Here is a 53,894-nt window from a genome sequence, read left to right as displayed (position 1 = left end):
GGGACGGCTCGGGCCAATCTTCGGCTCGGGTCGCAGGTTTCGTGGTTAGGGGAGCGGGGAGGGCTCAGCAAATTAATCTCCATCCCCTCCCGTACGCTTTCCAACCCCCCGGCCACTGAAATCCTCGCCAGCCTCCCGCTCGCTTGAGGGAGAAACGCTGGGGAAGAAATCGCCGGGAGGGGGAACGGACCGAGAGGAGCTTGGAGTCACCCTCGTTTCCCCTGCAGGGCTTCACTACCCCGAAGGTGGGGTAGGGTCTGCCCCCTTTTCTGCTCCCAAATCCCCGGGAGGGCGAAGGAAGAGCCCTCCGGGCCGCCGAGACCTCGGGCTGGCCTTCAGCGCTGGGGTCTGCTCAGCGAGCATCGTCCCAGAGGGAGGGAGGCAGAGGACGAGGGGTTCGGAAAGGCTGACGGGCAACCTGAGCGTCCAAGACGCCTCTTGGTTGGTTTTTTGACGTTTCGGAGGGCTCCGGGGGTGCCCAGGGGCCACGGGGGAACCCGGGGACAGAGCCCGGCCCCCGCGCGGAGCTGATGTGAGACCTCCCGGACCCACCCCGCAACTTACACGCCCTGAGCCGGGCTCCCTCCCCGCGGGGACCAGTTTGAATTCGAAAAGCTGAACTCCCTTCTCTCCTTGTACCCGGGGAGCTCGGAGTCCACCCTCTCGCCCTGGCCACAGCAGCGGGACACACGCAAAAGCAACCTCCGCCTCCGTCCTGCGGGAAACCAGGGCCCTGGGCTGGGGGCGGGGGGGGCGGTTCTGAGCCGGGAAGGGGGTGTTGGAGGGTCCTTTAGGAGCCGGGGGACACACACACACGGGACCCCGGGGCTCTGCTCTGCCCTCCCCGAGCCCACGGCCGCCCCCTGGCGCGCACGGCCCCGCACTGCGCTCCCCCCACCCGCCGGGACTGGGGGACACACACACACACGACGACGATGAGGACCCCCGCAGAGTGGAAGCTCCTTCCCACCCACGGAGGGTGAACAACGCTCCCCACCGCTGTGGAACACCGGGAACGTTTTCCCCGGCAAACTTCTCTCCCTTGGCTGCTGTTTTGGGGGGTGGGGAGGGGGGAGAGGGTCACGACAGGGGCTGGCGGGGGCATCCCCCCTAGAGCCACCCACCAGTAGAGCGAGGGGCAAAGGAGCAGAGGGACCAGCTCCTTAAAAAAAAAAACACAAACCCCTAAAAAACCCAACCCAAACTGTTTACTATTCAGGAAATTTAGTAATTATTTTTCCCCTCCCTGTAGTGGCATTACCCTTCTTTTGATATTAGATCCCTGCCAGAGGCCCTCGCTTTCAGGCTGTGAGGAGGAGACAAAGATTAAGGAGCTGGGGTAGAAAGCGTAGCGTAAGTTTCTTTCAGGATATTTCCAAACATTTTGCAGCAGAACAAAAAGTATCAAGTTAGAAAGCAATAGCCTACAGGTTTCTGCAAAGCAGACAACTTTTGACGCTTTCATTAGACCCGTTATTTATTACCCTGGATTGAACTGTCTGCCCTCCAGCACGTTTCACTATGTTTATTCATGCCACAAGCACCACTAATAGAGCATCTCAGGAAGAAATACTGTAACTCAGCGCCAAGTGAAGGCATCTTCAACTGGAAGGCTCAAAATGCTTAGCAAATATTAGTTTAGCCTCCCAAGACCTGTGTAATGAAGTCTCCTACGCCTCATATTATAGCGAAGGAAACTGAGGCAAAGCACAGTTAAGCGACTTGCTCAAAGCCATCGAAGAAACAGAAGGTAAACCATATTTTTAGATTTTCTTTGCTTAACCAAGGAGCAAAACTCTTCCTGCAGAAATAATACTAAGGGAACAGAAACCTGCAAGGCAGACAACAAAGACCCAAATCAGATTACAAACAACAGACCAAAATGGCCTTGCTGATGCACATTTCGTTGCTTTTTTTATGAAGCTGTAGCAAAACATTCTACAAAGCTGATAGGAAATCTTCTCTATTTATTTTAATTCTCAGCTGCTGATCCTCAGCTGCAGACACATTACACTTTTTAAACTACAGAGAACTAAAACACCCCCTGCCCCCCCAACCTTCCAGCATCCATTAAACCTTCTCAGGCCACCCAGAGATCTCCCTTGACAACCCACTCATCATCTACCGAAACATCCTCGTAAACCACAAAGACGACATTCACACTTCAGCTAATCCATCTCCTCAAAGGCAAGCAGAGAGTAGAGTGAAGCCCTTTGAGCCAGGACTTTGCTGGCTGAAAGAAGTGGAGTTTCTATCCCTGCCAGCATGTGATGATGCTTGTAAGCAAAATGGATTAAACAAGCAGTGGTGCTCACCACCCCAATTTTGCTCTTCTTTTATACACATATATTGTAACTCTGAAGTCTATTTTAACACCACTATTTTTCTGTAGGAATTAAGCCCATTAGAAAGAAGCCTCCCGCAAAAGCACATTTCATCTTCAAGTGGAGCCAGAACAACCCGCTCCCACATAGAAGCCAGCAACACACCTGAATCCAAGATCTTTAGAATCCCAGCACATCCCTGAGCTGTTTCTCCGATGGTTATCAAACACCAAAATGATACTCTCCCAACAGGTCACACCAACCCCACGCAACCTGCAGCCTTCATGCAGCCCACATAGTAAATTCATCCACTTCTCAGCTTCCTTCTAGGGGGTTCATGTTGCTGAACATAAGCCAGGAGTGTCGCAGCTTAGATCGGTTGTCTCAACGGCAGCAGTAATCCTCTCCCAACCAACGTTTTCCCAAGGTCCATGAAGGCCCTTCTTCCTCGGCTGTCAACGTGCATGCCTAGCGAACGCACTAGCTCTGAGAAAGAAATGGGTTTAGTCGTTCACATCGAGTGCATTCAGCCTGCGACTAGCCAGTAACTCCAGCACTTCTTGAGAAGTGCTCTTGATGTGACGGGGAGGAGCTTTCTGTGCATCAAAACTACAGTTAAACTGTGACCCTTTGAGATGCCTTGGCAACATGGATTCCACATATGCCCCAGGAATGTTTGACTGGATTCTTTTAAGAGACACAGCCATTGAAGCCCAGCATTCACTCTGCACACCTTGCTTCCTGTTGCAAGAAAAAAGCGTAACCTATATTTAAGAGCAAGAATCTCAGGAGCAACTTTCTGGTCAGAACAGATGGAAGGCAGGACACAGCACATGTGGATAACAAGTCTTGAAGAACCACAGCTACTGTAAGGTAAATACCTCCCCCTCCCCCCCAAATATCCACACAACTTCAGTTTTGGGGTTTGCAAGCACTTATGTCAGTAACAGAAAGTTGATGAGGGTTGCCTAAAAGGAATGGATGCCACACTGCCACCCTGAACTTACATTTGGCCCACAAGCCTAAATAGAAAATTGCTTTTTCCCATTCTCGCTGTAGGAACATCTGCCAGACAGGCTGGGAAGGAATAAGTGTGGGCAAAGCAAGCTCCAGCCCACTCAGAAAGATCTTTCTTGGCTTGAGTACTCAAGAGGCACTTATTGAGATCTTTGTTATTCATTCAGCAAACACCACAAAGAGAGTCTTGAAATACATCTGAACAACTGTTTCCAGTCACAATAAAAAGTCAGTCTCACAACACTGAACATACAAGATTTTACTTCACTCTGAGAGGGATGTGCTTTAGGGAAGGAAACATGATGGTAAACAGGGTGAATGAAGCCAGAGACCACCTACACCAGAAACTCTGGGTAATGCCAGAGAGTAGCCTTGTTTTGATAAGTTTCATCTCCATTTAGCTTAACAAGATGTTTCTATAAATGCTGGGGCATCAGAAAAGTTTTCACCAAAGATAGCAGAGAACATACACCCAATGTTTCTGACAGAAGTTTCATTAATTTTATCGTCACGTGACCATCATTTCACGTTGATGGAGGAGTCATAGATAAAACAGCATGTGGGACAAGTGACACTTTCCACGCAGGATCTTGCCTGTGCTTTGTACGACCTGAAGTCCGTATCTGACCTGTGAGCATCTTGTTTCAGAATGGTTTAGGACAGCAAGAGAGATCTGGTACCACCTTGCTCTGCCATAAGCTGTTGCTTCCCACCTGTAAGGGTTAATCCATTAACCCTTCAGATTAGACTCATACTGTCTTTACATAGATTGTATTGAGGAAGCAGATGGCTTGCTTTACTCCACCATCGCATACAGCCATGCGACTTCTCGTGTCGGCCATATGAATGAGGCTATGACCATGCTATCATACCCAGCCTTTTACAAGCATGCTGTTACTACCAAACATTTAATAACTTTTAAACATTTCGGTGCTGGAACTCTTGTTCTGACATTTCATCTTGCAGATACACCAAACATAGCACATCTGGAACCGATCGAGCCTTCTGGTGTGGCATAGATTTGCTGTTCCTGTCTCACAGCCACGTTGGAGTGCTGAGAGCACGACAGCACAACAGACATTAACCTCAGTGCTTAGTTTCACGTCCACAGGCAGCACGAGACCCCTCATGCAGTGGATAATCTCATCCTCAGTCACGGTGTTCTGTGACAGCAATCTACCACAGTAGCAAAATATCTTCCCAGATGTTAAACTGTTTATTGTAACTGGGCACACGTGCTCATCCCTCAGTGCAGGAGGCTGGCATTTGGGTTTATATAAAATAACTGTGAAACCAAAGCTGCTGCCCAAAAGCAAAATGATCAAGGAATCTTCCATTTGCATAATAATGTGAGACTGTTGCAGGTAGAATGATTTTTCATTGGCACAAAACAAAATAAATACTTTTCTGTCAGAGCTTCTACAATACGACCATTAGCACAACCAACAAAATGCAAAGAAAAGACAGTGGGCATCAGCACAGAATCTTTTGTGACAATAAAGAGAATTTTCCATTATTTCAGCTGTCATCCAGTCACCAAAGGACTATGCAATAGAAAGCTTGGTCGGAAATTCAAGTTTAACAAAAGTCTTCTCTCACAACCTAGTGAGTTAAAAAAACCAAACGAAAACACAAAAGCTTTAATTAGATCAATGAGTGTCACAGAAGAGCACAGTTTTGCTGCAGCATTCTCCCTGAAACTGGCTCATGCAACTAGTAAAGTCCCACAATGTAAGGGACTTCTGAGATGATGAGAGGAGATGCTTGGGTCCTTCCAAGACTTTTGACTACAAAATAAAGTGACATTCTTCTTGCAGCATAATTATTATTGCCAAATTTACCCAGAAAGAAGGAACAGATCAAACCATTCAAATGAAATTAGATCGTCCAATACAGCAGAAAGAGGGATTTTGTTTTCCTGGCAAGAACACACAACACCTTTCCTGAAGAGAAAACCTTTTCCAGTAGACTCCCTATGCTAGCATGCTAGTCTCATTCTCTCTGTGAAGCAATCAGTCATAAACAAACAGGCAGGCAGCATCCAGGAACTCAAATGCAGAGACATCAGTACAGGTGAAAGAGCCGTCTGTTGTTCTGAACATAAATCTAACCAAGCTGGACCACTGAAAGAGCACGCTCATTAGATTCAAGACTCAGACCCACCTGCGTCGATGTTGTTGCTATTGCCAGAACCATACACGGATCCTCTCTTGAGTTCTGTCATGATCCTTGAGCCACATGGATAAGTAGAATGTACATCAGAGCAGTAATGAAAAATACGAATGAGTCATTCGGAATGGACCTTTGGCTCTTACTGATTCTACAGCAACTACTGAAGCTGGTATTGTAGCTTATCAAAAACAACAAGCTGTTTTGGGAAATCCCATTTTGGGAAAACATCCAAAGGCTTTGGAACTGAGGATTAGATTTGGCTTTGGCTAAGGGCTTCCGAACACATTTCTGCTGACACAATCATCTAGCAAACTGTAAAGACCAGAAAAGTTACTGTTTCATGTTATAGAATAGTCCTCAACAAATCAGATGCAGAGTTTCTACGTAAGCTGACATAAAGGCTTTCATCAGCAGTATTTGCTCTGATAACCTATAGTCCCAAAACATTTAGATGCAGGTCTGTCCCAAAGGATCCCATTTCACTGTCCTTAAGCTTTCAGCTCACTTGTATGAACTCCCTAACCTTGGAGGCAACCATAACCCTGCTAAGGAGTTTTGCCTGAATTGTTTGTAGATAAACAGATGCTGAATCAGAACTATGCACAAAGCCTTCTGGAGAATCTGAGAACCCAGATCGTGGTGTTTGAAAACTAAGTATACTTCAATCACATCTTTAAGAGTTACAAACAAATTCCAGTATAATGTACAATATACATAAACTCCCGTTATTTAAGGCATGGATGTATGCTGGAGCAGTGCCACAGTCAATTTATGAGGCCAGTCATCATCTGGAGTCTCTGCTGAAAAAAAAATTGTTCCTGCATCTAAAATGCCTAGTGAGTTCTGTGTTCTAAATTGGGAGCACAGAATTGAGACTCACTATCAGCGTTTTCTGATAAGCGATAATATGACTTCCTAGGAACCATTGGCCGCAAAGACAAATGTCTCAAGTGTATAAATGTTTTAGTCAGATCTTAGTAAGTTATTCACTGCGGAGCTGATATTTATCTCTAAAGGTAAGTGAATTTCTTCAGTTACCTGGAGATGCTAGGTCCAATACTGCAGATCCCAACCACTACGTATGTACTTCAGATGCACTAAACATACAGGAATGGGAGAAGAGGAGATTTTGAAACTAAGACACAAATTACTGCACATATTCAAATAAAAGGATCGCTGAAGAAAAGGAAGCTGAAAAAAAGAGCAACACAGCAAGGGGTGAGGATACCTCTCCACTTTTAAACTCTTCTTTCTTCAACTAGGAAAGATGTGATTGGATCTCTTTCCCATCCAGTCCTGGAAGAACACCTTACAATGACTTCCACAGCACCACGGGGCATGTCTACACTAGCACTGCGATTGGGATCACGAGTGTGCTTCTGCAGAAACTCCCCACCGTCCCCACTAACTGCACTTCAGCTAGTATCACAGAGAAGTCTCAGGGAATATGAACTGGATGAAACAAAACATGAAAATGCATTTCAGAAGTGCACCTACTGCACTCCAGATGTAAACAAACAGTAAAACCCTGGCACACCACGCTAGAGTTAGTGGGAAACCAATCCTTCTGAAATACATAGCATCAAGCCTTCTCCAACAACTGTTCTCCAAAAAGCTGCTCTAACTCATCTGCACTACTTTGCTAAAGTAAACACTGCTACAGTACACCATCCAGAATGGGTGCTTACAAAAACGTTCTGAAGAGGAAACGGGGAGGTAGAAGAGCAGAGACCTTTGCTCACTGACAGCAGTGAGCACACATTGCTTCAAGCTCAGCTTCTGCCTGACAAACTCATCCCAGATGCCAAGTAAACGGCTCAAGGAATGCAAAGAGGCAGCCAGGCTAGGCCCAGCTAGACTCTTAACCTGAATGCCAAGGTGGTTAACTTCCCAGAAAAGCCACACTCTAAGAAAAATGAAATAAGCAGCAGAAACCTGCAAACTTCTACATTACAGCTGTCTCCTCTCAGGAAACTCTAGTGATCCTGGTTGTCAGTGGAATTGGGATTATTTCACTGGGCAGACACAGCTTTTATTTTGAGAATTCCTCCACAGGAGCTACTAAAATAAAAAGCTAAGCCAACAATCAGTAGATGAACATACTCATTTCACACGTTTCACTTTCTTGAAGACGAAAACCAGGCATATTTCCTTACTTGAAGGTCAGGCAAGTTAAGATTTGTTTGACTGATAGGGGAAAGGGAAGGGGAGAACCCCAATCTATTCTTGAATTAAAAAGAAAGTAGTAAATTTGATTGAAACACTGCTAAATATGTAATGAATTAAACCCCTACCCCGAAAAAAGGGCTCTTTGGAAGCTTTTCTTCCTGCTTCACCTATGTGATTTTCTGAAAAAAATCTAAGTTTTGGAAAGAGTGCTCAGAACAGTTTGGGTAATGAGCCAGAACTGCCTGTTCATGTCACCCCCTCCCCACTTTTTTTTAATAAACTGTATTGAAGACAAACGAATAGTCTTATTTCCTTTTCACTGCAAAGGAGGTGTGTTGAATGCCAACCCTGTACGTTAGGTGATTTGAGCATCAGAAACGTAAAGACACCTTGAAACTATGATTTGTCTGTTGAATACATGCTCCTATCTCTGCTAGTGAAAAAAAGGAACAGGTAGAAACTAGATACATTAAAGATTTCTGGCATCTCCATGAGTGCTGTGTTAGCTTCTCTTAAGGAACCTATTATGAGACTTTTGCAGAAATCAACCCATGTTAAAAAGTGTCACAGAGAACACTTTATGCCAAGTCAGTAAGCAGCAGTAACTGTGTACCTTACTTTTCTGTCTTGGTTCCCATGCAGACTAATGTAGCTGTTAAACACTGACAAAAGTTTTGTAAAACTACCTGAATATGCACAGTTATAACTGTGCCCTTTCCTAATCCACTGCAGCTAATTTGGAACCAGGGACTATTTTTGAATACACGTATTCTTTCCAGAGGACATTACCTTGGACTTGTCTACACCGAGTTCGGTTTCACACCATTCTGTCTCCATCCACTCTGCTTCTCTAGTCTTGACTAACTTTAGAAACTCTGTCATCATCAAGTTCTTGCACAGCAGTTCTCTTCTTCAGATCCCTAACAAATAAATACAGGTCTCAGTACAGATTCGCAGACGCTCAGTCCACAACTTCTTGTTTTGCAAAATTAAATAAATCTTTCTGAATCACCTCACTACGATCATCAACTAAATTTAAAACTAAATAGCTTTTTTTTTTAAAAACACAAACAAACAACTGCACTACATAGAACCCCCCAGTTCTACTAACTCAGTCATGTAAGAATGCTATCCTTCATGACAAATGCCATAGCTATGTAATGGTTAGGAGCTGCTGGAGTACAGGATGAACTCAATTTACATTACAGTATAGCAATTTCAAACACAGCACCATTAAGTGCAATGATATACTTAAATATGCTGGCACAGGAGCAGTAGGGCTTTCATTACCTTTTAACATGTACTACTTCTCCCCTCTTCAGAAGAGGGTGTCTCCTTTTGGCAATTGCCCTTTGCCACGCATTCCCCAACAAATGCCGTGGTCCGTGGGTCCCAGCCTGTGGGTCTTGTGAGGCCTAAGATCAGCGCAGACTAACACCATTCTCCCACCACTGAGCTTTCTTGAGACTCAGTAGTGAGAGTTCATAAAGATCTATTTAATCCCGTTTTGGCTTGGACCTCAGCACAATTTTCTAAACAAGTAATTTTGTACATTTTACAAAAAGTTCTCCGATTTCTCAACCTAAGATTTTTTTCACACAGGATTACATCTTTTCCCTTGCACCTTTTCTAAAGGACTCCTAGACTTGATGCTGAACTGGAAATCCTGGAGCTCCCTGCTAAACTGAACAGCAGGTGGAATAGGAGCAGCTGAAGCACACGTCTTTTCTCACTGAAGTACCTTAGACCTGACCAGCAGGATGGCACAGGTGGCAGAAAGGAAATTCAAGTCCAGTCTTGGATTCTTTGGAGGGACTATCAAAGAGGCCATCTAGCACAGTAGTCACAGTGAGTTTTAGAGTACGGATAACCATATGCGTAAGACACACTGACGCACTTCACACAAACTAGGTTCAGATAAAAAAATCACACCGAGTTTGAAGACACGAGAGGGAGAAGCAGCAAGTTCTCTCTTCATCACCCTGAGCATTTTGATTTGTAAGCCTGTGCTCTTATGCTGGTTATCCACAAACACATTCAATCACCGTATCAAAGCTGAATAACTACCAATGGGATGAGTTGTTCATCTGTAACAAGATCACATGCACAGCTAAGGATGTTCTTGAGAAGATTACAAATCTTTCTGCTAGATTCTGATCACCTCGCCTATACCTCAGCTTCTTGCAGCTGTCAATGGAGAAACCCAAAACCCCATTTGGGCAACCTTATATCCTGCTTTTGTGTGATTTCTTCATGAATTGTGATTGCTTCCGCCCTCCTTTTTTGACTATCCAGAAAAGCTCAGTGCTGGTCCCACTGGAAATATCTGGCTTCATGCACATTTTTTAATGCAAACACCTTCAATGTTCTACTTGGATTTTCCAGGAAAAAAAAATTTTGTTTCAAACCAAAATGATTAAGAAGATACAAATAACAAAATGTCTGTCCCAGGAAACAAAAGTACTTGCAACTACTCAGCAGTTTCTACTGAAATCCCACCATTCGTCTTATTTCTTGATAGATGGGGGCAGCCAGTTCTTTGGCTTTCTCTGCTCCATCTTCTAAAACCTTCATCAGATGGGATTTGTCTTCCTGGAGTTTCTTGATTTCATTCCTGATAGGTGCAAATCTTTGAATAACTGACTCTGCTACTACCATTTTGTAGCGAGCCGTGTCGAGACCAGCAGATTGGTGCAGCACTTCTTTGATGCTAAGCCCGGTTACTGCGGCATGAATGGACACCAGATTGGAGACACCAGGGCGACCGTCTGGGTCAAAGGTCACCTCAGAGGTAAAGTCAGTCACAGCTTTGCGGAATTTCAGCACTATTTCGTCAGGGCTGTCTGCTATGTTAACAGTAGCTAACTTCTGTGGGTCTGACTTGGACATCTTCACTGTTGGATCTCTGAGGGATTTTATTTTCTTTGTTGTACCTTAAAAAAAAAAAGAGGAATAATTATGAACACATATAGACAATGGTTTCTTATGACAATTGCTAAGAACACTTAGCAGCAAGATGAAGCTCTCTGTTTATCCTTGCTTAAAAATTAGTTGTGAGCACAATCGTGTACGCTCCTCTAGTCCTTATGTCCTTCCTGTCCTTCTAAGTCACCTTTCTCCTCCCATAAACAAAATGAAAACCTGCTCCATTTCTTCCCTTCTCTCTAAGCAGAAACTTGTGCTGGGACACTTCCCAATATTTTCTGTGGCTACGTGCTGATTTTCCCCCCAGACTTTCTCTTCCCTTGTATTCCTGGCACTGGAGACAAGTTATCTAGAGAGCATGGACTGCACATTACTGACAGGTTCTGTAACAGTGGAGAAACAGGTTAAATCCCCCAGTAAAAAAGAATCTCAGAACAGTTAATCCCCTTACTCTAGGAAACTCTTCCACCCCAAATCTCTTGGTTATTCTCCTAAACATCAATAAAGACGGTTAATAAAGGTTCCCTAACTGAACACTAACCAGGTCCGTTAGAGGGAAAGCACTGTTCAGATAAGAAAGGTGTGGGTATTGTACAAACTACTAAGATATACGTGGGCACATGAAATAGAATAGTAGCATTAGGGGAATATTGCAAAGTACGTACTTTAACAGCATCAACCCAAACTGTTTCAGTCTTTCACCAAGAAACATCGTTCATGGAGTACACAAAGTACCACTGATCTAGGAAGTACTCACACCAATTGTTTTTTAGACACCTAAGACAGCCAACTAAATTACTTGCATACGCCTCCTAGACGGCCCGTGTACTCAGTGAAAGGATAAGTGTTCTTCCAGGGTACAATTCAGACTAGCCCAGAAAGTGCTCTGTTCTGAACCATCTTTTGGAAAAGTCTGTCTCTTTTCTATAAATTTGAAGTAGTCCAGGTAATCTAACTGCCTACAGCTAGTGAGTCTGAATAGGTCCCTAACATCTCCACTCGTCTAGGATATCTCATTGGTTTGCATACACTTGTGAACTTATGAAGGTATGCTTTTTATGAGGGAATTGAAAAGTTTTGGGTTTTGTTTGGTTTTTTTCCCCAAATTGAGCTTTTTATTTCTTGGGAAACAGCCTCACCTGCATCATAGGCTACACTCAGGTCCTCATCACAGTGCTTAGTATTTAATTGTTCATTAGAAACTGCAGAGCTTGCAATACCTAGTATTCTCTAAGCTCCACTCTGGGTCTAACACCGTTTTTGTCACTGAGGCTTGAAAATTGAGAAAGGTTTATTACTGCCTGTCTTTTCTAAGGTGAGGGCTCCTTGCCCTTTTGGGGGCGAAGGTCTCTGCTGTGCATTCCTCTAGATTACTTACAACAAAGATGCAATGCTTCTTCCTTACCCAATTCTTCACGTTTCTTAACAAACGTGCCATTTGTGCCATCTGACTCCTCCTCACCCCCCGGCCTATGACCTTATAGCTCAAAAATGGCTGAGATTTTCCTTATAAGTCTCCCTGAGTCCAAGACCAAAAATGGGAAGTCTAAGCTCTATAAGAGGCCCTTACAGAAATACGCCCGTATATATTAAACACACTTAAAAGATTTTTGAGTGCTGTACCAATAAACCTACAAGCTGTTTAGATGCTTAATGTAAACATCTACCATTCAGACACTGAAGAATACTGCTTGCTAGAGGTCTCTTGTCTTGTTGCTTGCGTATCTCCTGAACTAGCAATGTGGAGCAGAGACCTGACTCTTAAAAGGTCCAATACTCGGAGAGCAAGGCTGACTGGCAGCAGCAGAATACATCTGGCCCCCTGGACTAGAATACCAGACGTCACATACATTCCTCTACCAGGGATTTGTAAAGCCTTATGTCTATCTTGGGAGTTCAATTTCACAGCCCCTAGTCTCTTGTTGTCAGTTTTTAACCTTCCACTCCCTTAGCATCAGTTTGCTCCCTTTCCTTGGTCCCTGAAACTATCTCCACAATATTTAAATCCATCTTCAACCTTGAACTGCAGTTAAGGGAGAAGAAAAAAAAATTAACCAAGACCAGCTCACTTAAAATGGCTTTGGGCACAGGAAAGAATTCTCCATATTTCTTGTTGAAATGTTGCGCTATATCTTGGGCTAGTTCCAGGTGCAGGACTTGATCTTCTCCAACGGGAACATGTGTCGACCTTTTAATAAAAGACAGATACAGGAAACTCAGCAAAGCTCTCTGGTTCTGCTGAAAAGTTACTCAAGACTGTCACAGCTTCTGCCATGACCGAGGGCCAGACTGAGCCAAACACTCAGTCCCAGCTAGATAAAGGTGCTGTGGGAACAAGATCCCAAACTGCCTGTATCCCAGGATGAGTCTGCTTTTTGTGCTGAACCGAAGCACATCTCCAAGGGCAAAAATAACCTTTCACAAAAACATATACAGTAAAGATACCAATAAGAGCAAATCATTAAACTCAGCTCAGAGAAAGGTTTTTGTAGCATCTCCTGCTGTCTCTTTAGACATCAAAGAGCACGTGTTACAGTGTGTGAACAAAGTAAGAAAGATCTGCAAGGCATAAAGCGCAAGCACCTTGCTTTGTCAAGTCTCAGGAAAACATAACTGTTGTCGAGAAATTAGTACTGTAGATTTATCAAGGGAAGGAAAGAAGAGAGTGGTTCTTCCTCGTGGGTCACCACTGTATAAATATCATGTGGGCCAGTGCCTCTATTGCCACAAGTGTTATCATTCATAGATTAGAACTGTTAGCATCAAAGGATCATTTGATCTTCTGTATTGAACTCAATAGCTTGAATGCAGTTCTGGAGGAAAACACAATCTGCATCAGAGGACGTGAGGAGGTGAAGAATCCATTACTTCCCCTGGCAATTCTTTCCCACAGTTAATCATACTCGCTAAAAATGTATGAATCTTTTAGATGAGGCAGACTTGAAGTCTTGCCAGCTTTTGATTACTCTCCCTTCTCCCAGCGGATTTTTTTCTAAGGCTTGTGGGGTATTCAGCTCTGAATTCTGGATATGCTCCAGCGTAAGAAAGTTCACTATGCATCTTTTAAGCTCCCAGAAAATTTCAGTTCAACACGGTACTCCTTCTTTCCGATTCTGAATTACTGGGCTGACATCCAGGAATCAATTTGTCCACGTTTATTCCCCACCAAACAGTCAGCAAGGCAACCTAAAAACACTTACAGTAGCCAATAGGAAATCACAGTGGCCTACAACTAACAGAAAGAAAATCAGTTACTGTAATCAATATACTTTAAGCAGGTCAAAAGAAATGTTTCCATATGCCAGAATGTTCCCTATTCACAAAGTTTGCCATTAAACAGAAAACATAGTGTCTTTATAAATGACTCTGCATGATTCTTCGCCTTTTTCCTTGCTGTTTTTTTAATATTTCTGTCCTGGTGCTATTTTTATTCCTTTCTGTCATATATTTACCTTCTGTCCATTTTCCTGTCTCTTTGATCCTTGGTTCATCTGAATTAGTACTGTTTCTCCCTTTCCTCCAGCTCTTAATTCTTCCTCATGACTGCTGCTCCTTTCCTGTGTTTCCATTTCTCCCTGATTCTTGTTTCCTTGATTATGTTTTTACATTAAAACATTTCTTATTAAAGATACTATGTCAGATTTCTTCAGAGATATTGTTTCTCTTTCACTTCCTTGTTTTGTGTTCTGTCTGGACAGCCTGCTGTTAATACACATGGTAGCAAACAAACCACAGGCTTCACTAAGGGATGATGAATCGCATGATCTTATTAGAGATGGAAGAGACATATATGGCTGAGCTCAATCAAAGCAAGGTTATTTCTCATAAAGTTGTCTAAATTTCACCCTTAAATACTGCTTGACAATCAAACATGACTCACTGCTTAGAAGATCATTTTAACATTCAAATTATTCTGATTTTGCTTGCTTCCCATTATTTTCAGTTAAAATTCAAGTGAATTAGAAATACCATCTCCTGGTCTTCTAACATCACTGTTTTCCCCTACTAATGATCACTTAGGAATAAATTTCTCTAGACACATTTTTCTGGGTTAACAACTGGCTAATCTTGGTCATTCTGTCCTCCTAAAGTCTCTGTCCTCCTAAAGTCTCTGTCCTCCTAAAGTCTCTGTCCTCCTAAAGTCTCTGTCCTCCTAAAGTCTCTGTCCTCCTAAAGTCTCTGTCCTCCTAAAGTCTCTGTCCTCCTAAAGTCTCTGTCCTCCTAAAGTCTCTGTCCTCCTAAAGTCTCTGTCCTCCTAAAGTCTCTGTCCTCCTAAAGTCTCTGTCCTCCTAAAGTCTCTGTCCTCCTAAAGTCTCTGTCCTCCTAAAGTCTCTGTCCTCCTAAAGTCTCTGTCCTCCTAAAGTCTCTGTCCTCCTAAAGTCTCTGTCCTCCTAAAGTCTCTGTCCTCCTAAAGTCTCTGTCCTCCTAAAGTCTCTGTCCTCCTAAAGTCTCTGTCCTCCTAAAGTCTCTGTCCTCCTAAAGTCTCTGTCCTCCTAAAGTCTCTGTCCTCCTAAAGTCTCTGTCCTCCTAAAGTCTCTGTCCTCCTAAAGTCTCTGTCCTCCTAAAGTCTCTGTCCTCCTAAAGTCTCTGTCCTCCTAAAGTCTCTGTCCTCCTAAAGTCTCTGTCCTCCTAAAGTCTCTGTCCTCCTAAAGTCTCTGTCCTCCTAAAGTCTCTGTCCTCCTAAAGTCTCTGTCCTCCTAAAGTCTCTGTCCTCCTAAAGTCTCTGTCCTCCTAAAGTCTCTGTCCTCCTAAAGTCTCTGTCCTCCTAAAGTCTCTGTCCTCCTAAAGTCTCTGTCCTCCTAAAGTCTCTGTCCTCCTAAAGTCTCTGTCCTCCTAAAGTCTCTGTCCTCCTAAAGTCTCTGTCCTCCTAAAGTCTCTGTCCTCCTAAAGTCTCTGTCCTCCTAAAGTCTCTGTCCTCCTAAAGTCTCTGTCCTCCTAAAGTCTCTGTCCTCCTAAAGTCTCTGTCCTCCTAAAGTCTCTGTCCTCCTAAAGTCTCTGTCCTCCTAAAGTCTCTGTCCTCCTAAAGTCTCTGTCCTCCTAAAGTCTCTGTCCTCCTAAAGTCTCTGTCCTCCTAAAGTCTCTGTCCTCCTAAAGTCTCTGTCCTCCTAAAGTCTCTGTCCTCCTAAAGTCTCTGTCCTCCTAAAGTCTCTGTCCTCCTAGTTCTGTATTACTTCTCTGTCCCAACAAATATTCACAACTTCACTTCAGAACAATTCCACAAAGTATATATGCTTGGAACATAAAAATAATACATACCGCATTGTCTCTAACATTTACTTATTGAGACAGTTTAAAACATACTATGAAATACAACCAGTCATGATGATGCACTATAAGTTCTATCAGCTAGGCTACAAACTTAGGGATGCTGAGTCACCAGTTCATCATCAGGATGTGTTTGCATTGTACCACATAGTCCACTACAGAGAAAACTGAACTAGCCTGGGTGCCACAAGGTGCAGTAAATTATTCACTTTTTTTATCAGTATCAACAGGCCTACACAGAATCCCACACTAACAGGGGTATACTCTATACAGCCAGTTTAAGTATCACTACAGTACACTGCATAAAATAAAGCATAACTACTTAAAAAGTGTGTGTGTGAACATGTAATATGTATAATTAAACATCAATGTCTTATAATTCCTTAAGAATTATTCTGAAGTGACCAGCTTTTTCTCTTTACAGCCCTGTGAGTTGCTTTCAAAACAGGCTAGATTTCAACCAGCCACTTGAGAGGCAAAAAGCTGTCATCCATTTCCAATCTTCTGATCTAATCACACCCAGCCCCCCCACTTAATAAGTTAGCGTGTTGACCTGACGAACATTTATTCTAATGCAGCTGAACAGACATTGCCCATGGGCTCACATTCTGCCTCTTACTTGTACAGCAAAATATCTGCTGCTTGAAGCACAGGGTAAGTCAACAAACCAACAGTTCCTTCGTTATTCTGGCTGGCACGCTTCATCTGTTTGCAAAAGAAAAACAGACAGGAATCACACTTTTGGTTAACAGTATCAAAGTCTTTGATTTTAATTAATTAGAATTCCAACTAATTTGAGCAACTTATGGTGTAACTCTAGAGAAAAGTGTGCCATGTAAAATCCACTCCTCGTGAATGCACATATGCCATTTTGTGTCCTATATTCATGACTTTCCCTACACTGTTCTGATATTGTAGTGAGAAGAAAACGTAGGCTTGTGTTTTCTTTCTGTTTGTAATCTTACTAATGAAAACACAAAACAATCAGGCTGGGTTCTTACACTTATTATTGATAAAAATTTTAAATAGCTTTTTCAGCAATAAATTTTGGAACACTTTATAATAGAGATATAAAAAGGCATTAATACCTGTGTTTCACAGAAAAGAGATCAAGACAGCTATCACACGCAGTCACCAGGAGAGTTGGTGACAGCCTGGAGGAGAACCCAGAACTAGAGTCCAGTATTCCCTCCATTAGTTCATGCTGCTCCCCACAATCCACCCACTGTCTGAAGTCCTTTACCGCTCTAGGACATGGATCATTTAAATCAAGATAGTCAGGCTACAGATACTAATTCTGTTCTTGCAGTGACAGATCTACTTTTTGCTTTTAACAATAGTTAAATACACTAAACCCCTTGAAATCTTAATTATTTCATTAAGACTATTCAAATACCTTTAGATTTTTCTCACCCTCTCATACAGATCCTGTCTTCTGTCTACATCCCTAAGTGCCTAGGGTTCAGGGGACCTAAGGGTTCAGGGGACCTAATTTGCAAAGCCTAGCACCTGTAACACCTATCTGTAGATTTGGAAAGTCAATCCAGTCAAAGTTGGATTTAAGAGCTTAACTTTAGAACCTTAGGTTTGAAAAGGTTGGCTTTAATCTATGCCATGCATTAATGCTGGTTGCTGTATTTAAGTTTTACTGTTTTTATTTAATTAAGAAGAAAAACAGGAAAAAAGAAAACATCTGGAGGTATTTAAGAGTGCTCTGAACTCTGCAAGCCAAACTGCTCTTCCCCCCCCCCCTTTGATACTTCTTTCTCCTGCCTTTTGGCTTTTCTGCTTACTAAATGCCAAAGTAAAATACAAGGAAATTAAATGCAAGAACTCCGTTGATGCAGTCATGCTGATGCATGACCAAGATCAAGAAGATGAACATTTGAAATTTGTATCGGCAAACATTTAAGGTGCCTTAACTTTATCACTCAGCACATTTTTAATATTTATCATTTCTATACTCCTCTTCTAACATATGCTTCTTACGCACCCTCTTCCATAAAATCTACAGAACAGCCACTCTTCACAGTGGAAAAAGAAAAGCTGTTTATGGAACTCTTTAATCAGCAAGGCTCAAGGTTTCCACCGCAATATCATGCAGTTGTTTTGCATTATTAAATAAACATTGAAATAATTCCAAGCATTCTAGCAGAATCAGTTTAACAACACTAAACAAGCCTCCTATTTAGTACAGTTTCTGCAAGTGTCTGCCAAAAATACTATCCTGTAGCTTCCAGCAGGAAAACATTCACTGATAGCAACAGACCTGGAAAGACACATTTTCCTCCTTCCACCATAGGACTAGAGAATTACTTAAATCTAAAGCAAGGATAACCATGACATGGGTGGTACTTCACCAACAGCAAGTATTTCAAGGACTGCAGTTCTACTGAATTCCCATATATCTCCTTTCCATTTATGAAACTGTCCATACCTTCCACTGGGGCAAGCGTAACAGACGTGGGACGTTAGTTAAGCATCCAAGAATCCAGGCAAGTTCTGCATGCTCAGGAACCTGGAAGTACAAAGTCAGAATCCATTTTAATCTTCTGCATTTATATGCATATTTTCTCAAAATCAATACAGATAAATAGTATCAGAGATCAGAAAACCATTTATTTTTGTCTATTATTTTTTCAGTAAGCTCAAGCGACAAGCTAACAAACTTCTGGATACCGCACAGATTGAATGCACTACACTCAAGCAGCATAGCAAAACTCTTGATCCTATCCACTTATGTTCTAAAAAAGGAAGAAAATGCTTTAGCAATAACAGAGTTGAACACACATGTAAACAAACCAACTGCTGGCCACTGTGTCACAGCCTCCCCACACTTTGAGATAATACATGAATAGTTACAAAACCTCTTTACCCTTCTCATTTCCTGTGCCAATAAGTTACCCAAGCTTCATTTCTTCTGCATCAGGGCTCTGATTACACTGATTCCCCTTAGCTGTCCTCACCAGCCTCACCTGAGCCCTCCACCCATACCCTCTGGCCATGGTCTCAAGAGCCTCATTTAAGCTCAGACCAGACTGCCCCTAGTCCTTGCCTGAGCTAGATTTCACTGCAGCACATCTGGCAGCACGATAACCGCAGGTCCTTCACAGACTCCTGAGCTAACGGCCCGGGAACAGGGAGAGCTGGGCTGCTCCACAAGGCTGCGGCTGCAGACAGCCAGGCAGGCGTTGCTGATGCATACACTGTTCTTTAACTTCTTTCCTGTAATTTTGTCTGTTGTCAGTTAGCTGTATATATATATATGATAATCATCAAAAGAAAAAGGTGATCTATGTTCTGCTCCTTTGCTTACATGTTTGATTCACTGTTTTCAATATTGGCAGGTTTGGATGTTTTAAGAGCATGCTAACCATCTCAAAGATGTTCAAAGCTTCATGCTTGCAACATGATGTAACAACCCAGACAGAAGGCAGTAAAAAGTGTTTGTTAACAAATAAGAATTACTAGCATTGTTAATGGCAATTCCTTTGCTGTCACATTTTAAATGTAATAATTTCCTAGCTAACAGTCATTAGACTATTTCGGTGGTCAGTGTTGTATAGAGGTATCTGACCTCAAGACAGCAGCTCAGCTGTTAGAGATATTAAATATTCCAGGTTGATTCTCTCTCCCTTCTTTCCACCATTCCCAGAGTTTGGGTTTTTTTCCCTTTTTTCTTTTAATTTCCTCATGCTTATTTGACCTTCAAACTTCTGTGCACAAGACGAAGTACGGCAAGATGCACCAAATGTATGTTCTGCAAGATACAAAGAGTAAACTTAACTTTATAGAAAATACTAAGCTCAAGACCCCTATTTCATTTAGAAGGAATAACCATCTGGTTCAAAGTGGTTTCTCATTCCTTTCTTCTAGTCACGGATAGAGCAGAGATGGTGCTCTGTTGCACTTGTGTTGACATGGACTCCCTTTAAAAACTATGCAGTCATTGATCCAGCTTTGTCAGACGTTGCTTCCACAGCCAGGACTGCATGTGTGTTTCACTGCATCAGTGGTTTTGACGTAACATCAGTTACCAAAACACCAAGTGATCTAGATAGCATTTGTTGAGTTGAGTCCGCTCTGGGTCCTAGCAAGTTATACTCACTTCTAATCCTCAAACACACACAGTCCTTTCCTAAGTGAGACTAGAGTCCTGAATACTGTGAAGAAAAAGCCTGATAAAAGGGGAGAAAATATAAAAAAAAATGCACAGAAGGGTGAAGATTTCAGTTGGAAAAAGTTTCAGTACTGGAGCATAATGAGTTAACATTCATCACCCAAATTGCAGTAACTGACTGTATGTTGGTCTGTGAATCAGGAGGTACTAGGCTTAAACCACAAATCATTTGTCAGACTAAATCATGGTTTAAGCTACTGTGTTTTACTTGGCAAGAGGGGCAGGTAATTGCTGCATTTCGTCGGTCACCGTGCATCAGCTCCAATGTGGTTACTCATTAAGCTACAGTACTCCATCACTTTGATTGGATAACTTTGGATACAAAGAAACTGGAAGAAGATGTATATGATACCAGTAAAATAAAGTCTACTCTTCCTTTCCAGCACTGAGCAATACCAATGGATCACAATTAGAAGAAGTCATTCTCTCAGACAAACTCAGTCAGTCTCTTGCCCCTAAGTCCACTTAAAATTCTGAGCAAATGTCTTCATTAAACAACCAAAACGTAAGAACGTAAGAAATAATATTGTACTGGATCACAACAGAGGTAGCTATAGCCTAGCCCTAGCAACAAGAGATGGCGTTTGGGCCGAGCACATGAGCCTATGGCTTCCTACAGTACCTTCCCTTTATACTTCTCAAGCATCCATAATTGTTGTACTAGGGAATATCAGAAGATATTAACAGATATTATCAGAAGATATTATAACAGTCCTGTTAGTACCCATGTTCCCCAGGAATGTGTCTAATCCCTTTCTGAACCTGCTGATACTGCCCACTTCGCAGCCTCATGCAGCAACAAGCTCCAAAGGTTCAAATCTGCTGTAGAAACAAGTACTTTCATTTACCCACTAAACTCTCTGTTTACTAGTTTTGAATGCCGCCCGTTTCTTGTATTGCACAATTTGGTGAACAATTCCACACTCCGTTTATCCAGTGCTTTTCTGATTTTGTAAACTTTGATGGCATCTACACCTCAGCCTTCTCCTCTTCGAATTGAAGCATCCCAGACTTCTGATTTTTTCCTTTTAAGGCAGCTACTCTGCCCCTGTAGCATTAACTCCCCTTCTTTGTACCATATCCAATTCACTTCACTACTTCCCTCTTGAGACACAGACGCTAAAGCTCTACCCAATATTCACGATATGGGCACACTGAGGTTTTGTACAGTGACAAAACATCATTTCTGTCTTGTTCTCAATACCCTTCCTGGTGATACAGTGATGATGACATATAGTTGGCTTTTTTGAAAATTACTTGTGCTGAGCCAACGATTTCAGAGAACTACCAATGATGACTCCAAGACTTTTTCCTGCATTGCGACTCAGCTGAATACTGTGTAAAGAAGGTTTAGATTACTTTTACCTAGATGCTTTACTTTACATATAAAGCTCTTCTACCACTAATTTGCCTACCCACTCTATTTTACAAGTTCTTTTGGAGTTCCTTTCCTTGGCATAGCATTTGACTACCCAGAAGAACTTAGCATTGCCAACAAACTTCTGTTCACTACCTTCTTCAGGTGATGAATGAAGACGTTGACCAGAAAAGCTCCCAGCAGGAATCCCTGAGGGACATGACTACTGACTGTGCCATTCAAAAAAAAGTGATCACTATACCCTATTTGGCTTTCAACTCTAGCCAGCTGCAAGACTAGTAATGAACATTTCCTTCAATACATTGCTACATTTTATTTTTTTTTAAATAAGAATTGATACAGAACCTTGTCAAAGGCTTTTCAAAAAATTCAAATCCATTATGTTCCTGGGATGCCCGTTATCCACTTGCTTAATGACACCCTCACAGAGTCCAACAGTTTAGTGAAACAGGATTTCCCTTTAAAGAAACCATAGCGACTCTCAAAAGAGACCATTTACTCATGCACTCAGCATCCTATTCTTTATTGAAGACTCTACCATCCCTGGTAAGATGAAAGTCAAAATCATCAGTCTGTAATTTCTGGGGTCCCATTTAGAGCTTTGCTTGTGTACTGCCAACATGACTTCAATCTACTACTTCTCTGGCGCACCAACCATTTATGGCAGACTGCACACCTTGGCCACCAGTTCTGCCATTTCAATCGGAGGTTTTTTTCAGACTCCCAGCTGAATGCTGTCTGGTGTCTAAACTGCCTATCTATACCTAATAGCTTCCAACCAATTAAGGTTATTCTGTGTGTACGTGAACCAGTAAAGTACTTAATTTGTTTTGTACTTAAAAATCTGACAGCAGAAGTACCCTCTGGAGCTATGATGTACTTCAGAAATCCCCCACCTTCCCAAAAGAGAACAGATAATAACAAGCTTAGCTCTTCTCCAATGAAGACATCAGTTTCTCAGCAGTGACCTCTCCCCATATACCCCAGTATAAAAATACTGCAAAACATGAAGAAACAGAATTACATCTCAAACAATCAAAGCTCACAACCAGTGACAGTTCCTGAACTGTATGTCAAACCAGTCTCCAAGAATGTCACAATCATTAGTGAGTCTGAAAACCAGCTATCTAATCTATTAAATCCTTCAAGTTGACTCCAGCTACTTTTGTGTCCTGAAAGAATATAACAGCCTGTTTTCAATATAAACATTATTTTCTCAGGAAATATTTCTTGCAGCTTGGCTGAAAATATTTGGAGGACTAACAGTCTTGTAAGTTCTCTATTTATTGTTTCCCTTACAAAGCCAACTATTTCCCATTTAGCAGTTTTCGCAAAAAAGCTTAACCAGATCCACTTAGTGATGCCCCCCTCCTTTAGACAGCCCAAATCATACCCTTTCCTTTTCTCAGTAAATACATCAAGTTTCTCTCCTTGTTCCTGCTCTGTGCTCTCGCCCACTTTAACACAGTTTTCTTTCCTAATCTGTAACAAGTCTGTAAAAACCATCAACATTTCTCAAAGGGTCGAGATGGTCATCTCTCTGCTATTACCAGCGACACATTTCCTCCTTCCATTTCCATTGCATTAAGCATCCCCCACAACCTGGCTTACTAATCACTAATCAAAGAGTTATTTCCAGAACAAAGTACTTCCATTCCTTCCTTGTGGCCCGACGAGCCCGAGTTCTGCAAAAGCCACATTTATTTTACTTTTTTCAAAGCACAGTTCTTTAACAGAGGTGACCACTTCCAAGGGATAACGAGCAGTTATCTAGAAGGCACAATCACCTCTGTTTCTTCACCTGGCAGAGTGCCCTGCTCCTCCCTCTTTACAGACAAATAGCTTCTTAATTGTTCACTTGTGCGGCCTTTTGACAGTTCTTAAATTCAGATCACAATTTACACTTGGATCACCTCTGGGGCGTTATATGCTGAAGTACAGCCTCAGGGCTTCTCCCTGCAGATCTATTACTTTGTCCTTAATCCTAGCTATTCCCTATCAAGTTATTGCTGCTATTCCCTGGCCACAGCCACAGTTGATGATATATACATGGAAAACCAATAGCTACTTTTAGTCCAAGTAAGTCTAGATGACTTTTCATGCTGAGACATACAGCTGAGGAGGACAGCAAGCAATGAGATTCAAGAACAATAACAGAGGGAAAGGCATGGATACTGTGAGCAGATCTGAAAGCAAGCAAACGAGCAACACTGGAACTCGGCTTTCTGAGGCTTATTATACGAAGCTGTGTGTGTGTGGGCAGCTGAAGTGGCTTCCTGCAAAAAGAGATTCAGTGTTTCATTTTCAAGATGGATTTCCTCAAGTTGCAACTTACAGCCCTTCTCTGTAAGGGACTGCAAATTTCCTGCATATCTGTTATGTGGAAACAGCCTCCCCTCAGCAGTGTAACCTCATTAAGGGCTACATTTTAAATGGGCAATAAATTTCAAAGATTTGATTCTGACAGTGTAGAGGACAAACAAACAAGTCTGGGGAGGTAATTTGGATAGCTGTGTACTAAAAGAAATGTGAACAGAGAAGGGAAAGTGTCCTAAATTTCAAAAGAAATTAAACTTTTTTTAGGATTTTTGTCTCTTTTTGAAGTACCAGTTAGTGCTGCTTAAAAATTCAAGAGGCCTCTCAGAAGAAAGTGCTGCTCACATTTATTTTTCTTGAATAAGAGGCAAGATTTTATTAAAGCCTAAGGTTGCAAGCAATATGTTCAAGATACTTGGTAATGCATCTCTGTATTGTACAGCTAGAGAGAATAATGGGGCCATAAACAAGACAAAATAGATTGCTCTTGAATCAAATGCACACAGCAACTGAACACCCAATGAGATACTTTTATGACAGAAAATTTGACATGGTATCCCAAATTCCTGTTCAAAGAAATAATTCAAGTGTGGGTGCAGTTAAGTTCATGGTTACAAAGGCAACATCTGATTTAAATAACATGTTAAGTGATGTATTGAACTGGAGAGTGCTTATCTAGCTGTCATTGGTAAATCTATCAGTATTTACAGCTTTCACTATTAGCTTTGAAGATTTTAATAACTTATCCTTATTTATATTTGGCTAAAATTTACAGAAATAAGATCTGTCTCTCCTTTCCAAAGAGCCTGACCAAGAATACCCCTACTGGAATCAGGTTATACTGGTTATAAATGCAGATAGAGCACAGTAATTTGGCCAAGGCAGCCTTTTCCCTCTCTTTATTCATTATGAAATGAACTTATTTTCAGAAACATTCTCCCAGTCTAACCCACAGTATTGTTTGAGTAATTAGTTTGGTGTGTCCAGAAGACTGGTGGAGAGAGGAACATATAACAGCTATATAATAGCATGAGATAAACCAGGTAAATGAAGGAAGGGAAAAAAAAAAATCTTACTGAACCATGACTTTTCTTCCCACTGAGCTCTAGTTATGTCTAGCCTAGTCCTATGGGGGAGAAAACAGAGGGATGAGAGAAGCAGAATAATTTTCTAAATTAAACAGTCACATACTTCCTCTTATGACAGGAAGTTTTCAATGGACCATGCTAAATTAATGTACTTTAATGAATTTATAAGCTATGATGCAATGGAAGCTTTAAAGCCCCTCTGAAAATTGGACAAGAAGTAGCATGAATCCATTCAAATTCTGCCCACAAAACAAAGCAGCTGGATATTTCTGGAAAATAATAGCAGTGAAACAGTTAGTGCACACATTTAAATTGTCGTATTTTGGCTTTTGGAGTTAAGGCTAAGACAAATTGGCAAATTCCCACCTCCCAGAATTACTGCTTCAATTTGCCTGCACATTGCAAGAATACTGCAGCTGATTATACTCAGAAAATAAATCACCCCATCCAGAAGGCTGAAAACTGCAATTTTCCGCCCAGAAACTGAACATTACGTTGTCCAGAAACTCACAGGACTCCTCAGAGAAGTGTTAGTGCAGCATATCAAGCACTGCCTGCTGAATCAATTCTGATGGAATTTTAGTTTCTCTTGGGACATTTAGCATGTGTCTACTACGATAGGTAGGTGGACAGGAAGAACAGCCTGAGACCACATAAAAGCAACAGCAGTTTCTAAAATTGTTTTGACTGTGAAGCAGATGAGATACAAGATGGTTATGGGTAAGAACTGAAATGTGTATTGTACCCACCAGGAATCAGAGAAAATGGGTTATACCATATAAGCTTACCATGTGTGCAGATTGCTTAGTGTCTTCATTATTTCCCCCCCTGTAGCCCTTTTTGTTTTTAATAAAACATTCTAAGTTTTATGAAAGTCGACTGTTACAGCTTTTATCAGTTATGGTATAATTTAAAGAATATATTTGCTCTTTCTTCTAGTATTCTCAGGATATGTTGTATAAGTCATTATTCTGTTACTTCTCTTTTATGCCTGGTAGGCAAAGGCAGCCACTTAAAGCGTATCTTGACATTATTTTCTCTAAGACCAAAGAGGGTTTCATATATCTTCCAGCTGTGCTCCAAATAAAAATGCATAATTTTGAAATATGCATTTATTTTTATTCTTACAGAAATTGCCACTCTTCTATGACTTGCCTTCCTACTTAAGAAAATATAATTAAACAAGCTGTAATGAAAGAGCTTCTCTCACTGGGATGCCATTCTAGTGTCCAACATATTCCACAATTGTGTTTTCCTAGATACTCTAATTAAATGTGCTTGTTTGTAACCCTTCATGGACAATGTGGTTCCAAACACTACCCTAAATATTCATCATCATCCTGCTTGCTTCTAAATATTATCACGTGTTCTTTGTAGCCACTACTTCCCTAAGCTGGAGTTCAAGTTCATATATTGTAACGTGAGTGTGGGAGCTATCTGGTGAACTTCTATGTGTGGAAACAGCCAGCCATTAACTTTTTGTTCATATATGGTATAAAAAAAGTAATTTACAAATGGTAGATTCTGAAGCATACAAACCTAATTTTCATCAAACTAGCACTTTCCATTTATAGGTAACTTAGCTGTACACCTGATTCATAAGAACAGAGGCCATATACCCTCTAAGCAATACAATAAAAATCAGCCTACACAAAATTTCTCTCACTGTTATTTCATTTTACTTGTAAGGCAAGGACATCACTAAAATCAGTTCCGGGTCTCCAAGACCTGTATCCTTATCATAGCAGCACCTTTTGGATCTGGTGTAAACATGAGAGGAACTGTTCTCACCACACTTTTTCCCAGCAGTCAATCTGTGATTAAAATTATTCAGCCTTTTGTCTCTTGCTTGTATTGGGAAGGATGATAAAATGTGGGAAAACTCTGGAGGCAGGTATTTCAGATAGCTCTGGATTAGAGATTTGATCTGCATAAACCCTGCTGTAAATAAAAGCCTAGTGACAGTGAAACCCTTACCAAATGCACATGCCTTTCGAGAAACAAAGTATCAATATTTTTTTCACATATGGCAAACATATTCCAGAGAAGCAACACAAGCAGCAACAGAAAGAAAGTACAAAAAGAGTAAGCCAAACAAACAAAAAAATCCCCCTCTTCAGCAACTCTAGACCATTCTTGCCCAGGTTAATCCAGAGAACTAAGTGGACACAGCAGCATTTACAACAGCGGCTGCATGAGCAATTCCCTTAATGGGGCTTACTGTTACTAGTGTACTTTTCCAGTGCAAGAATTTCATTCTGCTTTACTGCTACAGAATCAGGGTGCTGCCAGACATTAGTTGTAGCTGGTTTTGGTGATAAAAACCAAAAGTTCTTATTTCACAATAATTTTGTCACATGATGTTTGTTCAAAAAAAATGGAGAGAAGTGTTAATCAGAAGTAACTGCAGTAGCACTTCTGTGATCTATAGATTTGGTAATTTTCAAGATAGAACTCAAAATACAGCAATAATTGTAGCACGTTAATCTACTGAGAACTCTCTCATTTACCAGTTTGATCTGCTACTGAAAAGAGAAAGCTACTTTGCCAATAAGCAAATACCTAAACCAGTTCTCTATTTGCAGCTGGATTTTCACTGCTTTCCTGATGACCTCTGGAAGTACACCCTGTTTCAGTATACAATCTGTTTTGGTCAATTTGCTTTACACCTCAGCAAGTGTTTGTAAACAAAATTGTGGCTTTTTAGACCATCCTTGGAGACCACTACAGTGGCTGAAAAAGAGAGGCCAGCTCTTTTTTAAAAACTGAGCCATTACCAATCCAAAAATCAAGCAATAAACTTTCATGATTAGCAATAGCTGCAATCCATCATACACCTTTGTTTTCAGGAACAATCATCTCGATATTATGACATTCCATAACGTACTATTTCATTATCATACTAAAACAATAATCACATTAGCAAGGTTCCCGTCTCCTTTCCTCGCATCAAGAGCTACACGCAGATATTCCTTTTAATTGCTTCCAGAGAAACATCTGGTCCTGCCAACGCAATTGTAAGAGACCACAGTGCATCTCTGGGTATACCTGACCACTACATACAGCTTGAATAGACTTGTTTTGGGGAAGTCAAACCACTTCAGCCCGAACCATTGCTGAAACAGTCTGGATCCACAAACAACTGTAATACTCCTTCTTCTGCTTGCAGTGTGACAATGAGCTTTCAAAAATGTGCTAGAATCAGCTACTTCTGAAAGCTGTATTGATATATTTGAGAGAAGTATTAGTAAAAAATATGGTTCAAGACATCAGACGCTGCCCACAGAAAGCAAATACTTAATGGTTTAGATTGAATATGAACAACCACCGTTGGATCTGGACAGATAAGGACACCCAGAAAAATTAAGATAAAAGGTAGTCTATTTAACAGAGGCCAGCCTAACCACCATAACATAAACCAGAATCATCTTTGGTGGAAACTTTTGTTTGATAAAGCTGAACATTTTTCAACTCTAGCTATCTAAAGTTTTCATTGGCTGTTGACTGTATTGTTTCTGTAGAAGCATCGCTTACAGCCCTGTCCTCCCATCGTTTCCTGAGTCTGATACTTCCTCTTTGGGGACTCAAAGTCTCAATCTCTACGTTATTATATTGTGAAAGACACAACATGCTTTCTGTGGCTGACTGCAATCTAAGATCCTCACTGATAATCTGCTGGCTTCAAGGCAAGTCTGTGTGTTGGCTTTAGCAAAACCTGGAACAGCAGTAGTTTAGCTTTTAGACTCACAAGAACATAAGAAAAGCAACACTGGGACAGATCAAATATCCATCTCTGACAGCAACCAACAGAAAAGAGCGTAAGTACGAAAAAGCATAGATACTCTCCCAACTGTGACTGCAGTGCTTCTTGCAGAGGTGGCACCTCAGGTATATAACAGTCCCCAACAGATTTTTCAGATTAATTTGTTGAGTTCTTTTCTGAATTCATACACATTTCAGCATGCACTGTGCCCTGTGCCAAGGGGTTCTGTAGCCTAATTGTGGACTTCATGAAATGCAGCATTGTTTTGCTCATGCTGAATCTACTAGGTGTTACCTTATTTTGCTACCTGTTAGTTCATGTTCTTCAGTGGATAAAACAGTTGTTCCCTATATATTTTCTCTATTTCACTTGCAGTTTTATACACCTTTACTTTAGTCCTCTCTAACCGTAACATGCAAATCATCTCTCTTCTAGGCTGAAGAGTCCTCTCTCTGTGTATCTAGTCACTGATCCTGTGTTGTAACTAACTGAATCGTTCAGTTGCTTGAAAACAAGAAATAACAAAACTCCAGACTGGTTTTTACTGCATCACAGGCTTGTAATTCACCTTAATGTATTTCCAGTTAAAGTCAGCCTCAATGAGAAAGAAGTTAAGTCAGAGTAGACTTAAAACCCAAGCTGGTAACTTATTTAAAAGGATAAACAGATTTGAACAAAGAATAAATTAATTTAAACATATCTCCACTAGAATTCTGGTGGAGATATGTTTCTATTTAGATTGGTTTTTTAATACAGAGGAAAAGCAAAGCAGGAAGTGTATCTGTCTTCATCATTTCAATATCCACCAGGGATATGAAGCTACGATTGTCAACCACAGGAAACTCTGTCTGTGAAGAACCATGTTCAAAAGAGGAATAGAATACCATGATTTCATCTCACACCGATAAAATTCAGACCCTGTGCACACCACCTTTGCAGTTCTGTTGCAAGTCAGACATCCATTTAAAGATGTCTTCACAAGACCAGAAGCTATGCCGCATCTGCCTCTGTGGGAAATTACAGAACGTTGCCAGTTTAGAGTCAGTAACAGAAGTTAACCAGGCAAGAAACTAAATTGTGTTGCAAGAAAATGCAGCATGCAGTAGATTAGGCTGACATATGCCAAGTAGGAAGGTAAGCCCAATACCCCTTGGGGTGGTCAAGAGAAGCAGCAAATATTTCACATACGACTTATCAGATCAGGTGGAAAGATGTGCATATGAAAAGGTTATGGCAAAGAAGGGGAAAAAAATCCCAGAGAAGACATAACTCCCTGGTGATTATGATGGAACTGACACAAAACTTACCATGCCAATCACCTGTGGGAGATACTGCGCAGCTGAAAGATTAAGTGCTAAGTGCCAACACAAAACCATAGAAACATGTTTTATTTGTCTTTATGGTTACACAGACTATGTTTATGCATTTATGAGTTAACCTTTTGTGACTAAAGTGAGACTTACAGAGCTAAATTAATGCTCTCCTAACAGGTATTTTCAGTATTTTACTCATAACTCTCACAAACTCCTAGCTTTGCTTCAGAAATTTAAAATGTACTTATCCCTGAATGGATTCCTCAATCATGGTTCCAGCCACTTCAAAATAGCAGCAAGGGATAAGTTTGAAGTCCAACATTGCTAACATTTTCTAGGACCACCGACACAAAGATGATGAAGAAGTTCAGTAATGCTATGCTCATTCACTAACACATGTGGAAAACCCTCAATGAGAAACAAATCTAACATAACAGCAGCACTAACCAGCGACTGTCGGAACAGGAAACACTTCTTTGGGTCAATACCACAGGCAAGGATGGCAGCAGTGGTGTCCAGTATGTTCTGGCGCAGGACAGCTGGTTCCTTGGGCATGGTGAGAGAGTGCATGTCCATAATGCTATACAGCACTGAGCTGCACTCTTCCTGCAGATTCACCCAGTTCTGAATGGCTCCAAGGTAGTTACCCAGATGAGGTGTCCCAGTTGGCTGGATACCAGAGAAAATCCGATCCACGACCATATTCTGTTACAAAGCATTGGTAAAATTAACACATGCATTTTTTTGACAGATTCTTTTATATTTTAAAGTCATTAATAAAGCCTCACTTACGCCTGTCTCTTCTCTCCTCCTTTCAGTGTATTCATGTATAACTTACCTCAGGATTGACTAAATATAATTGCAGAAAGTCAGTCAAAATACTCTATCTTACTGCAGAGAGACTGACAACTAGTGTAATTTTAAGCTGTCAGACGGCATACGCAAACAAATGTAGCTGTAAAACAAGCTGTAAACAAGATTTCTAGATCTCAGAAACCAAGTGGTAGATTCTTTCATCCTTTTCTGCCCCAAAGCTGTATGTTTCTCTTTAGTACATTATCCATTCTGATACAGAAACTCAGGGTCACAGCATAGAGAAATGCAAACATTTTTGTTGTAAACATATGCAGTATCCCAGCAGATTGCCATCTTAACTCCCATGAACATTGAAGTCTTATTTTTCTAGCTGCAAAGAACATTTTGAGCGGTGCCTGAAAGAAACCTAGTCCTTGACCCAAAGGTCAAAGAATAATGAAAGAGATTATCAAAGTTCTGAAACTACCCATCTTGGCAGCAATAGAGTTTCAAAAAGGGCTCTACAAAGAAATACTGCTATAGCTCAAGATCACACCTGGAATACCGTGGATGCATCAGTACCAGTAAAATGTCAACATCTGAAGAGAGTTCACAGAGAAGCAGCAAAAAATTATTAGAAGCTGAGGTTGTGAACAAAGATTAAAAAGCTCAAAACATGTATAGCTTGGCTAAGTGACAGTTACCACCTCGGAAAGTTTGTTTTCCTGCATCCCAGCCCTTCATCTGACCATTTTCTCAGAGACCCAAGCTGTCAGCATATGATCAATTACCTCCCGACCTTTCCAAAGAACTCCCCCATATTCAGAAGTAACTCGGCAATGCTTTATGTGAAAATGCCTGCTACATGCCAAGTTGTAAGAGCATGCAAGACTGCTCGATTTATAAACGAGGGTCCCACCAACCTCAGCAGGGAGTCCCAGTCACAAAGCTGCACAATACAAACCCTCAAACTCTGTTGTGCGGCAGGAACATCAACTTCACTATGCCTCTGGCCGCATGATTTTTTTCCTGCTAAATTTTATAAGCAACATCTCTAACCAAGTAGAGAGAATTCATTTACTGATGTAGTCCATTTTCAATTCTGTGAATCGCTTAAAAATGTATGGTGGAGAAAAAAATAATACAGTCATATAACTACAAAACCACACAAAATGGCAGCAAAAGTCAAGAGTCAAGTACCATTATTTTTAACTATTAAAAAAAGGACTTCAAATTGACTTAATTCATTTTGACTCAGACTCAAGAATAATTAATGAGAAAGTGTTTCCAAGTGGAATAGGCCTTTATTTTTTTTTTAACATGATCTATAGTTCAGAAAAGTCTAGCCCATTTCCTTCAAAATTTGCTGAAAAATTCTCTTTGAAAGCAAAGTAAACCTGTTTGTCAGATCAAGACAATTTTCTTATCCAACGTTTAAGTGTTTGCGCTGACAGGTAAGAGCAGGTTTGGGCTGGCAGCCTGCTAATTTCTCCTGCTCACATAAATGCCCACACATTTAAGTCCAGGTGGTAACCCCCTCACCCCATCCCAAACATCTTCTTGACTTCTAGTATATTCTTGAGTCAGTTTCTAAGTGCTCTTGGAGATCCTCCAGAACAGAAGCTGCAAGGTAGTCACTGCAATGAAAAGCACACCATCTGCTCCAACAATAATTCTAACTCCCAGTTCCCGTGCTCCAGTCCTTGACCACCTCTTTTCTCCATTACACAAAAATGAAATGATGCTACTCAATTCCTTGTTCGCCATTTGATGCCTTGTTTTCCTAGGAACCTACCTCAGAGGATTTATCACCACTCACAGAACTCACTCACCTCCCACTAAGCTACTACCTGGTCCAAGGACTGCAGCCAGCTTCTCGATAACACTGAGAAGGGGCAGGTGCTCACCTAGAGAGGGAGGCATACAGCATCCCAACATACATAAATTAAATGAAGTCTTGTAGAAACTCAAGAAATTCAGGATTCACTAGGCTTCAGAGCTGTAGTTCTATTACTAAGTGCATAGAACAGTTGCTAGGCAATGCAACAGGTCCTTTACAGGCATAACATTTGTCTTTAGCTTCCCACGTTCCTGCTCTTCACGAAAAGAATGAGAACTCAAGAAGAAAACAAGGCTATAAACAGATGATCACTAAGATGGTGTTCTGCCCCTACAGGGATCTCAGAACAGCTGGTGGTTTGTCAGAGCACATTTCCTCTTCTCATCTCCCCATCTCCCCTCACCCCGTTCAAATCCTGATGCTCATTCCCACAATTATTTCTCCCCAGTGCTGCCTGCTTTCCAGTGCCCATTTATATGCCTGTTTAACCACACTCTTTTTACACAGGCTATAGCTTCTTACAGCCCTACTTTCCATTTTCTTATCAGACAGTTTAATCCCTCCTGTGTTCCTGTATTCTCTTCTTCCTCCACTTGTGCTTTCCACCCCCCGCTTCCCAGAAGAGGTCTTGCATGGTATATCAAGACAGTAAGGAGGCACAGAAAATGCCATATGGTAAGGAAGCTACTACTGCCCTGAATCCAGTGATTTTATATAAAATATATTTCCTACCTGCACTGTTAGAACAGCTAAGAAACTTCATAATGTTCTAGAAATCCCCTACGGATGTGCATCAAATAAAGTATGTTAGGATGACCACACTAAAGCATGGTGCAGAAACCTGCACATTTTTCAACTGCAGTCTAGACAAAGACAGCATCACCTGAAATGTCTACTGATGTTACTGCTTCTTCTCCCTGGAACCCTGAAGCTAGTGCTACTTCAGTGCAGGAACAGCTCTACCCCCTGGGGTAACTGTTATACCAGAAAGCAGGAATCTCTGTGCAGTCAGCACAGATCAGCTCATGTGCCAATACCTTCACCCAAAAAGAGCTGGCACACTGAGCCGGTGGAGAACAGTTCTGTCTACAAACCTTGTCGGTCCCAAGTCACGCAGACTCCATTCCCCCCTGCAGTCCCTGCTTCTTATGCTTCCCACAACATGTTCGTTATCCGCCTTTTCCCCTTCCCGGTCACTGCCCAGTTTGTAGGTTATGTCACTATGAACAAATTGGATGTATTCGAAAAATTACATCCCCTACTTTGAGTACAATATACTCAAACAGATGGTACAAATGCAATAGTGACATTTAAATAGGCAGTTTGAGAACGTTTTTCACCAAGAAAATACAAGACTGATCAATGTCTCAAATAAACCATACATTCAAATTCTGTACTAACTCCAAATATTTAAAGGGTAACAATGAGCTAATTAAAGATGGGTTTATTGTAATACTACATAAGTTAGCATCTGGTGACACACTCCATGTTGGAAAGAAAACACTCAAGTACAAGGTAAAATGGGCACAGTTTCATATGAAGAGAGAACAAAGTTCTCTGTCTATCCAGTAAAGAGAATACCTGTGAAAGCAAGCATGGCATCTTTAATGGTGCTTGTATGTTCAAATGGTAAACAACTACTCATAAAAGGTTTGTTCAGTATATGGGCAATAAATACCAAGTTAAACATGAGAAACAAACAGTAGCAGTATTATACTGAGTCTAAGCTCAGCAATTACTTAACCTAAAGTATGGAATTTGCAGAAACAAGTAAATCCAATAATGAAAACTGAGCTGGGCTGGATCTGGGTAAAGCACTAGCAAATACATTACAAAGAACAAACCCACTCTGGCTCCCAGCTGAGGGACCAGTTGACTACAAGTCTTTCATCTTTAACTCCTTTGATTCCATTTAACAACATAAAGTACGAGATGTTACAGCAAATAGGGTGGTATGAAATATTCCATTGTGTTAGCAGAAGTCTATATTAAAAAAAGCCCCCACAAAACACCCTTAAATGAATCTTGGATTTCTAGCACTAAAAATATACAGAGAACATTGCTCCTTTGGAGAGAGTTTATGTTCCCTGTTTGTTCGCTCCGTGAGAAGCAGCGGGCAGCATAGCAGCGTGGCAGGGGAGTTCTGCCTGGTACCATGAAATCATGGGGCTGGAATGTGCTTCAATGGAGCTGTTAGGTCAGGGGATGGGAGCTGTGCGCTCAAAAGTACTGGAGTTGGAAAAGGATAAAAACAAAAGGAGTGAAGACTTCCCAGTGGAGCAGAGTGAAAGCCACAAGACATGCAGCTCCAGCCCACAGGCACTCACTCATTCAGACATCTGTAGTATGCACAGTGTGAGCCTGCTGTTCGTATGTTTAACTCTGTGTGGTGTGTGCACCTACACCAGTAGTGCTGCATGTTAATCGTCACTCCTGTTAAAAGCATAGTATCTGACAGATGTTTTAACATCTATTTATTTATCTCAATAAGACTTCTGCATGGCAATTCCAAACACCACAGTGCATTTCTCAGCAGCATTTCTAAATGAAGCTTGGCCCAAAACTCATCAAGATTCAGGTGTTCTCTTACCTAACCTCCTTGTTCACGATGAGATAAACAACTGCTGCTCCTTATACTGAAAACCTGTCAACTTCCAAATGCTCTCAAATAATCAGGAATAAGCGTTACATGCTTGTCCCAGAGCAGGATGGCTGAAGTCCGGCCCCGACACCCTGTAGCGTGGCCATATCCATTTTCAATGCAAAAGAGTTGACTGGAAAAGATGACAGCTTCCAAAATCCAATGCTGCTCTCTTGGACCAAACCAGAACTTTTTCTCAGTATGTCACACTTGTAGTAAGGAGAGCTACAATTGTGAAGGCCTCAATTCAGCAGTCAAAACCATACTCATTCCCAACTCATGAGACTAATGTTCAAAACTGGAGAACACACCAAAGTTGCCAGAGTTAAGGAAAAGACCCACGCAGATCAAAACGTCCTATGTCACTAGCCAATTCTTAGTACCCTCACTATACCTTTCATGTTTAGCTTTATGAGTGCTGTGAGTGCTGAATACAAGTATTTACCTGTTGAATACATGTATTTGCCTGGCATGGTCAACAGAAAACTGCTTCTCAAATATGTAGTAAAATCAGTCATAGTACAGTTCCTCCACTTCACAAAGAGGTTACACAAATAAAATCAAGTGAAAGCATTCACAGGACTTAAGTTTTCAGAGCCTCTCTTCTTTATAACTCCACATAAATATTGCCATCATACACTTGAAATGACAGCAGACAAGCTACAATTATAAGGGAACCTTATGCCTACTCTTTCATCTCTGTGAGTTTTAAAACCAGAAAAAGCTAGCACCCATGCAAGGAGGTAGGAGAAAGCTGCCAACAGACAGGCAACTCTCAGGATTGCTTTCTCCTTTTAACTTGGTATAGGAAAACATTTATACAATTATGTAAAAGTATACATAAACATTTGGCTGGTTAGAGTCCAGTTTAAACCTATTATTTAACACAACAGACCATAAGATGATGACATTAATCCCGCCCTAGAAGTACAGAGGCAGTACATCTCAGCTTCTCAATCTACCCAGTGATGGGGGAGACGGACACTTATATTTTCAAGACCCCCATCAGCCAGATATAGAGATATAAAAATCAAATCCCAAAGAGTCTTTCGCTAATTGTATCCTTTGAGTAACTGAAGGTTAAGGACAAAGCTTCAGACTAATCAATTTCTTTGGACTTTGTTCATAAATCTATCCCAGCAAGCTAACTGATCAGATATAGGCTTATGCCTCTATCTATAATGTATCTAACAAATACTTCCATCTTTAATTAAAAAAAAAAAGACTTGCTCACAAGCTCACCTGTGGGCTGAAACACATGCAAGAGATTTCAGACCCCAAAAATATGCTGTTACAGAAAATTATGACAGTATTACAACAGCAGCTGCAACAGACATCACCCCACAACCCACAGTGGTGGTTACTATTCACATGCTATAGCATTTAGCCGCTCTGCTTTATTTTAACAGCTATTTAGTCAGGGCAGAACAGGTGAAGAGCCAAGTGAGATCTGCAGCATCAGAGCTAATTCTAAGCACAGGTGGTGGGCACGACAGAGAGCAGGAAGTCGACAGGAGAATCACTGCTGACATCTACGACAGGAAAGATTGATGGCTTCCCTCTCTAGTTTTCCCCACTGTGTAGGCACGCAGGGGGTGGGGGAAAGGGACGGAGAAGCTGCTGTGCTGGCGACATAACACACCACACAGCCTCTACAGCACCAGCACTGATTAATGAGACTGGAACAACTCAGGAAGCAGCAAAGGATCATTCACAGACTTTGCTCTTCTTGTTATAATTTTATCCGTGGTGGTTCATTTCACCCTAGCTGTCCCAAAATGAAGCAAGTTGAAATTTGCCAGAGGAAAAAGAAAATGTGAAAGTCAAAGGGAAGAAAGACCAGCATTAAAGAAAACACAGACATGAGTAAAACATACAAATTGGAAAATTTGAAATTTCAAACATGAAGATCCTCCCAACAGGGATCAAAAAGGGAAGAACCACCCCCCCACCCCCAAACCAGAAACTTGCCTCAACCTCAGAGACAAAAGAAATTCTTTGGCTGACAGAAGTTCCCCAACTACTGCATCTTTTGCATCTGTCTACAATTTTTTTATTTCCCTCATTAATACTTAGCAACTTCAAAGCTCTCATTCCTAAAATGATATGCTCACCTATTAATATTGGCTTAGCAAAACCTGCCTTCAGACAGCTATTAAGCAGCAAAATGAAGGGAAACCAGACGAGTCAGATTTTACTAGCTAAAGCATAAATTTTAAAGCCTAATTGGGACAATTTAAGTGTTAATGTTATTAGAGATAGAAAAAAACTTAAGGAAAAGGGAAACTTAGAAGCAGTCTATGTACTACAGACTTTGCTTCATTTATTGCTTTTTAAGCAATTACTTCTCAGCAGACTTGCTGTAGAAAACTTTAAAACGTGTTTATCTTGAACTGGTAATCCAATACATCAAATTCATCTGGTACAAATGCTATTTCGTCATACTTAATTCTTAAATTAGGGATTAAAGATCTAACATCAAATTAGAAAGAAATATATTTAGACCAGAGCAAGTTTTCAGATAAATAGCTTCTGAGAAAGGATTAACTCATTGCCCAGAAACTGAACTATATTAAGATTTAAACAGCACTGCCTGGTACCCTTTTCTTGAATGTCAAATGCATTTATATTTAAACTTAAGTAAGATTTTAATATTTATATTTAAAATGAGAAACACATTTAAAGGAGGAACATTCACAGCACATACTAACCCCACCCTATAAATTTAACTCTGCCCTCTAGGGCTAGCAAAAGAATACAGTATAACTGCATTTGGGTTAGGCTGCCCTCTCATGCTGCCTTGTTAAAGATGACTAAGCAAATGGATCCTTTAATGTGGTATGCTGCGTCCCGCAAATGTATTCTCTCATTTGCCTTTATGAGCTCCACGTGCCACTCAATGTGCTAGTGACAGCTGTACTGACAGGCGCAAGGATTATCTACAGCAGGTTGCCGCAGTTCACACCGCCACGCAACAGAAGGTACCTCTGGACCCGAGGCAACCACGGACCCTTCCCTCCCGTGCCGAGTGAAATAGGTTATACAAACTCTGGCTAGGGGACTTGCGAGCAGCCAGCAGTCTACAAAACAGAAGAGCTGGCTCAAGTACTCTGCAGAGCTTCTAGGACAAGAAGTGGTGATAACATTTGACAGAGCGGGAAGGGTTTGTGCACAGCCGGTGAAGGAACAAGCACTGGGTCTGCATGCAGCCAACGGTGCTCACCAATCTTATTCTAAACCACGATGTCTTCCTCAGCAAGGAGACAGCCTAATAGTCTTATTTTTTTGTGCTATGCTCCTTCCCTACAGTTCTCCACATCACCTGGAAGGACAGCACGTTACAGCTCCTGTTCAAAGCTGAGCCATACCCAAAAGAAGCAGTTACAGAGCAGGTCATACGCACACTGACACATGCACTACTTCTGCACCTCCTGGATTTCAAAGGCTTACACAGAACTGCCATTAAAGGTCTCAGATGGTCCAAGACAGGCAGCAGCCTATCAGCCTTAACCCCGCATCAACCATTCTCAAACCATTTACTTCCCTTTTTTAAGCTAAGGCAATAAAGCTTCTCCAATCAAACTACCTAACCACAAACATTAACTGCAGGCCTTATCAGCCCATTTCACCCAGACTCAGTGAAAGGGTAAAGGACTTAACACTACGTTCTTACTACCACACAAGTAAGGTGCTACGAGATAAAGCAAATTAGTGCCTCACTGACAGGAGGCTGCAGCAGGAGCTTAGTGTGCTGAACTATCAGCAGGAACATTCTGGCCAGTCAGGCAAGGAATGAAGGTCAGGCCAGTTCAGTACGTGCTGCTTCCAAATCCATTAGATGACACAAACAATGCTCAAAGCTGAAAACTTGATAGTTACAGTACTGTAGGCATTGCTTGGAGAAGGTGACACAAGGGAAAAGGCGAGGGAGAAGAGACACAGACTTATTACACTGCAGAGAACACCCCTAAGACACAAATCCATAGAAAAACTAGTTTACTGTTCATTGAACAGTGTGGCTGAAGTAGCAGCAACCAAATGAAAATTTGAGGGCACAGATGCCTTCTGGAAACAGTTCTTCGAAGCACCCACCAGGTCTGCCTTCCTCCTGATCCAGCTGCAGCCCCGTGGGCTGGCAGAAAGCGCGCTGGCACAGCGGCAGCAGCCCAGGGAGCGAGCAGAGAGCCCCAAGCTCTGCCCTGGGACCTCACCTAAGGGGAGTTACTCCCCATCAGTCAGCTTAACTTCAGTTCTTGGAAAAATACAGGAACAAATAAAGAACTTACAAGAAATTACAGCTATAAACAGCAGACAGCAGTATTTCTCAAGAACTGGTGATGTCAGATCACTCAACCTTCTATAGCACAACAGATGCTGGAATGGAGAAGTACTACAGGTTATATCCTGATTTTCATTAAGTTCCAATATTATCTCAGTTTCCCACAAGCTAAAGAAATAGCACCTCAAACATAATATATGCTGTGGGTGGAACTGGACAGACAGAAAAAACCCCAAATGGCACTTATTGATGGCTTATAGTGGTTGTGGAAAGATATACCAAACACAGTTTTACAGGGTTTTCTCTTGGGTCCAGTATTATTTAATATCTTAATATCTTCATGAGTAATCTGGATGATGAAATAAAGAGTATTCATTAAACCTGCAGATGACACCAAGGTGGAAGGATGATAAGGGCTCAAAATGATATTGACAAAGTGAAGAAAGAGTCTAAAAAACCAGCATGCTATTTCCCCAGCAAAGGTACCTGGATCTATACAGAAAGGACTACTCAACTGCACAAACACAGGAAGGAGAACAGCTGTCCAGGCAACAACTGCAGAACAGGATCTGGAATTTGTACCATTTTAGAAGGTGAGTATGAATCAGTATCATGCTGCTGCAAAACCACCACTTGTACAAAATACAGCAAAAGTTGCACAGGAATATATTAATAGGGTTAAAATCCAGAAGACACAAAACAATTTACTCATCCTACTCACGATGAGGATGGCTTCAAGCTGGTGCACTGGGAGATGTGTTAGGTCCTGTGTTTCAAAACAGTGGTAGAAAAGAGGCCATAGAAGTACAGTCAAGTCCAGTGAAAGACCTCAGAAATAAGACTATGGAGGAAAGCCTGAAAGAACTGAGGTTTAGTCCAGTGGAAGGAAGACTGTGGAGTGACACGGTCTTAAACATGCCTTCAATATGTAGCCTTCCACATATGACTTTTGGGACCATGGTTAATAGGGTAAGAAACAATGAGCTTAAGTTGCAGTAAGAAAGATTCAGACCAGATGTAAAGAAAACTTTTCAACAGTAAGAAAACATTTAAGAAGAGTGCTTAGAGAGGTTCTTTATTTAAAAAAAATAAAAATACACGAGAGTGTTGATAAAGATGTAGGGGCAGCTGAGTTTTATTTTGGGCCAGGAAAGCACCAGATCACCTCTAGCTGGGTCTCCTCTGGTCCTCTGAGCCTATGACCTAATATAGGCATGATTAACATCAAAATGCAATGACCAAAGAGGATGGAAGAGAAATTAGACTTCTGTTTAGATAGGCTAGATCTCATGGCATTTTAAGATTAAAGTCTTTCTACCTGCATTTAACAAAATTTAAGAATTGAGGCCTTCTCACAGGTAGCAGCTGAACACTGATATGCTTTGAAAAACCACTCCATGTTGTCAAGAGATGTGAAATACAGGTGAACATTTAATACTTGTAAACTGGTATACACCTACGTTCAGAAGCGTACACTACTTTAATAGAATAAAACTGATAGCAACAAGTGAAGAATTAGCACTCATTTTGCTACAATACAGACATTACTATCAAAATGTAGAGAAAAGTGTATTGTATTTCTAAATTATAAACATAGGTTATTTGATATATGAAATGTTGATCATCTTTTAAGTTAATAAATGAAACCATTTTAAATACCAAAAACATCACAATCTTAAAGCAAAACAAAAAGCTAAAGAATGCCCCCATAACTAAATACTTCCCTCCCAGAGAAATTAAAGAAGTTTTATGTTTTTGATCACAGTAGTATCCAAATCTCTTAAAAACATCTGATCACTTTTGCTCCTTCTCTGACCTCTAGCTGAAAGAGAGTTTATTTTATTTTTTGTATATTTTGTTCAAGTGAGGAGTCTGCTTGCTACCAAGATTGCCCTATGGGATATAAACAAAGACTATCAACTTACATCTAGACGGATGTTTTTTAAAAAATATTTTTTGTTTGGAATTACTATGTTTCTTCAGAATATTGTCCTAGAAACTCAAAGAGTAGTTCATTTCCTCTCCATTATTTTATTTGGCAATTTCCTGTAGCAAGGAAAAGCTGGCTTCATTTCACATGGGGCCAAAATTAACACAGCTGTTCAAAAACTTTCACCTTGTGGTCACTGCCTGAAATTCATCTCAGGTGAAAAGGAAAGTTTTAAAACCACCTGATGGCTGCTGAGAGGCCTTAGGATGTGGAAGTCTCAGTAAATTCCCTAATGGTGCACACAGGCACAAAGAAAATGCTACAGCTGGTCCTGCTTGTCTATGCTGAAGAGAATTCTATCAATTTAAATGTTTGCAACATAATAATCATACTCATATCAGGGACTTTTACAGAATTTAAAAAACTTTTTCTGAAGACAGACAATACTTACAGACTATATTTAAACTGGTTTTATCAGTGCAGGTTGGTCCTGAAATCACCAGACTGGGCTGTTTCCACAGAAAGGACAAACAATGGATGAGGAACAGATGAGGGGGACAAAGACAGAGAGGTTCATTTGTGCTCAGGTCTTGCCCTCCAAGAAGATGTAGCCAAGGCATGTTCCTGCGTCCAGGAGCACAGAAGCTCATCTGGATGCCCTAGTTCAGGTACAAGCACTGACCCCAAGAAGTAAAGGATCAATAAAAGCTATAGTCTCTTCTTAAGGAATTTAATCTAAGGTTGAGTTGAAGACAGGATGAGTGTAGTGTCTATATTTCCATTGAACAAGCAGACTGAATTTACAACTGATGAAGTTTTCTGTATACAGAGCAAATTCTTTGCTTACACAAGAAGAAGTTCTTGTAGAACTGATATCTAACAAGCACCAGAATCTTCAGCCACTAGCACAATAAAATGCTGCTTAAAAAAGTCTGCCCCTTGGTCACTAACATCTAAGGAACGTAAAAACAAAAGCAATACAGGTAAGGATTTGTAGCAGTACAATTAAGGGTTATCACGTTTGAGACGTAAAGCATGTAGAAGTTTACAGAACATGACCTGTGAGACTAGAACGGCCACAGCACACACCACCCAAGTCACAGCAAACAGTAGTCACGGTCCCGCTTATTACATACCTTGAGCCCAGAAATGTCAAATTAAAAGTTCCCTAGTTTGTGTGTGACACTTACTGATTTGTCTTAAAGATGAGCTCTCCCTTGCTAATTTACTTGTATTATTCAAACTGGCCCACAGGAAGCCAGGCAAATTACCAAGTCTCAATTTGGGTGTACCCTTTGGAGTACATTAGTGTAAAAGAAGCTGACTATTTGTACTGCAGGTATCCCAGAGTTGTGTAATATACCATCTTCCTCTGAGTATTGCCAAGTATTATACTAGAGGCTTACAATCAATGTTGCATGCCCAACTGTAAAAATGTCCCTCTGAAGGGAGTAACAGCACCTTTGGCTGTTCTGACCTGGCTTAATGCTTGCTGAACGTGCAAAGTGCTGACATTGCTTTAACTCTGCAAAGATCTCCAATATGGTTATCTTGCAGAAAAAGAAACAAAAAAACCAGTGGAATTGTATGAAGAGTGGAATGTGTACTCATTCTTGGTGGCAGCAATTACATGGGCTAATTTGTTGCCAGCAGAGATGCAAAATGAGATTCGGTCAGGAATTCAGAGGGCTGGACCCCTCATTCCCTTTACATAAGCAACAAAGAGGCTTTGAAATGTTTGAAACTGTTTTGTTCTTTCCATGCAAACGGAAAGCACCCTATGGATGCCTATTAAGTAAAGTCTTTCCACATCTTGGCAAGTATGTGATTTCAAGAAAAATATTTGCAAATGGATAACCCAATTCAAGTAGAAGTCAAAGACCACCTTTGAAAGAAACTTTGATGTGGCTATAAAAAATTATATTTAGGAAGGATAGCATAACATGGTTCTGTCATCAAAAGTTTGTACCTCCCCATATTTCTTTGCTGTTGTTAATGTAAAAAGCCATGCTAGTAAGCAGAAAAGTGAATGCCCATGAGACCTAGGATTAAGGCAGAATCCCTGAAAAGAACTGTTCCTGCTGTTGGATAAGCTCAAAACAGGCCATGTAGCAATCTCACTGCCAAAAGACAGGGATATTAGAGTATCTACAAGTGTGAAAGCAAGTGACAGAAATAGTTGCTATGTGAATCTTTGGTGAGATCATCAGGAAGCCTGGAGACTTTTATTAACAGGGAAATGTTGCTGTATCTTTTCCAAGGCACAGCTAACATGGCAGATTCCAAAGTCTGAACTATGCACCTGGCAAAAGTAAAAAAAGATAACGTGAGCCTAGGAAGTTGTGATGATGCTAGCAATTCATTTTTTGGATGCTGGCCAACAACCTTCCAAATGAGATTAATAGTTCAGCATCCAGATTGTGAGGAGGACACTATGAAGACCAAGGCATAATATTTGACTGTCACTGAGTGTATGTGACCAGAAATGACAGTTGATGGGATTCAAAACCATATATACTCCATCTGTCAGAGTGGGAGAATGTATACAATTTCATCTCACTTTAGCTTCTGAATACTTCTGGGAATTAGAAGAGTTATACAGGAGCTCTGAGCCTCAAAAATGGAAACTTAGCACTATCCAACCCTGGGATCTTTCTGAGCAGGAACATACATATTAACACCCACGTAAGTAGGTGAACTAGACAAGCCGTTTCCCACTTGGAAATATCAACAAGAAGCACTTCATTCACCTTCTAATGTGCACTGTAAGGCTCCAAGGTAATCTAAACAAAAAAAAAGTTCCTAGTCTGTACAGTTATGAAAGTACCATCTAAATACAAATGAAGCATAGCAGGGTTTTATCTGCCTGGTTATGAAGATAACATCTGCATCCTGGCAGGAGTTTATAACATGACCTATGTGCAAGACCATGAAAATTGAGGAAACCCCTATTAGTGCTCCCTCCACACAACATAGTTCTTCATTCAGATACTGTGCAGACATCACCAAAGCAATTGGGTAAACTTCACCTTTCCATTACTTCTGCCAGCTCCAAGAAGTGGAACCAATCCCTAGCACAATTCAAAGAACTCGAAGTTAAAAGTAAAAGCAGACATTTCACTTCTGGTAGCAATCATCACATTTCAGCACAAGAACGAGGGAAATGAAAAAGTATATATACTTCATTGTATATTTGTGTGTGTGTGTATACATATATACAAATATATATCTATTTCCTTTCCCTCGCAGTGAGAACTTCAGCACACTCTCAAGGTGGACATCTCTGGGGCAAAAATGTTTGTAATCCTGTCCAATGGATACATAGATTTGCCTGATACAAGAGAAAATTTTAAAAATCTGCTATGCGATTTGTCTGAGTTGGGGACTCCAAGAATGGTATTGTTACAGTCAACAGCTCAAATAACCAAAAGGAAAACAATTCCAATTCATTACTTACGAACTCAGCAGAGCTCAAAAAATATACGATCTAAGGTGACTTAACTGACTTAATGTTTAAGGGTTTTCTTCACTTCAACTTCTGATCCTACTGTAACTCGAGTCAACTCCACAAAATGTTTGTTCATCTAACCCTAGAGTCCCAGCATAAACCACAACTTGTGTCATGGAAAAAGTAATTGTTGAATGTCTAGAATAGCACTTGCTGTATTAGTAAATGGAAATTCTATCTGCCAATGAAACAGCATTAAAACAAGACCCCCAGTCTGCGGTCTAGAGAGAGAGGTGATCCACTACAGACTGTACAATTCACAGTATGTTTGTCCAACGTATGCACCAGAGAAATTTACACAAAACTTCAACATCCAGGACTGCCAGAGTAGCATCTTTCATTAAACTCACTGTACAAAAACAAGTTAATAAAAGCAGAAGTCTCTCAAGAGAAAAAACAGGCTCCGCCAAGAGACTGAAAGCAAGGACCAGAGGGGGAAAGAATGGTGGGACTCTACCCAAGCCCTGCCAAGACGCCAGAATAAAGGGCTGTTTCCTGCTAAAACAATCTACGTTTGCCAGACTTTATTGTTAGAACTCCATTATGGAAATGAATAGGACCCGTTCACGCCTCAAAGATCCTTCATTTCTGTCTACAATGGGGGCTCTCTCCTGTGCAGCTACAACAGTGGCCAAAATTCACTAGAGACAAGGCATTAAGCAAGGCAGATCAGGAGAAGGGTCTCTATGACTGGAAGGTCTAATAAATCTGTGTGGAAATCTGAGTTCTCTCAAACCCAGTGAAGACCCAAGAAATGTATATTCTCACTGCATACTAACTTCCTTTCAGCTCTGAAAATGATACACAAGCTAATGGTTTCATTCTGGCATAGAGAACACTTCCAATTCTTTATCTGAAAGATAAGCCAGTTTCCCTAAAGGATTAAACATAAGTTATTTAGTGATTAAAATAAAAACAAATGACTGGTTAGGAAAGAATTCCATTCCCACCTGGATAGGGGACACTAGAGGTTTAGTCCAAAGGCTGGAACATGTTGCTAAATCCAGCTGGCTTCAGGAGCAGTCAGGTAACGAAATAACTTTTAGCATCTCTGCCCAACAACAATAGTCAAAAAGGGTTAAAATTCAGGAAAACAGGAATTTAAAAAAAAGTTACCAATTTCTACACATGAATCTACATAGAGGCTACTTGTATTTCAAAAGCATTTCTCAAGTCACTTAGATCTTTCCTAAAGGTCCTGTAGATTATAACACACTGAACAACCCCATACTGGACACCAGGAAACAGCATGGGTCTTTGCTGTCTAACAGGTATCTGCATTTCCAGCTTTTTTTCTGAGTCAAAAGCACTTTGCTACTTCCAAACTTCGTGCTCTCTGGAAGAAAAAGATGCTACACTGGGGACTGTCACAATCATAAATCCAAGGCAGGCACTTAAAAAACTCTCTGCAAATCCATCAATCTCGGTACAGGACTGCCTGGACAGACGTTCTGAAGTTGACCTGCTGAAGTAACCTGTGTATGTGTGCAGCTTGTTACACGTATCTGGGGACTCATTTCATTAATGGTTAACAAAGTGACCCTTACGTGACAGCAACAAATTCAAGATGGGAACATGGATGCTTTTAAATTGTTTGCATTTCATTCATAATACACCTGAATGATACTAAAAATTGAGCTCTCTCTCCCACTATAGTTTTAACTACAATCTTTGAAATCCTTAAGGATTAAGGCCTGGTAATTTCAGTTACTTCCTTTCTCCAGAACCCATATGGTAACTATAGCTAAAAATTTTAAATTTGCAGTCTGGAGAAAAGCATTTTAAAGGTCTCCTCCAAAACAACCCTTCAATTTTTATCTAACTGCCTTTTTCACAGCCACCTTCATTAAAAAATAGGAAACATGACCAGTCATTAACATGCTAGCACAGTAACAATGGAGTGATCAGGTAGCCTGAATACAGAAAGAACAATACTTCCTCAAAAAATGAATCCAATTTCATCAGAGCCAACCAGTCTGAAGATCTCTTCTTAAAGTACTGAGAATACTAGCCAGAATCACTGAGGTTCACAGAGGCCTAGCAAAGGATCAGAAGACCAAAAAAGGACAAATGTCACTCCTGTCTCCAAATATACAGGAAAATAGGAGCAGTCTGGGAGGTAGTCTGCTTAGCATCAATTCTCAGTGAACAAAACCCATCTTTTGCAATTCCCTAGAAGATAACTAGAGGAAAACAACAGCAAGCATGGATTTGTTAAGAGCAAAGCATGCCAGATTAGTCTAACTTTGGCCTCGAGACCCACTAGGCTGTCACAGTACAGGAAGACACAGTAAATGCGTCTTGATTTTAGCACCCCCTTTGGTCACAAACTGTAAAGCAAGCTAGAGAAACTACCTACAGGGATTTATCCTGTGGCATTTTTTTTCCAGATATTAACTCAGGTAAAGAAACAGGAACATTCCTAAGTGAGCTACTAAGATTATCAACATGTTGGCTAAGATTCCTTGCATTTGAAGGTCTTGTACTTGCAGTGGTCCTGACTAAACATTCACCAGAGATGTCTTCTGTGCAGCACTCACCACGAGGTAGAAGCAGCATTCTTGGGGCTGTGGGACTCAAACCAATCTTCTCTTTGTACAACCTGAACAGTGCCTGCTAGAGTCACTGTCCCGAGTTTCATTACAGCAAACCCAACTCTGAGTGCCAGAAAAAAAACAATCAAATTCTGGCACCAGAGAGGAAAGGGAATTATTTTGTGTTAAAAAAATACCAACTCTTGTGGCTGGAAGATGCGGTTCTGCATCACATAAAGCTAAAAGAGAATCCATGTCCCAATGCATCACTCCTGTGAAAGCTGACAAGAGATGAAGGTTGTGGGACATCAAAACGTACAGCTTAGCAACAACAATACAGCCATTGTAACAGATCACATGTGAAGGCCAGGGAAGGCTTACCTATCAAAGAGGGAAGACCAGGGTAGGAGAAAAGGCAGCAAAATGAGAGGATTATGTTTTCTTTAAAAGATGCTATCAGGAAGAAAAGCAATATAGATATTAGATTATTCTTACAATAACTGTAACAGTGATAACTACTTTGCTACTAGAAAAGAAAAATGGTGCCAAAGTCTCCTGTCTCCTCCTTGAAGGCAAGTAACATCTAAAAGCAGGCCTCCAGCTGGGAGCCTGGAAAGCCATCTAGTGATGTATGACACTCTATAATCAAAAGCAATAAGTCATCATTCTTCTGCTTCACTGGGGTAACAGTGAAGGTAGGTGGTAAACTACCTTCTGGTATGTCTCAAACATACTGTGCAGCAGGAGCTATGTAGATCAGAGAGTCTGAAGAGGGTATGTGCAATGCTAACTAGGCTCCTCTCTGAACAAATTAGAAGTCCGTTATGGGGTATAGAGGAGAAAAAGAGATACCCTGTCCAAGAGCTTGAGTTCACACCAATACAGAACTGCTCCACAGTTACTCACTGGCATTTGTAGTACTGCTGATAGGTAAGATTTTCTTCCCTAATCACCTAAGCACAAACAGCCCCTTCTCTTTACTTCATTCACTTCGATTTCCCCCCCCCATCAGCAGCTGTTACAGTTAGGAATGAAGGTCTGAATTGGAGGAAAAAAAAGCCTACACAGGCTGGGATTCGACCACTGGCCACTTCTGATCTTAAATGATTTGGCTTTGCAACAATGAGACTACAGAGAGATTATCAGTTGAAGATACTGATGGAACAGCTAACCCATGAAATTTGCTGACACAACGTGAGGCCTGATTTAGTAAGATTTAAGATATAACTGAACACTTACATTGATAGCCACAACTTCTAGAGCTTTGCTGACAGGACTAAACCTAATTCATATTTTATCAGGTCGTAGACCAACAGCTGACTGACTCACCTTAGATTAAATTTTCCTACTGACAGGTTATGCCATAGGTGGATTTCTCAGAATTTTATCAGTAACTCCCTGGAGTACCTGTTAGTTGCCATTTTTAAGAGTGTGTTACCAAAGGAACAGACTTGATGAAATGACTTTCTATAACCCTGGCTTAGAGACCACTGAAGAACAGTAAATCAAGGAATTTGAAAATAAGCTCTTAAAAGTCAAGATACCCAAAACATAATTAATCTCTCCAACAAAATACTACTTTCTTCTTAACCACATGTCTATATATTCTAGTTGTGCCCTAGAAATATGTATAAGAATTATAAAGGAACTTTTCCACAGCATGATAAATCCAGCATAACGATGAACTATGCACTACAGTGAAACAAAGCTGAAACCACAGAAATTACATCTTCTAATAACGACTGCATTATCAAACACTTAAACATCAAAACTATAAGGGAACCAGTAGATATATACTGCTCAAGCTTGAAGACAAACACATTTCCAGCTTGAAATTTGAATATTTCTCATTAGCACACAGCAAATACATGATCTGCTCCAAGCTGCCTGCCATAAGTAGCTGAACTACTCTGAAGTCCGGTCTGGCAACAGGAACAGCATAAATTAGGAAGACAGCTTTTTTTCTTCAATTCTTTTGAAGAAGCACTGAAGTACCACTTCAATTCCAGTGCAGTTCTTTTCAGATAGACCTAAGAGGGCACTTACAGTGAGAGAGGAAAGTGACAGAAGCTCACAGCGTATTGGACTTGCAAATTTAAAATCAGAGAAACAACTTAAATTACTACTGTTATCTGGGGGTGGGCAGTATGAAGTTACATAACCAGGACTAACTTTGGGCTTCTTGTTTTTTAAATTAAAACATTTAAAGAGTAATGGGAAGTACTTTCTTAGAGCTATCACATCTAAAGGACATCAGGTAACAGTAACCAGGTGACAAAGCACCTGATGAGTAATCTTGACCTGCAACTCAGAGGTGGTGAGGAAGTTCATGTCAGAGTGAGTATTATGATATAATAGAGCCAAGTTCCCTCAGAGCAGATTTCTATATTACACAAGATAAACCAGAACCCTTTGCTAGAGGAATGAAGGCAGGGGAGGGTGGGTACCTGCTAGGATATTGAACAGATCCCAAAGAGCCACCATGAGTAGCTGGAAGAATAAGCATATACAAACCCTCTCAATATTTTTCAAGGAACTTTGTAGTTCTTTTCTAAAAATAAAGAGTGGTTTGAGGCATCTTTGCAAGATCTGCATGTTGTTTGCTTTGACAAACATATTACAGGGACAGTGTAACTGTTCAGATTTGAAGTCTTAAAAACCTAGCAAGACTTAGATACACATAAGTGAAATGCAATCACAACACCTGAAGGAATGGAAACACCCAACAAGCTCATTGAGTATGCCATGACAAGACTTCTTAAGTCTTCTATATGGTAAAAATTCAAGGTAGTCTTATACACATATGAATTCTGAAACAAAAAAATATAAGCAGAAACCTTACCTCTGCCTTACAGTAACACCTAGTAGGAAGCAGACAGTTACTAAGTAAAATATCGGTTATGAATGTTTCATAAAGGGATAACAGGTTCTCCCTCTTTCCCTCTCACTCTGCCTCCTCAACAGAAAGGGCAGAATCGAGGTAATTTGCATGCTATTAGCTATCCTGACAACTGAGATATGCCTTCATTTCTTAAGTTTAACCTTAAGAATCCTAGTTCTGAAGTAACACAAGTATTTCTGAAACTTGTAGTTTACCCATACTCCCCACTACATACATCAACTTTTTGTGTATTAGCGTATGTTTTAGCTTGAAATTCTCAGAATAACAGCTCCGTGGTTGAGGGTAACAGAGTTCAGTTGCTGCAAGGTCACAGACAGCACAGATAACGCCAAGAAACCGAAAGCCATCTTTCATCTTCTACATACCCTATTTCTGCTCACAAGCAACTGACACCCATTCTGGATAAAGTGTTCCATTATAGAAACATCGCATACCGTTCAGGATTTGGATGATATACAAACGCGAGCATGATTTTCATGAAAAAGCCAGTTGTCCAGCTAAGGGAAACAAACATTCACTAAAATGATACAACATTAGTACTACTGTTATCAGATTGTTTTAATAAATAATTCTTTGACTCATTTTAAAAAACAAGACTACAAGCTACATAAAAATTTAGATTGGTGAGGCAAATAATTTAAAGACAGAAAACTTTATGAAGGAGGTTGCGTACAACCACATGCTCACCAAATATATTCCTACCTGACTTGGCCGACTGCTTAGGGTATCTTCCCAAGTGCAATCAATTGCTCCTCTATTTCAATTTTGTAACAGAATTTGGAGGGGGGGGGGGGGGGGGGGGAAATGCAAATTCCTGTTCCTTATGGTGACAATGAAAATCCCAAATGTGTGAAGCAAATTTAACCGCTACCACACCCCACCGAAGCTGTGTAAATACCAAGGCAGAGGGCTGACATACATCCTCTAACTAATGTTCAGACACCTATGCAGGTTTGCTTTTTTTTCTCTTGGAGAATACAGAAGCTTGTAGCCTGTAGCTGCATTTAAAATCGGAAGATAATGCTCTAGGGAACAAAACTAAAGACGAAGGCTGAACAACCTCCACTGGTACCTCAGCACTCGAACGACCACCAAGACACGGACCAGCCGCTGAAACCCCCCCTCACACACCCCTCGCTTGCTGGCTCAGGCCTCCCTCCCTCCCGCGCCCCTAAACCCCGTGTGCCCCGTCGAGCCAAAGCCCCTACGGCTGAGAAACAACCAGCTGGAAAGCGGGACCGAGAGACCGGCTGCCTGAGGGGCGGCGAGAACCCACAGCACCCGGCCCGGCCCGGCCCGGCCCGCCCGCCTTTCTCCTCCCGCCGCCTCACCGCGCATGCGCGGCGCCGGCCCAGCCACCCGGATGGGCGGGTTGACGGTTGGGCCGGTCCAACCGGAGAGACCGGGAGGGGACCCCGCGTCGCCGGCCGGTTACCTGGCCGAGGGTCCCGCGGTGCAAAGCCCGGATCAGGCCGCTCGGTGTCGCCATGGCAAAGGCGGGAAGGGGCTGGGTGGGTAGGGGGGGTGTGAGGGGGAAGGGAAGCAGGGCAGAAGCCCGGAAGGATCAGCGCATGCGCTCAGCAGTAGTGTCGCCCCCCCCCCCCCCCCCGGTCCGGAGTGCGCATGCGCAGTCGCGCAGTGGCAGCCGGTTGCAGCGCGGGCGGGTCCTGTCAGCGCGGCCTTGTGCAAACGCCAGCGCTTCACCTTTTTTTTTTCTTTTTTTTCCACGGGTCCTGCCTCATGTGGAGGTTGCCCTTGAAATTGCCCTTCTCAGCAGTGTTTCCCCCCCCCGCCCCTGTGTAACCTCCGAGGTCTCCCCGACCCCTGTTCCCCTCAGGCCGCCTGACTCCGCTCCCAGCAGTGTTTCCACTCAGAGGTCCACAGCCAGGCCCCTGCTTGAAGATTCCCGCTTCTGCCTGTCTCATTCCTCTTTGCTCGCCAAACCAAAGCCAATCCCCACAGAAAACCCTGAAGAGCTGCTCTCTGCCCTGAATCGGCTGCGGTTCATCCCGAATGCCGAGGCTGAAACAGCTCTTGTCATCTCTCACCCCTGATGCGGTGCGTCCCTGAGTCTGGCCTCTGGTGCACCAGGTAACAGAACCAAAACAAGTAACACTGAAGTTCTGAATGAGGTTTAACGTGCTCCTGAAGACCTTGTACACAAACCCTGTGTGCCGGCTCTTTTGGGAAGCGTGCCAGGTTTCTCCCCAGTTAATTTCTACCCAGTTCAATTCCCAGGCTGGGAAGCCACAACGTTGCTTTTTACCAGTGTTCAGGGGAGGTGAACTGTGGCTCAACTGCAGGGCTGGAAACACCTGCGGCAGTGACTGTGGGAACCTGCCTCTGCAGGATTTGGGGAAACAAACCAGGAATCGAGAAAGCAGGTGTACTTGTAGGTCTGTGATCAGTGGCACTACGCATTGTACGGGTGATCATTTCCAGTAGCCAACTCAGTACTGAGCAAGGTTAGTCACTGAGGATATTACCATAGAATGTTCCTAACTAAAATCCTGAAGTAATTTTAATACCTAAAGCCACTGTAAGTTTACATAATTGTTTGTTTATTTTCAGTTTGATGCATTGGTTAATAACAATTTTCAAATTTTAAAACTGTGTATGTACAGTGCTTAGTACATTGGAGCCTAATCTTCATTTAGTTCCCCAGACTCTACTATAATACAAATTGTAAAAAATGTACTTTGCACAGTCAATAAGAACTTTAACTTGAACCTAGAAATTGTACATATAATTTTTTCATCATTTGCATCAACACTATAGATAATTGTTTATAATTTGAGCTGAAAACCTCTATGATGTGCACTGTTCATGTTTGTCTGACATTTTTATTCAGTGTTATGTTTCAGCAAAAATGTGTCAGCTGTTTTTGAGAACTAGGCAAAAATCACACGAAGCTGGTTGAATTGTAGGAGACGTCAGGGAAGAAGCAGAAAAATGGAGAAGTCCAGGTGATATTTTTTGAGATTTTCTGGTCCTAAGGCCAAAAATATTAGACAAGAGCCTGTGACTGCTCTGCTAATGTGAGACTGAAGACGTGCTTTGAGTGGAGCATCAGGTGACAACCCTGATGGTGGGAGGAATGCACAGATGCCTTAGCCTCTTCTCACAACTAGAACTGTTCTCCATTGGAGACTAATTGGGGCAGGTGGAGCTGTCTTAAACTAACACGGTGAAGAGAGGTATGCTGAAGAGGCAAATGGAATATAAATTCAGCTTCAAAAATTGTAAAGAAGGTTGAGATAACGTGATAAGGAAATGTTAAGACAATTTTTCAGTTGTAAAGAATTTAAAACCAAATTCTTTTCCAGTATGTAATTACCAAGGAGAAAGCTTTCAGCATCTACTAAATATAAATATTACAATGTCATTGTAAATCAGTAAGTCAGACATTGGTTTGAGGCAAAATGATGAAGAATAAAGCTACGTGGGATTCAGTAATAAAAGACTAAAGAATGAAGGTATAGTTAATACTACTTAAAAAGTATTAGGGTTAATTTTCAAGGTTATTAGAATTTGAGTTAATAAATGGAAGAGTAA

At 41.3% G+C, this 53,894-nt stretch overlaps 1 protein-coding gene across 7 annotated transcripts; it reads right to left on the bottom strand.

Moving 5' to 3' along the window:
• Positions 1–2,096: 2,096 nt before the first annotated feature.
• WARS2 (tryptophanyl tRNA synthetase 2, mitochondrial) lies at positions 2,097–51,858 on the bottom strand. 7 transcript variants are annotated; one of them, XR_007509080.1, is made up of 7 exons: positions 51,775–51,858; positions 30,358–30,615; positions 18,310–18,390; positions 16,492–16,577; positions 12,677–12,795; positions 5,505–10,615; positions 2,097–4,943 (listed from the first exon to the last, which is right to left on the bottom strand). XR_007509080.1 is itself a non-coding variant. In XM_049824801.1 (6 exons), exons 1-6 carry the CDS (start codon positions 51,826–51,828, stop codon positions 10,167–10,169), a joined length of 1,047 nt encoding a protein of 348 aa, XP_049680758.1. In that variant the 5' UTR covers positions 51,829–51,858; the 3' UTR covers positions 2,097–10,166. The 7 variants fall into 7 exon arrangements, 6 of the variants coding, with proteins under 6 accessions (XP_049680758.1, XP_049680761.1, XP_049680759.1 ...); XM_049824801.1 differs by having other exon boundaries at positions 2,097–10,615; XM_049824804.1 differs by lacking the exon at positions 51,775–51,858 and adding an exon at positions 51,412–51,483 and having other exon boundaries at positions 2,097–10,615.
• Between the last annotated feature and the right edge of the window lie 2,036 nt (positions 51,859–53,894).

This window comes from Accipiter gentilis, chromosome 21 (genome assembly GCF_929443795.1).
Source record: "Accipiter gentilis chromosome 21, bAccGen1.1, whole genome shotgun sequence".
Lineage (NCBI taxonomy): Eukaryota > Metazoa > Chordata > Aves > Accipitriformes > Accipitridae > Astur > Astur gentilis.
The sequence above is the reverse complement of the archived record's forward strand: the minus strand, read 5'-3'. Positions and strand labels throughout refer to the sequence as shown.

Bases quoted from the DNA above. Each gene is read 5' to 3' on its own strand.
- WARS2 (XM_049824801.1), bottom strand. From the start codon at position 51,828: ATGGCGACACCGAGCGGCCTGATCCGGGCTTTGCACCGCGGGACCCTC. The intron at 30,616-51,774 runs GTAACCGGCCGG...GCTTTGTAACAG, and splicing joins ACCGCGGGACCCTCGGCCAG to AATATGGTCGTGGATCGGAT. The intron at 16,578-18,309 runs GTATGGACAGTT...TTTTGCAAACAG, and splicing joins TACGCTTGCCCCAGTGGAAG to ATGAAGCGTGCCAGCCAGAA.